Here is a 72,089-nt window from a genome sequence, read left to right as displayed (position 1 = left end):
TTAAAATCACTCTGGCAATAAATAGAGAAAACAAGATTGAAATCCAAGGCTGGTTACTATGCTTTTCCTAGCATAGAACATTCAATAATCATCTCCAGAACATTAACATTCCTTTTTTTCCTCTTTGTTTCTGGTTCATTTGGGTAAACTCTAGCCTGTGCTTTGTGACTTAGGGAGCAAAGGGGAATGAGAAGGGAGGACCCCACTTGACTAACCTCCGATTCAGTTCTTGAGAATCAGATGAACTGATCCTTGGCCATGTAGTCAGTCATGAATTTCACAGAAATGTCCAGATCAACACAGCTTTGATTGTACTGACAAGAAAAAGTGTGATAATTTTAAAAAGGCTATAATAGTCCAGGAAGAATAGGAATGGAAACTCGAAGGGACTGATTTTTTGCAGGGTCCACTGAGAAATTTCCCTAACCTTTGTATAAAATAGCACACTGCCCCTTAAAGCTCTGTTTTTATCCTGCTTTGTTTTTCTTCATAGCACTTATCACCACCTGAGAGGAAATACATCCTTTGGCTTTACACTGTCTGTTGTTGCCCCTCGAGAAGATGGACTCCACAAGAGCAGGCCTGTTTGTTCACTGCTATGCATGTGAATTCTAGACAGGGTCTGCCACATAGGAGATGTTCAATAAATTCTTCTCAAAGGAAGACTTAATTGTTTTGAAGAAATATATAAACACCTACAATAGTGGCTGTGCTCTTTATGAACTTGATTGTGGAAATGATTGAAACAATGGCTCTCTTGGCTCTGCATTTCCTTGTACCTGATGACTAGGGTTTCTTTTTGCACAGCCTTCAAAACCCACTTCACTCTAAGCTTCCTCACACTCTGGTTTGTCTCAACATGTGCAGTGCCCCATGATGCCCACGACTTGACATTTAGATTATTTCTTGCAAATAGTTTGGAGCAGCATCACACATCATGGGGTGACATGGCTTCTCCCAGAGTAGCCAGAATACGGAAGATACACACAGCAAATTCTCTTTTGCACAGTTACGGGTCCCCACTCCTTGAGATTTGCCACCATGTGCCCTGGAACGGACAGGACAAAGTTTAACTTCTCCTATGCAGGCCCAGGCCAGACAAAGATAGGACCAGTGTTCCCACACGTTTCCAGTAGAAGATACTGCCTTAGGTTAAGTTAAGCGTTATACAAACATTGCCTGAAAAACTGGAAAAAAGGATTTGACTGTCCATGAAGATATTCCCGATAAAATGAATTGGTGATGTTGACTTGAAGGCTCATAATTAAGATGCAAATATAAAGTAATTGTAGTTTTTCTTCTAGTAACAGTCCTATATACTCAGAACTAATTATAGAGTCTTATTAAGACAACTTGAAAACCTTACAAAGTTAAATAGTCTGATGGTCAATTAGATTGATTACTTTGATGCCCAGTGGAAAATGTAATATATTTTTTTCCAAAGATGAATTAATCCCATATTTTATACTCTGGTCACTACTGACAAGTGCCCTTCCAAAAACCAGGTTTTTTTTTCTCTTCCCCTTCTTTTGATCCATGGGCAGACAGGAGAGAATAATTTTCTCTGACTTAAAACACAAAATCAAACCTGAAAAGTAATAGTAGTGTTGTCTTTTTTCAATAAAACTAATAGTGAGGTTGTAGTACTTTTGGAAATTGGCGGAAACTTTTGGATTTTTTTTTCCTGCACCCCCATATTTTACCTTCTCAACTCTTAGCAGGCAAACCATTTTAAAAGAAAAGGTCTCAGTCTTTGGCCTGGATAAAAAACAAACAAACAAAAAAACCAACCTCCATCCTGAGAAGAGAGGCTATCTGGGCCTAAATCAATTGCTCAGTTAGCAGGTTCTTGCAGAGTGCCTAGCACCAAGCTAGACGCTGCTGAGCCAGAGTGAGGTCTGAAGCATGACCCCACAGCCTTCGGCCTCATCGAGTGACTATTAGTCACTCTTCCAGGGCTAAGCTGTGTGGGACTAACAATGTCATTAGTTACAAGCTCCTGGAACTGTGGAACTGTGACCCAGAACAGGCTTAAAGTAATAAGGACACTTAAAAAAATAAAGAAATTCTTGCAAATTGTAGTTCGCGGTTGCCTGGTACTTACTTAAAAACACCCATAAGCAAAAATCCTTAAAACCTCAGTGAGGTTGTGTGGTTTTCAGATTCCCCATCAGCTCAGGTATCTAGGGATCCCACAGAGAGTTGCGGGAGGAGCAGCCACAGAAATAAACACAAGCCTTTGCTATCACATGGCAAGTAAGTGTCGCATCTCTTGAGCATCCCTGGTATCTGGGGCAGCCCCCTGACAATGGATGAAACGATATCACATCCAGCCAGAAAACAACCCAGCAGAAACAGTGAGATGACACATAAACCCACAAGCTCGGCTTATAATGTGGAGCAACGATACATGAGCACACTGTACTTCTACAGCCGCTCCAGAGAAAGAGAGAGAGTAAAATGTGTGAGAAAGCCAGTTAAATTACTCACTATTAGCCCCTACAGTGTGCTTCCAACCTATGTGGTGATATATATATTCACACACACAAACACACACATGCTCACACACATATACATGCAGGGATGGAGAATGTCACAGTTAAAATTTTTACTGGTATAATGAGGAAAGAGACCAACAGAAGAAGCTCCCTGGGCTAATTTTCCAGCCAGCAGTCACTGCAACGTTCCTACTAGGAGAGTGAGAAGGAGTGAGAGCAAAGTATAATAAATAATGACTGGCTCTGCTGGTCAGGAAAAGTTATCACTAGTCATGAGGGATCTCAGCTCATACTCACCCAGGAACATGCCATGGGTAGAGTGGGAGAAATCCAAGTCCCTGACAGTTTGGACATACCTCTGGGACTATTTATTTAAATTAAAATTTAAAAAACAAATAGCATCACCAAAAGTAACATAGTGCTAAAATCTAAAAGTGGCCAACCTAGCTCCCCCAAATTTAAATTGCTTTTCAACTTGAGGCTTTCTGTGGCTTTGTAGGGGGAAGCCAAGCTATTTACATTTCTCATAGACATCTGCTCCAATGTAATATATTTCTTTTGTGTCTTAGTACAGCAAAAGGCTCAGAATGCTTACTTTATGATCACCTACAGAAATCAGCTCCAAGCAGGAGGAAAATAGGACCTAGAAAATTCAGGGATATGTAGAGGCAAAACTACCCAGCTCAGGAAAGTCAGTTTTGCCCATGCTTCAGGACTAAAATTTGCTTTGATATGTCACAAGCAAATAAGCCAGCATCGGACCAGGATGGGCTTGAATACTTACAGGATAAAGGGAAAGGCTAAGCATTATTCATCTTTTATGGCTTTCCTAGAAAATGAAGGAAACAAAATCTGTAGGTTTGAAGGTTTTTTACCTAATTGATAGTCTGCGCCCAGTGTGTGACCACGTGTCTGGCATATAAAGAGACTCAGACAGACTGGCAATATATTCCTCAGTAACCAGAGGAGTAACAGATTTACCTGCCTGCCTGAAACAACCAGAAACTGGAACCAAACCAAAACAAAAACAAGAATCAAACAACAAAAAGAAAAGAAATAAGACAACAAGACATTGGTCATCAACAATGAGGGAGAGTGATCCCTGAGATATGGGAAACAAGTGAGTTGAGCCCTAAGGTTACAGGATCATAGAATGGAGAGGGATTTCTGGCTATTGTGCGGGGAGAGGGCATGAATCCCAGGTGGCACCTCATAGTTGGAAATACAAGACTGGCCACCCAGTGAGGTCAAGGCAGCTATAGCTTGCAGAGCAGAGCACAAGGCAGAAGAACAGGCCCATGAGATTTTTACAGGGTCTCTCTTAAGTATTTGGCTGAGAAATGATCAATGACTGCATGTCAGAAAACTACCCACATCTGGAGAAAGAGCCACCAACAAAGCTTATAGGAAATAATTCCTACCACCCAAACAGCAGCAGGGATAGTACCTGTTACTAACTACCAAAACAGAAAAACCTCATAATTTGGGCCCTCTGAGAGAACAATCAGAAAGATTTTGCTACAATAGTGGGAGAAAAAAATTAACCCTAATCTTCTCCCACCTAATAAAGCGTAAAAGCAAGCAAAATATGTCTTCTAGTAATCACCTCCAAAAAAAGTTCAAGATTAAGGAATTAAAAACCCCAGTATCCAACAGGGTGAAATTCACAGTCTGACATCCAGTTGAAAATTACTAGGAGGCATGCAAAAAGCAGGAAAATAAGACACATAAGGAGAAGTAAAAGCGATGAATCCAAACTGACTGAGAAAGGACATAGATGGGAAAAAAAAAAATATGATCAGGATGTTAAAATAATTACTGAATCTGTATTTCTTGAACTAGAGGAATGACTGGATGTAGTAAGTACGGGGAGGTAGGATATATGAAAAAGTCTCACATCTAGAGAGTCTAATCTCTAGACTTCTAGAGATTAAAACTACATGTCTGAGATGAAGAATATACTGGATGGTATAAGAATGGACCAGACACTGCAAAAGTTTAAGGAACTTGAGTGTATAGCACAGAAGTTATTCAAAATGAAGCATAGAGACAAAAAAATATGAAATAAACAGAGCAGCAGGCAACTGTGGTACAATTTCAATCATAATATCAATTTTTTTAGAGTCTCTAAAGGAGAGTAGAGAAAGAAGGGACAGAAGAAGTAATTGACAAAATGAACAAAAATCTGCCAGGTTTCACACATTTCCAAGAAGTTCAATGAATACCAAGCAAAAGAAACATGAAGAAATAACTTAAGGGCATCATAATCAAATTGCTTAAAACTAATGATGATAAGAAAACCATCAGGGCAATCAGAGAAACGGTTTTGTGTAAAGGAACAAAGGAAGCAATGACAGAAACTTCTCATCTGAAACAACTCAAAAGAGAAGGTGCTGGAAAACATCTTTAAACTGATGAAAGAAAAAATCTCTATCTAGATGTCTTTATTCACTAAAACATCTTGGAAAAATGAATGTGGAAAGAAAACTTTTTACCAAAACAACAGAAAGTTATTATCTCACAGTTATGGAGATTACAAGTCCTAACTTAAGGTATTGGCAGGGTCTGTTCCCTCTGAAGACTCTCGGGTAGAGGGCTGGGGATGTACCTCAGTGGTAGAGTACTTGCAAGCCCTGGGTTCAATTTCTAGTACTGTAAATCACCACCACCACCAACAACAACATAGAAAACCCTTCAGGGTAGAATTCTTTGCTGCTTTTTCTGGTATCTGGTAGTTTCAGATGTTCTTTGGGTTCTCTGACTTTATCTAGTAGCTACACAATTCCAATCTCTGCCTTCATCTTCAGACAGCCTTCTTTCCCTGTTCATTTCTTCTATCTTTTTGTGTTTTACAAGGATTCAAATATTGGATACTGAACAACTCTACTCCACTATTACCTCGCTTTAATTTAACAAATTACGACCACACAAAGACACTCTTTCCAAATAATGTGACATTCTGGGCTTCCAGGTGAATATAAATTTAGAGCGGCATTATTCAACATACTGCACCATGATTCTACATTCGCTAATCAACATTCTGATTTTGTTAGAAAAACTTTTTGAGTCATACTAAAGCCAAAACAATTTATCAGTTTTAGTAGACCCACCCTACAAGAAATGCTAAAGGAAGTTCTTCAAATAAAAAATAGTGATAGCATATGTAGATTTTTGTCTAAACAAAGGAATGATAAGAATCAGAAAAGACAACTATGTAGGTAAATACAAAGAGTTATATTACCTAAATCTTCAAATAGAATGAACTCTGTAGAGCAAAAATAATGACCATCTATTGTATGGTATATAACATATTGCTACTATTTGAATACTTGTCCCTCTGAATAGACAATAGATTTTTTCTACAATGGAGGTTTTAGGGCTATAAATTTCCCCTAGTTACAGCTTTGGTTGCATTTTACAAGTACCAATATTTTGTGATTTTATTTTTATTTAATTCAGTGTCTTCTCATTTGATTTCTTCTTCAATCTATGAGTTATTTAGAAATGTATTGCTTAGTTTCCAAATATTTGAGGACTTGCTATATTTAATTATCATCATAACAGTATTAAGAAGTGGTACATTAAGAAGTGAAAAGGCCACCAGGCCTCAGCCCCCTTGAATGGATTAATGCTATTATCATGGGAGTGAATTTATAATTAAAGGTCACATTTGGTCTCCTTCTTGTGCTCTTTTTCTCCCTCTTCTTCTCTCTCTCTCCCTCTCTTTCCCTCATCTTGTCATGACACTGCAAGAAGGCTGTCACCAGATGCCAACACCTTGATCTTGGACTTCCCAGTCTCCCAGGCCCATTAGCTGACAAATTTCTGTACACTACAAATTGCCCAGTCATGCGTATCTTATTGCAGCAGCAAAAATGAACTATGATGAATATATAAAAGTAAAATATATGACAATGTTAGCCCAAAGGGTTGGAGAGGACAAATGGAAGTGTACTGTTACATGATTCTTAACTATATATCAAAGTATCATAATATCACTTGAAAATAAACTGTGAAAAGTTAAAAGAGATGTTCTATAGACACTAAAAATCCACTTAAGTAATCCAACAGAAAGTTATATCTGATTTCCAAACAAAGAGAGTAAAATGGAATCATAATTTTTAAAAAATCAAATGGAAAGAAGAAGTAGTATGGGGGGGAAAGTACTGATGAACAAATAGAAAACAAATAGTCAAATGGTATTTTCAACTCAGTCACATCAATAATCATTAAATGTATATGACTCTTTTAGGCACAGAGCTCATCAGATGGATAAAAGGAGCAAGGTCCAACCACATGCAGTAAACAAATAACCCACTTTAAATATAAAGGCATAAATAGGTTCATAGTAAAAGGAATGAAAAAGAAACATCATAACAATATTAACCAAAGGAAAACTGAAGTTTCTACATTAATATTACACAAAGCAGATTTTAGGACAAAACAATGTATACCACCAAGTATAAAGAGGGTCTTATTATAAAAAAAAAGGGAGGTAATTAATTGAAAGTTCATAATAACGTCAAATGTTCGTGCTTCTAAAAGGGTGAGGCAAAAACTCATAAAACAGAAAAGAGAAACAGACAAATCCATAATTAGAGCTGGATGATTCAATTCCTTCTTTCATAATTGTTAGAACACATAGAAAATCCAGCAAGAATACAGAAAACATAAACAATGATATAAACCAATTTGAACTGACATTTATAGAACATTCCACAGAGTAAAGCAAATACATATTCAAACACACAGATAACATTTGCCAGGATAGGGTAAAATAAATAAAGAGTTATAAAATAAATCTTGATTAGTTTAAAAACATTCAAGTAACACAGAGTATATTCAGTGACTAAAATCAAATTAGTAAAATGTTTGGAAATGTTGAAAAATGTTTGGAAAATTCTCAAATATTTGGAAACTAAACAGTACACTTCTAAGTAGCCCATAGGTTAAAAATATCAAATGAGAAAAAACTTTGAATTAAATGAAAATTAAAACACAAAATATCAGTATGTGTGAGATGCAGCCAAAGTACTAACTAGGGGAAATTGATAGCACTGAAATTTCTATTGTAGAAACTAGGAAAGGTATCGAATCAATGACCTCAAACTTTCACCTTAAGAAAAATGTAGGTAAATTAACCCAAACATAACCAGAAGAAAGAAAATAATAAAGATCAGAACAGGAATCAGTAAGTGACAGTTAAAGCTTGTTCTTTGAGAAGATACATAAATAAGTCTCTATACAGACTGATCAGGAAAAAAAAAAAGATGGAAGACACAAATTATTACCAAAATCCAGAACAAGAGTGCTGACACCCTACAGATTATACAGATATGAAAATGATAGTGTTGTGAATAACGTTTTCTAAAACAACTTGGAAGACTTTGATATATTTCTTGGAAGATGCAAACTATCAATAGATGAAAGCTACCAAGAAGAAAGAGATAACCTGGAAATTCCTCCATCTGTTAGTAGTTTAAAACAATCCCACAATGGAAACATCAAGCCCAGATACTTCACTGTGGAATACTACCAAACAACTAAGCTAGGAATAATACCAGTTCTATGGAAACTCTTAAGAAAATCGAAGAGGAAGGACTACAACCCAACCCCAACTCCTTCTGAGAGGGCAGCATTACTCCAAAATGACATAAACACAGTACCTTCATGGATAGAGATACAAACATTCATAACAAAATTTCCACAAATTGAATCAAATTACACACACACACACACACACACACACACTCACACTCACACACACACATTGAGGATTTTAATAAAAAAATTCAAAATCTGAAATGCTCCAAAATCCGAAACATTTTGAGCACTAATATTGTATCACAAGTAAAAAATTCCACAACTGACCTCATGTGACAAGTCAGTCAAAATGCAGGTGCACTAAAAATTTTGTATGAAATTACCTGTAAGTTATGTTTATGAGGTGTATATGAAACATTAGGTAAATCTCATGTTGAGACTTGGGTCCCAGCCCCAAGATATCTCATTATTTATATGCAAATATTCCAAAATCTGAAAAAAAAAAATCCAAAGTTCAAAACACTCAGTCCCAAGCATTTCTGATAAGAAATACTCAACCTGTATGTGTGTGTGCATGTATATTATTATAACACATTATCATTCTATATTATCATAAATAGAAGTTCATCTCAGTAATTCAAGTTTGATTGAAATTTGCCATATTAATAGCTAACTCAATTGATACAGAGGAATACATTTGACAAAAATATAACATTTGTCCTGATGAAAACTTTGTACAAGTAGGAATGGAAAGAAACCTTCTCAACTTGATAAAGACATAGAAAAAAGCAGCAGCTAACATCACACTTGATGATGAGAGATTGAGTTAACACTTTCCTCCAAAACCAAGAACAAGACAAGGTTGTCCATGCTGACAATTTGTAGTCAACATTTCCTGGGAGAAAAGGATTGCAAAGGAGCTTGAAGAAAGCTTTAGGAGTGATAGATATTATTATCATCTTGATTCTGGCGAGGATTTCTTGAGTGTGTATACATATGTATACACAGTACATCTGTGCTGATTATTGTATGCCAGTTCTATCTCAATAAGTCAAGCAGTAGAAGAGAAAATGAAGCCACCACAATGACCATCATTTTTTTTCAGAGAATCTGTTTACCAAAAAGCAAAATGCTTTGCTTCTGTAAATCAATTAAACAGAGTAAGTTCACCCATATTTATATAAATAGCATTAAATTATGCTTTGAACAAACAATTTTGAAATACTAGGTTGCACACAGTTAAACATGTTTCTCTAATATGAGACTTCTTAGAACTCTGCTACGGTTTGGATCTGGAATGACCCCTCAAAAGTTCATGTGCTGAAAACATGGTCCCAATGCAGCAAAGTTCAGAAGTGGGGTTTTCAAGAAATTATTGGATAATGTGGACTTTAATCTCATCAGTGGATTAACCCATTTGATAGATTAATAAGTTGAATGGACTACTAGGTAGTATTTGCGGGCAGGTGGAACATGACAAGAAGTAGGGCACTGGGAGTGTGCTGTTGAATTATATGTATCTCCTTTCTCTCCCCCCACTACCCTTTCTCCTTCTTGGAAGCCATGAGAAGAGCAACTTTATTTTACCATGTCCTTCCACCATGATGTTTCTGCCTTGGAGACTGCTGGCCATGGACTGAATCTCTGAAACTGTGAGTCAGAATAAACCTTTTCTCCTTTAAGTTGTTCTTATCAGGATTTTGGTCACAGTAATTAACAGCTTACTAACACAAGTCCTTATTATATTTTACACAGTGAAGTTCAATAAGAGGAGAAAGTAGTTCACAGCATTTCTTAAGTGTATTTGATCATATAATTCCCTTTGAAGGAATGTTTTAAATAACTAGTGATCAGCAGGTCACACCTTAGCTCATACTCAAATAAACTGGTCAGTTATCATTAAGTACAAAAGATCCAATTCTGAATAAGTTACATTTGAACTGTTTCTTATCTCAAGATAACTTTATTTTAACATCCCAGAACCAAGGTCAGCCTTCATATATAAATTGTTGACTTGAAGAAAACAGTCTTCTTTTATAATATTTAAAAATAATATTCAGCTCATCCTAATTATTACTTGTGGAAAATATTATCAGATAGAATTGGATGAAAATCAGTTGAGCAATACCACAATCCACTTCCTTTATACTTTCCAACATAGTGAAAAATCTAAATGTCCCATTAATTGAGTATATAAAGAATCTTAGAAGAGGAATGTCACAAGTAGTCTTATTATCTTATATTTAAAAATGGATATTGAAGATAAGCTTTTTAAATTATTCACAACCTGTCCTCTGCAATGGAATGGTGGGAAAATATCATCATCATCATCATCATCACCACCACCCCACACCACTGTAGCACACCCTGTGTTTAAAAATCCTTTTTTAACATGATAAAACTTGTTTAATTTTTAACAAAATACTTTATCTATGTTTACATGTACAGAAAGTTCCTAAACATTATTTTCTTTAGTTGCACAATATGTTTGTAAAGCAAATAAGAACTTAAAATACAACACCAGAATGGAATTGACATGGTCATAATCGATAGCAACCTAATAGCAGATTTAAGTACTATCACTCCCTCTAATAAGGAAAGATACCCTGGAATGAAATAAAAAGTCTTTGAAGAGCTATTTTGCATGGCATAAAGAGTCCCTGCCAACAACGTTATCTGAATGTATTAGTTCATTTCAGACTTCTAATGTTGATTTCTACTGGGTAGATTAAATTTGCATGAATTTATAATGAAAATACCTCCAGGCCTAAGACTTCACGCTCATAAATGCATGGCCTGGACCTATAAGTGCCAGTTTCCTGGGTCACATGCATGGCGTTCTCAGGATCAAGATTTGTCTCTCTTTTAAGTCATTTCAGTAACTAGTACACTCTACTCTCCCTGCTGTGCCATCAAGGCGAGAAAAGACAGGGCACTTTTTCAGAACATAGACATTCTTTCCTCTTCAACAGAAGCCAGAACTAGCAGAGCCCAGATTTACCATCATTTAGGGAAACGTTTCATACAATAAAAACAACTGCATAGAATTTCACCAATATGAAATGCCTTCTTTAAATTATTGACTCTAGGGCATATGCTTGAAGTTTTATATGGGGAACCCAAACTTAGGTACATTAGAAGACAGGGACCTCCCATCCTAGATGCTTATGACGTACAAATTAAGATGCCATGATTAAACAGCAATCATAGAACCCAAGTCAAAAGTCAAGGGGAAGATAACTTGAAGTAGAAGGGTTAATTTGCAATTGCATTAGTTTTTTACATGGCAAATCTATATGACTCTGTTTTGTGGTAATTACTACCAAGGATTTATAAACCAATGCTAATGAATCTCCAGATCAATGCAGGGAGGGACAGATTGTATCTGTAGTAATGCTATTTATTTGTGTATAGTATTTCAGAAATTCCTTTTAAAAAATATTATTCAATATCCACCATATGGCTTAAACTAGGGATGGAAGAGGAACAATAGCAACATTAGAATCGTTTCTTGGACTCACAGAGTTTTTGATGTAGGGTGAGGGGCAGAGCAACGGACAATTTCATTCTCGTGTGGACAATGCTATAGAGTCAACATGAAATAGATGCAAATGCATGGGAAGGCAATTAACTTAGTCTGGCCCAAGTCCCAGACCAAATTTGAGACAAGAAATACTTTAACAGTTCTCAAATATTTCTCCCTATTAGTCTGACATGAGTTGATGTTGACCTTCCTCATCCCTACCCTCTGCCTCCACTTTGCTGACTATTAGGCTTGACCTGTTCCCTTCTCTCTTTCCTTTGGTCCCATTCATCACTGTGCCTAGGGCCCAGTGTGAGCTCCTGAACTGTTCCAAGACAGCCCAGATGCTGAACAGAAATGAGCCATAGGCCAGGTCAGACATCCGAGTGCTAGGATCCCCACTAGGTAGGGGTTCTTGCGTGTATCTTATTCATGGACATAGGCTTCTCTTTTAGCTTTCTCCTGAGGTCCTGTGTAGCTATTGCCTCAGCTGATGGTTCATGAACTCCAAGCTAGCAGCCAGGGTTAACTGTTACATTAGTTTCCTATTGATGCTATAACAAATTGCCACAAACAAGATGGCTTAAAATCATTAAAGTTTATTCTCTTACTATTGTGGGGGTCCAAAATGAGCCTTCAGGGTCTTAAATAAAGAAGTCGGAGGGTTGGTTCTGTTTGTGCCAAGGAATACAGGCAGCTACAGAAGTTGGAAAACGAAAGGAATCTATTCTCACCTAGAGCCTCTAGAGGGATCAAAGCCATGTTGATATGGATTTTAGGTCAATGATACTGATTTTGGACTTCTGGTCTCCAGAACTATAAGAAGTGGCTGTTGTTTTAAGCCATGAGGTCTGTGTTACAGCATAGGAAACTAACACAATTTCTAGTTGCAAGGAATTCAGATGTGCCCTTATGATGTATAGGCCTTCGTATTTAAAGCACAGTCTCTAAAACAGCACCATCAACATCACTGGAGAGCTTGTTAGGAACGTAGCAGCTCAGGCCCTACTCCCAGACCTTGTGAATCTGAATCTGCATTTGAGCAAGGATCCCAGGTGAGTCATATGCACTGTAAAGGTTGAGAGACATGCCCTAGGGAGTGACAAGGCAACCAGATAGGAGGAACCTGGATGTCTGGAGACCCCTGAAGAGCCCCCGACTCTTGGAACATGTCCCATTAAAGACTCTTACATGGAAGAGATAACTGTTGTATTCTGTTTAGGTCATTTTAAATTTAGACTACTCAAATAGCTGAACCAATATCCTAATGCATCATCTGCATGTAAAAGAGTCAGGCAACACACAAATGCCTAGAATAGACTCCTCCACATTCAAACATGTACATAAAAGGAAGGCAAGACTTCAATACCACATGCACATGTAAACACCATATTAGTCACCACAAAATGCGCAGCTGGTTAACCGTTACTGAGTTAATGGCTCAGAAGTGTAGGTACGCTGATTCTTCCCCCAGGAGTGTGGCTGACCATTTTCAGGCTTTGCTACTTACTGTAGACTAACCACAGCAACCACACCTTCCATCACACAACTGCTTCGGACTTTTCGTTCTTCAATCCTATTGGACTGAAAGAAACCTTTCAAAATAGTTCACTTATCTGAGTTGGAATAAGGAGAGAAGACTGTCTTGGGGCTCCAGAGTGGTGTCCGCTTATGAGCAGGTTTTGTCTGTGGACTTTTATTCCATTGGCCTATTTTCCATCAATACCACACTGTCTCCTTATTGTAATTTCACATGTTTGGACATCCAGTGAAAGTCCTTCAACATCGTTCTTTTTAAGATTGTCTTGACCAGGAATCAACAAACTATAGCAAGTTTATGACCAATCACACAATTGAATTTTTAAATAAAACTTTTTTGGAACATAGCCATCCCTTTCATTTGTACACTGACTGCTCTCCAAATAGCATGGCAGAGTTAGGTAACTGTGACAGGGGAAGTCTGGTCCCCAAAGCCTAAGATTATTGTCATCTGGCTCTTTACAGAAAGGTTTACTAATTCCTGGTCTTGACAATGCTTAGTCTTTTACATTTTCATATGAATTTTAGAATTAGTTTTTCAAAGTGTAGAAGACTATCCACAGATATTGTGAGTTTGCATTGAATTTATAGATTAATTTGGGAAAACTTGTCATGTTGCATTATTGAGTGTTCCAGCTCATGAAACAGCCTTATATTTTTATTTTGGATCTTTAATTTTCTTTAGCAATATGTTGCATTTTTAAATAAACATGCTGAAATTCTTTTGTTGGTTTTTTCCTTGGCATTTGATCTGTAATATGGCTATGACTGCAGTCAATTTTTATTGCTTATACATAATTGATTTTTGTATATAGACCTTGTCTTGCTAAAGTCACTTATTCATCTTAGTAGTTTCTCTTTTGAGCATTTTTATCAAAATGGATGTTCACTTTATCAAATTCATTTTCTGCATTGAAACAATCATGCTTTTCTCCTTTATTCAGATAATGTAGCAAACTGACCTCAATTGAATTTTCAAATGTTCATTCTTGGAATAAGTTCTATTTAGTCATCAGGAACCTCTTTCTTCTCATATAAGGCAGGGTTTTATTTTCTAATACTTACTTTGGAATTTTGACTACGATGTTCATGAGGAGATGTTATCCTTCAATTTTGCTTTTCTCATGTCCTCAGCAAATTGTTTCAAGGATCATCCTAGCTCATAGAATGATTTGGGAAGTCTTCTTTCATTTTCTATTCTCTGGAAGCATTGTATGAGATTGATACATGTTTATCCCTTAAATGTGTAGAAAAGTTAACAAAAGAAGTCATATAAGCCTGTAATTTTCTTCATAAGATGGTTTTAAATTCTCACTTAAATTTCTCTAATATTGGACTGTTCAGATTTTGTTTCTTCTTGCAGGTGTTTTGGTAAATTGTGTTTTTGAAAAAGATTTTACTTGTTTAATTTACATTCTCAAATGTATTGCCCTAACATTGTTCGTAAGATCTTTTAATTATCTTTCCAATATCTATAGAAACTGATCTGTAGACATCTTTTAAAAACATGATGTTGGTAGTCTATTCACTTCCTCTTATTTTATTGAATGATCTTTCTAGATGCTTATAATTTTAGTAGATTTTACCAACTTTTAGCTTCATGAATCTTTTGATTGTATATTTTTTCTATAGAATTATATCTGCTTTTATTTTTATCATTTCATTCTTCCTATTTTGAGTTTAATTTTCTGTCCTTTTTCTAATGTCTCAAAATAGATAATTAAATTCTTACCATTCTACCTACACATGGTTTTACCTGTATCACACTTAGTTTGATACGGTATATTTGTATCAACCATTTAATATTATTTTCTAGTTGTGATTTCTTCCTTGATTCTTGGGTAATTAAAATGTGTTTTCCTTAATTTCCAAGCACTAGATGTTTTATCAATTATCTTTATGTTGCAGATATGTTTTCTCTATGAAAGAGAACATATTTTGAATACTATTAATCCTTCAAAGTTCATGAGACCTGCTGTACTGTTTAGAAAATAGTCACATGTCCATTTGCAAAGAATACGTATTCATCAATTCTAGGCACAGGGTTCTATTTATGTTAAGGAGAAGTTGTTGAGTTCAAATCTTGATTGTCTTTTCTGATATTTTGTCCACCTGTCCTAACAGATAGGAGAGTAAATGCTAAACTCTCCTACTTTGATTATAGATGTGTTTACTTCTCTTTTTGGTTCAATCAATTTACTTTATGTATTTAGATACTCTATTATTAAGTAATAAGACTTCATGATAATTACATATTTTGGGTTCATAAGCCCAGTACATTACCTGTCATACATCCCACCCCATCTCCAGTCTTGCCTTAAAGAATACTTCGCTATTTTACTATGCTCACAGCAGCTTTAATTTATTTTGTGTATAAATGATATATCTTTTTTAATCCCTTTATTTTTCTTTATTCTCATAGTTAATGTTTCTTGTAAATTGCATACAACTCATTTATCTAGATAATTGTTAATTAATTCTAGAATTTCATTTTTACCTTTAAGTACAGATACATCTATGTTTAAATCTATATCTTTAATTCTTCATTGTATATTTGAGCCACACTATTCTATGTTTTCTCTTTTCTTACTTTTTCTGGATTAAATAAATATTTTTATCATTCATTAGCTAAGTATTCTTTCATTATTACTTTAGTGTTTACCCTAGAATTAACAAGAAACATTTTTCATTGAATTTTGTTTACTTTCTTCTTCATTTCAGTTTTTATTACCATATATTTCAATACTTTAAATAGTAAACATTTTAAGCTGCACAACATATTATTTAACATTTTTTAAACAGTCTGCCCACATATCCATACTTTCCATTGCTTTTGATTCTTTTCTGCCTTTCATATGTTCTATGTAATAATTATGTATTTCCTTTTACCAAGAGAATCCTATTAGCATTTCTTTTAAAACAGGCCTACTGATGACAAGTTATCTGTTTTTGTTTGTCTAAATGTATACTAATTTTGCACTTATTTTGGAAATATGTTTTTTGATAGGTACAGAATTCTAGTTTGACCATTGTTTTCTTTCAATATATGAAAGATATCTTATTGTGTTCTGGCTTCCATTTTTTCTATTGTAATATTTGCAACACATTTGTTACTTCCATTATTGTATGGTGTACATTTTGTTGTTGTTTTTAGTGATTTTACTATGTGTGTTTAGGTGTGGTTTTCTCAATTTATCTTTTGGGAGTTTATAGAACTTGAATTTGTGGCTTGATATTGTCATCAAATTTATAAAATCCTGGCAATTACTTCTTTTACTATGGCTTATATCCTGTGTTATATCTCTTCTCTTGTAGGGACTCCAGTTGCATGCCTGATATGTCTTTTTATGATTCCCACAAATATTCTGCCTCTTTTCCTATAATTTTCACCTTGATTTTCTACATGTTTTAGTCTTTATTTTTTTTAACTGACATATCTTCCAGTTCACTTATACTTTCTTCAACACCGTTTAATCTCCCATATATTGCTACCTCAATTTTAGCTTCTGTGTTTTTTTTTTTTTCAGCTATAAAATAGTCATGTTTGTATGGATTTTTTTTCCCTCTGCTAAGTCTTTTATTTTTTTCTTTTGTACAATATGTCATTGTTATTTGAATCTGTATCTAATAACTCCAGTGTCTGAATTTCTTGAGATACTGTAATCCCCACCTCCTTTTTTCATTCTTCTTTTTGTGTTCTGATATGCCTGTTTCTCTTTGTTTAGTTAAATCCTAAATACTATATATGAAAATTTAAAGAGGAAATTTCAGGCTCTTAGTAGTGTCATTTTCCTTTGTATTTGTGTGCATTTGCTTCTGGCATGTATTTTGGCCTTAATCCATTTTGGAATTCAAGGCTAGGTTGTAGACTTTGTAAGACTGGTACATTTTGAGTTCACCCTTACTCCCAGAAGCCCTGAGACAAGAAGCCCTCCCCATATCTTGTTAGTCTTCACATGTTCATTTTTGACTCTGTAGGCCCTTTTAATACTGTAACCACTTGGATGCCTCCTGTAAAATGAAGAGAAAAGCAGTGCCGCATGTGTCTTACCACATTGCACTTTCCTTCTATCAGAGATCCTGGTCCCCTAAATCTTCATGGTCTTGATAGCTCCATTATAACTTCAAGGAGATATTCTGAAATATTTTACACTTCTCTGTTCTTCTGGCTACTCTCAATGAATAAGGTCATCAGCCATAGCCTGAAGAGGAACTCTCACCTCTAAACTTTTTAAAACTGTACACCCTCTCTTCACTCTTTGCTGTTTTTTTTTTTTGTCTCTCCCTCCAAACTCAGAGTTTCTTTGGTACATTTATCCAGAAATATCTCTTTGATCTTCTACATGAAAGGAAGTTGTCTGGCACTAGGTAGGGCGAGAACTTATGGATCCAATAATACTCTATAAGGAATTTTAACTAGTTGCCCTGAAGAATCACCACTTATCAAAGCCCCTGCTCTCACTTCCCACATCCCATATATACACACATACTCTTGTGACAGCAGGTGTCTCCAGGTCGGAGCATTTCCAGGATCTGCAGAGTGAAGCAGCTTGTTTCTCATAGTTTTCTCCCTCTGCATAGACTTTAGGTGTAGCTTCTTCTACTTTGTTAAGGCAGTTGCTATTTTATATCAATTTTCATGATTACAAAAATGCATTGAAATTGTCTCACATTTCCTTTTTTATTCTCTTTGCCTTATATTTTGTATCTACTTTTGTTGTCATTTAATTGAGTTTCAGAGGGGACGGAAAAGTGGTTTTGGTTGATTTGCCATGTTACCTAGAAGTCCTTTACATGATACTTATGAAACAAATATAACTAGGTAGATATTATCCATGGTAGCAATATGGGAACTTAGTAAGTCAGTGTTCTCTTATATCTGGGCCATTTCATGCATCTAATTTTAAAAGTAATTTCCCAGCAAATATTTAAGTTTACAACTTCTGCTGCAGTAGAACTGGAAGTACTGTATTTTCAAGTCCCTTCTTGTCTCCCCAAAAGATTGATATTTTCCCCCTTTTTAAAATTTTAAAAGTAGAGATGCAGAAGCACAGAGAAAATAAAACAAGGAAGAAGACTGGACCTCAGACTTAAAAAATCAGAACAAAACAACAAATTAGAACAAATTAAAAAAGGCATTTGATCAAAAAAATTACATTTTACGTAGGTATTAAGGATTAATGTAGGAAAGATTCTCCCTGAGGGCAGTTTTTCAAACTCACTGCAGTGTTCATCCAAGATCTTTCAAACTCTACTTACTAAGAAGACATTATGGTTAATATGCAATGTTTCAATCACAAAATATTAGAGATGGAAGGAATCTAGAGGTTATCTCATTTGAATTCCTTCTTTTAAACTTGAATAAACTGGACCCTAAAAATAGTTATTTGTTCCAAGTCACTTGGTTAGCAGTAGATGAAAGTCCTGGCTCAAGAGTTAGACAGAACTGGATTTTAATCATGGCTTTGCCACTGATTAGTTCTGAGACATTGGGCAATTAATATTAGTCCTCAGAGCCTCAACATTCTCATTTGTATAATTGCAGCAATAATACATAGGATAGCTGTAAAATTTAAATGAAGCAGTACATTTTTAAATTGTTATATTATTTGGCATTATTGTTGTGACTAACACCAATAGTATCAGTTATTGAAAATTACAGCTTACCTGTGGCAGAACTAAGAGTCAGACTAAGATGACTTCTAACTCTTGATTGAAAACTTTTCTAATACCATTGATACTTTCTCCAGAAGATTGGTTAACCCTAGAGTACCTATCGAAACTGGGTCCTTCCTGTGACTTTATGTGTTTCCCTACTTCTATTTAACTATGATGTAAGAATGGGTTCAATATCTGGCACATAGTAGGCCCTCATTAGGAGTTTGTTTAAAGGGATTCTTTTGAGAATCAACTGACAGCATAATCTTGTATGTAAAAATATACAGTGTCCTGGAAACTGAGTCTCTCTAGTATTGTATGTTCAGGGCCTAGCTCAAAAGGAAATTAAAATTGTGTGTCAAATTAATAAATGAATAAGTAAATGAGGAAATTAATCCTTGCCTACTTCTATAACCACCTTGATGTTTTAGTAGTAGTTGCTAAGGTGCGGGTATGGCAATAGGAAAAGCAGATTTATGCTCCAGTGCTAAGCTCAGTCATGGTCATTGATGCCACCTGAATTCCTATACAGATCCTTAAAGAGTTCTCAGTAGTTCTTCAGGGTGAACTAAGCTAATCAGCCGATGTTTCATTTAGCCTTAACTATTGTTTGCCAAAACTTACTTGATATATCAATAGGCTATTGCTGCAAAACAAACCACTTAAAAAACTTAATGATCCATTGTTGCACTATTTTGGAACATTGGTTGTCCTTTTTTTCAGGTTGTTCTAGAGGCTTCCCAGCCTCTTCCATTGCTCAATTTCAAAACCAATTCCAAACCAGTTTTTCCTTTTCGTTACAGAAACTTCCTTCTTCTAGAAACCAGTATCCACTAGTTTTGGTATGTAACAAACATTCAAAACTTGGTATATAAAATATTTAGTTAGTTCATGATTATTAGGGAGAGATGGATGTTTTTTCTGTCCTGGGCTAGCTTCTCTTTGCTGGACTTTCTCAAACATCTGCAGGTGGGCGGGACAACTAGAAGCTGATGACCTCAGATGGCCTCATTGATACCTCTGGAAGTTAGCAGGTTTCTCGGTGGATAGCTACACTGCTCATCTTTTACCAACCAGCAGACGACCTCAGGTTCTTCATGTGGTAGCAGAGACTTAATTACACGAGAGGACAAATTCCAATGGGAAAGCATTTTTCAAGTCTCCATTTATGTCACGTTGGCTATTGCTCATCAACCAAAGCATGTCACCATCATATGGCCAAGCCCAGAACCAATACAAGAGAGGAGTACCTCAGGGTGTGGATACAGGAGAGCATGAGCAGAGTGAGGTCATTGCTACAATGATCTATGGCCCTTAGTCTTCTGATGCTATGAATTTTCATTGCACAGTGTTCACACACTGTTTCCAAAGGACTACTACTAGCCAAGGAGTTGGATCAAATGACATTTCTCACTTTAGTCATACATTATGCAGAAAACAGTCCTTTCTTTTTCCCTCCTGCCCTCTCCCAGTCTAGAGGGTCTGGCTTTGAACAAAAGTCATCAATGGAACTTCCTTCACGGTGAGCGTATTCTCTGGAGATGTTGGGTAGATTTTTTTCAATGTAAAGTTTTAGCCTGCATAATCTTAGCTACCAGAGTAGTTCTAATAATGCTGAACCTCAAAAGGGGGAATTTCTGGATTTTCTTTCTTACCAGACAAATAAAATGTGCTCCTTATACAAATTTGTCACCCTTTGTATCTCTATTCTTAGTTATTTTTTTCTGCTGCAAGAAGAATGTCAGGTTCTGCTTCATAAGGCATCTTTGAAGTGCACACACACACACACACACACACACACACACACACACGGTATAATCTTACCCCAGCACCAAGATTCACTAGAACTCAGAGAATCCATTTTGAATTTTCCAAGCAATCACACTCGATCACTTACAAAAAGGTAATATTTTTGGTAATAATATAGACTATAGTCACCCTGCAGGGATTGAGATGTCCACCCTTGACAGGCTCTAAGACCTCAGGTAAATTAAGTAACTGCTCTGTGCCTTCGTTTCCTCGCTTGTAAAAGGGTGATAAAGATGGTGCTTTCCTCATGGGGTTGTTGTAAGAAATAACAGAATAGTGTTTGTAGAGTGCTTGGAACAAGTAGGTTTGCAATAGCAAGAGTTAATATGGTCAGGCATCTACTGGGAACTGGGAAAGGCTGGAGGGCCTCAGCAGAGCACTGAAGAAGTGACACCACTTTCTTCGGCTGGGGCAGTTGACTGAGCAGCTCATTTTTCTTAACATGGAGACAAGTTTCCTGATAACTCTGTTGGTTTCTAGAATTTGGAGAACTCTGTCCTGAGCCCTGGAGACTCAGTCAGAACTCTCAGCCCCTGCAGTTCTTTCTATATAGTAGTTTCCCCATATCAATGGTTTTTTTTCCCTCTGTGGTTCAGTTATCTGGACAACCAGGGTCCAAAAATACAGGATAGTAAAAAGATATTTTGAGAGATACCACTTTCTTATAACTTTTATTACTATTTGATGTTCTAGTTATTCCATTTTACTGTGGATGGTTGTTAATTTCTTACTGAGCTTGATTTATAAATTAAACTTTATCATAGGTAAGTATGGATAGAATGAAAAACCAGTAGATACAGGGTCTTGGAACATGTTCACCATGGAAAAGGGGGGACTGCAGCGTGTCACCTGACTTCCAAGAGGTTTCAGAGGTGATAGCACAGCATCTCCGAGAGTCCTTCTGCAGCACAGTCCATTTTCCTCAAAGTTGCAGCCAATACAAGACCCACTTGCAGAGAAGTCTTCCATGGCAGGTAGAAAGTTGATGTTTAGTTCATTTCATTTCATCCCACAGAATTTGTTTGCTTACTATGTGCCATGCCCAGTTCCACCTATCTTACAAATGGTAACTCATTTAATCCTGATAATGAATCTTTGGAGTAGGTTCTATTATTTCCTCCACTTTACAGGTGGGGAAACTGAGATATGAGTAGGTCAAACAATGTGTCCAGGATCAGCTAGAAGAGTGAGACTCAAGCTCAGGCAGTGTGGACCCGAATCTCTGCTCTAAACTACTATGTTCTTTCTTTTTTCGTGAAAGATTATGGTATTAAACAATTTATTTTCTGTCTGCACCAAGCAAAGGTCCTGTCATTCAATGTCTCATTTAATTCTGACAGAAGGGAATTATTAGCCCCATTTAGTAGATGTGGAAACTAAATTGATTGAGGTCCAATGATTTCTCCACTCGTACATATGACTGGTAACAAAGCAGTGCACAGTCTTAAAAGATCTACACCACATCACCCACCACAAGTATTTGATAACTAAAAACGTGAGCCATGTTTTTTTCAGAGTGTAAAACACACCTCTTTTCTCCCTACATGTTATGGGTTGACTCAATCACACTAAATGTAGTTCCTAGAAGACTTCATTTAACAAGAATATTAAAGAATTAGGATACACATATCACTTTATGTTTACTCTTCATTGATTAATCCCTTCATTTCATAATATTTACTTAGAACTCACTCTGTGCCAGGGCCTGCATGTGTTTGATCATATTGGGTGTGCCAAAAATATACATATTGCAGCTCTGTTGTTGAATGGGGACTGCAAATGTGACAACTAAGACACGTGACTCTGGGTGTCACAGCTTTAGTTAATTCTTTCTCAACACATTTGTTCGCATTTGTGCAGACTTATCCAGGATAGTCACTGGCTTTGGGCCCTTACAAGACACAAACCGGATAGGCTGAGTGAAGTTCTCACTAGATTTAAAAGAACTTTGGTTGTTACCTTTGCCCACTCAGTCCACTCTGCTACTAATTTCTATTCTGTAGCCAATTGCAAATATCACAGGCATTTAAATGTGCTGTCCACTCTCAGAGAATAATTACAGCTATTTAATTGTATTCATAATTTAGCATACACCTGAAAAATATGCTGTGAAATATCGGGGGGATCCTTTAATACTGGTGTTCCATTTACAAACTGTCACATTTATAATGCGTCTTTAATCTTCTAGGGTCTGCTAGAATTTTTTATTACAGTCTGCTTTGTGCTTTAAATATTAAAGATTCGGCAATACTTCAAAAGGTGATAATGCTTGATGCTCTGATGGCGCTTAAACCTCAACAGCTAAATATATTGAGGAATGTTCAGTGGCCCTGACTTAATTAAACATGCATGTGTATTTTCAAATGCAATATTTTTCTGCTTGTTAGGTTTTTGACAAACCTCCAAACAGGTCCAGGTGGAACAAAGCATGTAAACAGGCTTGTGAATGGAGCTTAAAGCACTCAAATTAGCACCTTCCTGCAATTAATATGCAAACTTGGAATCTCAGCAATTGATAATGCCATTGAATACTATTTACAGCTTAACAGTATATCTTTGTCATTTCATTTTTCTAAAACATGTCCAGTTTAATTATGTAAAAAGACATTGGTGTCGGCTTCTTAGCCAATAAGATGGTATTTGTTTTCAGCAACTTCCTCTTCTTTCTGGAACATGGCATACATGACAAGGCAGTGGCAGGCTTTATTTAAATGTTTCATCTGTTTTCATTATATAGCACTTAAAAGGTAGACTTCTAATTTAGCATATCCATGTTAAAGCAGCTAGAGTTCTCATAAACCCTGAAACCAAATTACCTGTGGCTTGTGGATGCTTGAAAATTATTTCAGTCACTTTCACAATTAAAAAAAAAACAAAAAATTGCATAAATGCAAAAATCCATCTATATTATTTTGAAAACCAAAATCTCTATCTGGCATTTGCTACACTTTGGATTTCTCTGAAAATACATTTCAAAGAAATTATATTTTGTTTTTGAACATGTACATTTGAATTTTGTCACAAGAAATTGAAATACTAAGCTCAGATTTCAAACCCAAGACATTCAGGCATCTTGTCATAGAACCATATAATATTACCTCATATTAAAATCCCCCAAATAAGTAAAACTTTGAATAGCTGCTCATCTATCTCATAATATTACTTACTGAAGCTACCCAAATGGAGAATGGCAGTAGTTTGAAAAGGGAACAAGATGTTTTACAGATGAGCAAAAAAGGCTGCCTTTGAATGATTCAATCTGCTGTAGAATCAACATGTAATGATTGCTAGACTAGCTATAAAATATAATAAAAATATATGTGGAGGCCTCCAATGAAAGTTCAATTATTGTGCTATAATAGGTAAGCTTGTGCAAAAAAAATTAAAAAAATAAAAGAGGTCTGTGAGATCCGAGGCAGTATTAGAGCAATTTTCTAGGTGAGGCAGTGCTAGTGGGATATGACAGGTGAGGTATTGTTATTATAATACCTAAGGCAAAGCAGCAACCACACAAAATGATAGACAAATCTGAATTAATATGATACGATCGGCAAGGTGGCATTTGAATATAATCTTCCTGTATTGTGGAGAAGGCTGCGTGCATATTATACAACGAATGAATTGTGCGGAAGGGTGTAGACAGAGGACTCAGTGGGAGGAAAGACAAATTACAGGCAAGATTTCAGAGGAAATTGTGCTTTTCTGGGTAAGGAGTACCCTTGGAAATTGGATTTGTAAACAAATTAAAAGCCGAATTTTTTTTTTTCCTAAAGCAGCCTTCAGTGGGTGTTGACAATAAACACTTAACCTTGGCAATTGGAGGACTTTGAAACAAACAATTAGGAGAAAATGGAGGTAGGGAGCATATTTTAATTTTGCTTCTTTTTCTGATAATCCAGTTAGTACTTCTACCTGGATCTGTGAGCCAAGTAGCCATTTTAGATTCCTGGACAGGAAGCACTGACTTCCCTGAGAATTGCAGCCATCTTTTGCTTTCTTGATCTATGATCACCACCTCTAATTAAAAGTCTTAGTCTCCAAGCCCTAAAAACACAAAGGAGACCACAGCCCACTGAAAGGGTGCATTTTATTAAGCGACAGAAACTCTCAGAAATTGGAGCCTGCAGAAATCGCCTGCATGATCTTTAATGGATTTTTAAAGATGACAAGAAAGGAAATGGGAAAGTAAAGCAAGGGGAGGCGGAAATTCCCTGAAGGAGCATTCTGAAGTAAATCAGTGCAACTGAAAAAGTGAACTCCTAGGGCCTGGGGATATCTCCCAGGTTTTTCAGCTGGACACTTATGGCCTGTTGGGTCCCTGAACACCTCTGCTCTGGGCGGACTTTGACAGAGCAAGTCACAGAAAGATGAACGACAGCACCTGAAGTGCTGTTTGCGGGGCAGAAAATTGCTCCCTTTGCACGCTGGGCTGCCTTTGCTCTCTGTCACATGACTTATTACAGCCTCCCCATATAACAGTGCCATTTATGTATGTTAACTTGGCCAGCCGTAATGGTATTCCTCGCTTCCTTTTTCATTGCTGCTTGGGCAATTAAAAACAAAGGAAGCAAATGAGGTCAGCACTCGTAAAATCTGAGTCTATAGGTGACAGACACTCGAGACCAAATAGCCTCGGATGCTGCCACAGTGTAAGGAAACTGTGAGCAGGAAAACAGCCCTGCTTCCAAGGGCTTTTACTTAGATTTTTTTTTTTTTTTTTTTTTTAATCAACCTAAATAAGGTACCTCCTTTTAAGGAGTTTGTTAAATGCTACTAATACAATTATGTGCCCATAAGGAAAAGGGACATAAATGGGAGATTGTGCTCTTTAATCTTCTAGCACAAAGACCAACATTTTAAGCACACAGTAGAATTTTATCTCTAGCAGCTCTTGAAATAGCAGCTCTATTGAAGTCTCACAATTACAGTAAGTGTTTTGAAATGCTCCATACGCAGGTATACAAGGATACCTCATCCGATTTTTCTGATCCCAGTCTTGTGATCACAGCGATTTTGAAAAGCTAATTAGAAGAAACTTCTATCTTCCACTAGGTCTGATTTAAATAGCATACCAGTTCTTATTCCCACCCCTTGGCTTCTTCAGTATGTATACTATACATCCTGGTATGTACTCCCTGAAGGAGGGAAATGGCTTTCAAAGTCAGAAGTGACTTACATCATGTTCTGACTTTCCAGCTATAGCTTGGCTCCTGTCCTTGAAGCTGGCAACAGACCCCACACCCTTCCCATATCTGCAGCCTCCAGGATGTAAGAGGCAGTGGGAAGGGGCTGGCCTGGAGGAAGGTGACCAGTGCGAGCTGTTCTTTAACAGGTCCACAGGGAATTCAACAAGAAAGACTTTAAGTTGACCTAATTACATACTTACATTTTCTTTCCATCTTAGAATATTACTTCATAGATCTTAGATGTAAGAGCCTAGTTAGCAATGACCCTAAACATGATTCCAATTGCACAAATATTTCTAAAATCCCTGGAATACATGATCATTTTGTTTCTCTGGAATAGAATTCACACAGAACCATGATAGGGCTCAGCAATGGCCTAGGAGGGTCAGAATTCTAAATCTGGATGTACCTTTCTGCCTCAAGAAATAAACTGTGCTTGCTCTTCAAACAAGTATGAGAAGTAGCCTTGTCTTTCACATGCAAGAGACAGATATCTACCTTTATTATTAAAATTCTGGTCACACCTCATGTAACATATTTATCAACTTAATGATAGATTGCCTTCAGTTTTCCTGTTATTTTGCTCTACAGTGATTCAACCCCAAATTAGATTATAAACTCTTCAGGGGGAGGTCTAACTCTTGAATGTTTACTTAGACTAAGATTTTACATGTTATCGAACACACCAATAATTAATGATAGATATGGTAGCAATGTGGACGCCTTCAGACATGGTATTTTATATAAAGAAAACCATGTGCTACCCCTGCACCAAAAGCTAATTCATGTGTTTGCAAGGAACAGAATCTTGGGAGAACTCTCACACTTTATGCTACAGAATTCAAGAACTACCTTAGTCCATTGAAGTGCTGGACTGACCTATTGGTGTAACATCTTGAATGGAGTCACAGAGGCTTGGAAGTTCATGGATGCTGAAAGAGGATGACGTGACCTAGGACTCTTACAGCAATCATTCTAGTCCTGGCTGTGTGCTGATTCACCTGGTGACATTTAAAAAATTATAACTGTGACTGGGTCCTGTCCCCACATTCTCAATCTGCCCAGTCTTGGTTATTTGCTGAGAGCTCCCTTCCCAGGTGGGTATAATATGCAAGCAGAGTTGAGAACAACTGCTCTAGACTAGAGCAAGATCACCTGGAAAAGACCTCTCAGGGTCAGATTGGGAGGGCCTTGAATAGCATGCTAATGAGTTTGGGCTTAATTCTATAAAAAATGACGGGGTCATAAAATTTTTTTCAAAAATGCATGGGTGATAAAATCAGGAATGTGTTGGAAAGAAATTATGGTGCAGAGCAAGGCTAAATTGGAGGGAGTAGAGATCAGAAAAACTGATTGGCAGAAAAACTGACAATGTTTGAAATAGTCTTAATGAGAGATAATCAGGCCCGAACAGAGACTGTGGCAACATAGCTGTGGGACCAGGACTGTTTTGACAAACATTGCTTATCTGCCAATGAGCATACAGCACATGGTTCTCCAAGTGCATGGATTCGAGGGATGACAAATCAAAATTGATTCTAGGTTTCTAACTTGGGTTATTGGTTAAGAGAATGCCACTGTTGTCTCAGGCAGGGAATCTCATGAAGCATGTACAATCTAGGGTAGTTACACATTGAGTGGGAGTGTCATGCACAGAACTAAGTTCTGAAGAGAAGAATTGGGCTAAATAATCTTTAAGAAACTTTTCAAATTTGAAATTCTATGGCTCTATTACATAGCTTATTAATGTACACGGTTGCATTTCCATCTTTATATTCTCCAGAATGCTTTTGTAGGGACTCAAAAGTGTCTGAGAGGTGAAGAAAAATATGATTAAAAGGATGTTTCTATCAGATTTCCCATCATGCAGGATCATTTAAGTTTCCATCCTAATGTCCTACTTACATTTATTTCACCTTAATCTGAACAACACCCATAATTTCCATGTAGCACTATTGCTTTTATTGTCTAATACACAAACTCCTTTTCTTTATCGATAAAGCTGAGCTGCTAATAATAACAATATTGCTAATAATAATTCCTTCTTTATAGAGTAACATGAGCACACGTAATTGTCACTTCCCAAAGGGTATAAAGGTAAGGGGACACCTGACAGCCACATTTCACCCAAACTACTGTGGATGGTGTGGCCATGGCCACACAGAGATTTCACTCAGTTCTGTGCAGTGAGATAAGCTCAGATGTTTGGTACTTGCTGCTCTGAATGTGCCTCCAGTAACCTAGTGGGCCAAGTTAATATTAGCTCGCATGGGGTTTATGTGGGTATTTTGTTGCTGTTTGGAGAAATGACCAGTTTACTTGGTTATATTGACAGCTCTACTGTAAAATTTGCTGGCATTAAAGGTCAAAAAGACCCAGCTTTCCTCTGGTTGCTTCTACCCAAAAGAGAATAAATCTGGGAGCTGAATCACTTCTCTGACAATAATTTATGAATCATGCATTGACTGTGTTTGAATTGAGAAAGGCTTTCATATCCTTTCCATTAGCTCAGATTAAGTTTTCATATAGATGCTGAGAAGCATGCTAGCAATATCCTTAGCTCATTTTTATGAAAATTTTATCAGTGCTTTTTTCTGTACTACACTCCAATTGGGATGTCTCAGAATCTAAAGCTCAGCTTTGGACATGAACTTCTCTCAACCTGGCTGGCTGCTGCTCTAAAGGTTTCAATATTTTATGGGCTCTGGCTAACTCAGCCGTGAGATTCAAGCTGCAGAGATTTAACTCTAATGTAAAATCATGAACGGATGAAAACTGGGATGTCATAAGTAATACATCTACAAGAGCAGGATGCAGTTACCATTTTTAAAAGGGCTTTAAAAAGAAAACAACATTCTCTGTTCTGTCTTTATGCCCCAAAATGAAAAGCCCCTGAGCTATTGTACTAACACAGGGCCATCTTTTCTTGCCTGCTTTTCTTCAATTGCTGCTTAATTGTTGTGGTGGGCTGGGGTTTTTCTTCCCTTACGATCCCCCATCCACGTGAAAGCCCCTAATGTCTGTGTTCCAGAGAAATGGGCACTGCATGGTCGAGTGTGTATAGGCCAAATCCATTTCTTAGCATCTTCTTCTTTTTTGTCTCAAAACTGATTTAAAACATTTGGAAAATCTGTCTATTCAGCTGAAGTGTTCTAGTGCATTCTTTCCTAGAAACAGTGGGGTCACATGTGATCTGCCTGATGGACTTTTCTGCTGCAATCTATAGCCATTTCCCTCGAGCCCCGCAGAGCCTGGCAGAGCAGAGGAGCTCTGTAATGGCTCCAATAACAATGTGTTCTTTGTGTGAAAGAATCCAGGGGGAAGAGCTGGGGTAGACTGGTCAGTAACAAAAACCATCATTTTTGCACACACTTATTTCTTCATTATGTTCTCCACCCTAAAACATGTTTTTAAACAATAAATACACTTCTTCATAAAACACTGCCTAAGCATGAAAAGAACAAACACAGAAAGTCTTATTTTTAAAAACTGGGCATGGTTGCTAGTTATTAACCTGCTTCAAATAAGACAGCTGAACTGCATCGCCTGTGTTTGTACTTGTAAGGAGAGCGATGGTTTCTAGATAGAGCTTAATTCATCTGTTCAAAAATGTGAACTGATGTATGCATTGGAATAAAACGTCTCTGCTGGCTCCAAAAATATCATAAAATCAACCCCACGCTAAAAAGACTACAGAGTTGCAAGACTGCAAGAGACCAGACAAATGAAGTGTCCCTTTCCTTTAGGGGGCAAATCTCTAACCACTCAGGTCAAAAAAGGTGATGATGTTGGTCTTAGGAGCTCCAGGGACCCCATGATCTCCCTCAGGGGGCTTTCTGGAATTTCATGTGGAAAGTTGCTACTGCCCTTGTATTCCAATCGAAGTTCGACTTCGCTTGCTTAAACTACATACAACATAGAAAACAATTCTTTTACGTAAACTTATACCTCTGAAGATAATCATGAAGTTTCCCCTTTTTATCTTCTGTGGGATAACACTAGCTTCTTTAGCATACAATAAAAGGGGCATTTCTCATCCACATATCACCAATATTAATATTCAATGTCCTATGGAGATGTGACTTCAAATGAAATAACATTAGTTAGTATATTAAATAATGCATTAAATATTAATATTTAATAACATCAATTAATGGTACTTTATATATAAAATGTTTAGATATAAAAATATAATAATCTGTCCTTTTTAAACATAATTTTTTTTTTACCTTTAGAACTTTTTTTGTCTCCCCTATTCTCTCTGGGCTATGCACCCCTCTAAGTGTGGGGAGTGCCAGTCCTTACCTTTGATTTTTCTTTTCTACCCAGAAGCCTATTAGAGACCTTTACTCCAAAAACGATGCCATAGCCCTCAGTCTTGATTCACTACAAACAAATCACTCTTAAAAATTCATTCCTGTTTTGAGCCTTACTTATAACTGCTCAGGCTATGACTGCAGACTTCTCTCTGAAAGTGAGCTGCATTTGTGCCCTGTTCTACGCTCTCATCCATCGCCAGCTGAGTGTTCATTGACGGAATGCTCACTACAGTTCTGGGCATGAGGAGGATGAGGATGCTGATACTCAAGGCAGGCAAAGCAATAGTTTATTCTGATCAGTCATGTTGCCTACAGCAAAATGCAGCATGGACTGTTTTAACTTGAAAGGAAGTGGATGTGCACGGCAGGAAACTGCCCCATTTATATCCTTACTCTATCAGCAAACATTTATTGAGCAAATACTATATGTCATGCACCATGCCAAACACTGTCTACTAAGACGAATAAGGCCTGATTTCTGCCCTAGTGGAGTGAATAGCCTAGTTGAAGAGGAAGACTGAGAATATAATTTGAGGCCTGACTCCTTACTAAGGAGTTTTGACTATATCAGTTGGGTAGGAAGAGTCCTCAGATGTTTTCAAGTTAAGTCATGACATAATGTGACTTGCTTTAGAAGAACTACTCTCACAGGAGTCTAAAAAATGGAGAAAAATCTGAGAGACACTTCTGAAACCATGAAATTTCATGGAGGAAATTAGGCCAGTCTGAAATAGGGCAATGGGGATATGTTCTGGCTATTGACTTGACAAGTCTTCCTAACCAGCTGGATTGGGAAGGGGCATGACCATGTGCTCAGCCACTACTGTATTTCTAGAATGCGAAGCAGATCATGTTATCCCCTGTACAAAACATGCAATGGCTCCTATTTTAATCAAAGTAAAAGCCAAGCTCCTTAGACTTGTGATGGGGCCTGTTGTCCAAAATTCTTGTGCTTAACTCTCCAGTCCCACCTCTCTTACAGTCCTCTCTCCTCCCCTTCCCCATACGCACAATCTCCTGCTACAAGGAACCACATATGACCCACAGACCTTTCTTTGTCCTTAGTGTGTGAGTTTATTTTCGTTTCCCCAGCACCTAACACAGTGCCTGGCATATAATAAGCCTTCTATAAATACCTGGTGAATATATAACTGTCCTGAAGGAATGGAGAAAACCTGAGCATGTGGCCTAGAAAAACAGGCTTCTTGCTTTCTCTTATCCTGTCTGGGTTAAGCCTGCAAATGAGGTCAATGTTTAATCAATTGGTCTACTAAGTGCCATTAAACTATAGCTTCTCATGCAGAGTCAGAGATGAAAGAAAACTAAAGTTGGAATTTTCCTCAGAAAAAGAGCAAGCACGGATATTTCAAAGAGAAGATGCTTAGATGAAACATACCCATCCCCTGGTTGTACTGGCAGGTGGGATGTTATTAGCATCCCTGATAAGCAAGAGATGGATCCCATGGCTTCCTTTCCTCTCTCCTCTCTCTCTCTTCCTCATTCTTTCTCTCTTCCTCTCCCTCTCCACTCTCTGTCTCTCTCTCTCTAGAGCCCCCTCCCCACAATCCCCCCTGCCCAAGCAACACCCTTAGAAAGGAAATGCAATTATGCAGAGCCTGTTTAAAATTTAAGAGGACAAAAATGAGTTGAGGGTTTTTTTTTTCTTTTTGCAGGAAACAAATTAGCCCACAGTAGACTTGTGCCTGCAAGCAGCCCATTTAATTTGGTTATTTCCTACGCCTTGAGGCTAGCTTTTTCCCACTAATTCTGCCAGCTTCTTTCCATATCAGGGCTTATCTCCTTGCTGTATCCAGAATCATGACAAGTGAGAGTCCTATTTGTATTTTATCTATTTAATCATCTCATCGCCTTATTCCAGAAAGAATCTAAGGTGATGAGTCATTTTTTATAAGCGGAGTGTCTCTCTTAAATTGATGCCCAGTGGTTTCAACCAATGCTTACTAAAATTTTAAACCACCACTATTAAGTTTATACTTAAAAATCAACTCATAAAGTTCATGTTTCTAATATGCCTGGGTGACTGAGGACATAGACCTCCTAAAATTACTTCCTGTTCAGTGATTGGTTCCATTCCTGCTATGATAATTTATAAATATTGGTCATCATTACTATTATAATTTTTATTACTAAACCCAATCTTTTATTAATTGGAACCTCAAATGGTGCCTAGCAAAAAGTTGATAACTTAAAGATAGTCATAAAAGTTTTTTTTTAAGACAGATAATAAACATTTTATTTTTAAAAAATTCCAGGTGATGTCCCAATGTCAGTACACTGTTCCATTTCTTGTACCAGGCCCAGGCAGGCCTATATTCAGTTACATTCAGTACAACATATGGAGCATGTGAAATGCCTCAGACATCAAAAACACTAACTTATCTCTGGCACGTCTCACATTTTAAGGAAGAAGTACTTTCTATCATCACGACTACAAATTGTTTTCCAGTTAATCTTTTGTTAACCAGAACTACACATTCCATAAAAGCACAATATCCTGCTTGAAGTGGTTTTCTCATGAACAGGTAGCAAATGTTTGTACAGCACTTAGACCTTGATGCTGTCTCCCTAGGGAGGTCCTGAAGACAGCTGTCCAGGACCATGGGTGACTTGGTACAGAAGGAAGAGCATGCACTCTGAAATCAGAAGTCCTGAGTCTACCACCAAAAAACCCTGTAATCCTCAGGACAGATGACTTTCTCTAACTTTCCTATCTGTAAAATAGAAAATAATCTCACTTTCTTTGCAATGAAATGTGCAGTGATTATCCCTGTGGTGGCATATAGTACATAGCACCTAAAAAATCAAAATAGGCCCTTTCTAGGCATTATCACATAACCATTCCAACTAATTAAAACAGACAAAACTTTGGCAGAAAGTAGTTAAAGGTGAATATTGGCACGGTGTTAATAGGGAGGGTAATATGATCACGAAATAGAGCTCCAGGTCAACGATATTTTTCCAAGATCCTGCCAGGAAGGATCTTGGAGAAAAAGTAGTGAATGGAAGAGCTTTGGTAATTGAAAGCCTGCCCTGGTATCTGTCTTTGCTTCATGCTGGGTTGGCCTTATACAACAGATGAAGCACACAGGGACCATGATTCTTCTACCTACCTGTGCTCCAGTTTAGCCAGAGGGGTCATTCCTGGTTACAACCTCCAAAACCTTGCACAGTACCCGATGGAGGAGGTATTCAATAAATAATCGTTGAATTGTTGAATGAATACAAGATCTCTTCTTAGCTCAGAACTTAGGAGTGTTTGGTCTTAGCCAGAGGCCACAGCCCTCTTCACCTGCCATTCCTGGGAAGTTTCTTGCTCTCCATTGGATGATCAAAAGATCATTCACCAGGAGGGAACTGTACTTTATGTGTGTGACGCGCGCACTGCTGGAGTGAGCACCAGACTTTTCTTCTCCAGCATCAAGATCTGCACTCTTTTTCTCTCAGCTGAAACAATGAAACTATAAACAAACATCAACAAAGGGGTGGTTCAAGAAATAAATTGGTATCACAGAAGACTGCATGAAGAGGTGGATAAAGATGGTGACAATTTTTTAATTGTAAATTTAGAGGAAAAAAATGCCACTAGGGTTCTCTTTCTCCCTCTTGTCAAGGAAAAAAAATAGATCTTTAGTAACAAAATCCAAAACAAACATCACTAAGCATTTTCAGAACCCCTACGCGCAGTAAGAATTCCAGAAGACAGGTGCCACAGCACACCCTGCCCTCCCTGAGCCTGCGGGGCAAGGGCGGGGGGCCTGGAAGACCTCTGTCTACAGACAGCACCACACAGTGACAATCTCCAGTCTTAAGCATTAGGGCCACATGCTCCTGGGCTCTACTACCATTTCAAAGTTGTCCTGTTGAGCATTTTTTTCTTTCTTTCTTTTCAAATTGTTTCATCATGGTAGGATAAACATAGCATAAAATCAAATGCTTTTTAAATGGAATTGTTTGGTCCAGTCCAGAACACAAAGCCCTGGCCACAGAGTCAGCATCCTGGGTTCTTCTCCACCAACTTCTTGTGTGAATTTATGTAGATCATTTAGCACTTTGGGCCTCAGTGTTTTCATCTGTGAAATGAGGCAAATTGCCCAGAGGATCTCCAAGATTCCTTTTCAGGTAAAAATAAATTTAAAGCCCTGTATGTTTAGTACATCAATTTCATCACATACTGTTGAATTACTAACATAATATATCACAACAATTCCGTTGTGGAAACTAAATTAAAAGCTGCTTTAGCTTGAAAATTCTTTTCTAGATTGCTTTTGCAAATTATTATAGAGGGTAAACCAAAAGTCCCTGTTCATCTATATTTAAAATGGCCACAAATGTGTGTGCATCTTAACAAATAAGAACTATAAGCGGCATCTACAAGCAACTAGGGGATGTTTTCAACATTTATTGTGACATAAAGAATAAGAACTGTGCTAATGTTCATGTGTGGTGAGTCACTGATAACATATTTTGCATGACGGATGTGCAATGGTGCTCAGAAGATTCTACACAATAAAAGTAAAGCATTAGTTACTTAGAATTTCCCAGAAATGAAACATAGGAAATCAACAAATCATGAATGTGGAAGTAAAATGTTTTTTTTTTTTTTTTTTCCCAACTGTGATTTCAACTTACCGTAGGGTGAAATAAAAGACAGTGAGGAACAAAGTCCTGTCTGTTTCCACTCAGTTCTACTGCCTCCTGACCACTTATGCGTCCCCTCCAATCTCAGTGGAGGCAAATTTCCTGTCTCAAGTCAGTTTCTCCCTCCTGAACTCCAGGTGGAATTTCTTCATGAGTGATTCATGCCTGGGATCAGAGGCCCTGCTCTTTCACTCTTTCATACATTTTCAACCTGTTCCTTCTCTCTGGATTATCCTGTGCAAGAATAATCTGTTTAGCCCTGTGCAACCTCTATTAAAAAGTTCCTCTATTTTATACAAATCATCTTTAAATTGATTCATATTTACTCTCTTTAGCCTCTCTCTACTGTTGGATGTCCTAAGAGTTATTCCCTTCCAGGCTACTAAGACAATTACAGAGTCACCTCAAAATCAATTCCCCTCCCCTTCATTCTGGATTCAGAAAAGCAATGCCTGGGAATGGCCAGCTGGGCAGGCTTGAAATTTTGGCTAGCCCTCTCCTCTTAATTTTGTCTCCAGACATCTCAGTGTCTGCTCCATCTTGTCTCTATGATGTTATCCCAGTCAAGATTCCTGCAAGTAATGGACGTTCCCCTCAACAGGGAACTGAAGATTGTTTAATGAAGGGACTCTTCACAGAGGGGTGGGCAGGGTTAGGGGAACCAACAAGAGGTGAAGAAGCACTCATGGACCCAACCAGAGCATCTCTAGGTTTGATGAGTACTATGAGCTGGATTCTATCTTCCTCCACAAAAAAGTCAGAATGTGACCCTGTTTGGAAGTAGAATCTTTATCAAGGAGACTGGGTAAAATGAAGCCATTTAGGTGGGCCCTTAATAAACATGCCTGATGTTCTTACAAGAGGAAGTTTAGACTTAGACATGTGCAGAGGGAAGAGGCTATGAAGGACAGGGGAAGACAGCAAGCCAAGGAGACAGTTCAGGAACAGATCCTTCCCATATTGTCATGAGAAGAAACCAAGCATGCTGACACTTCAGTCGCACACTTCTAGACCTTAGAACTGTGAGAGACTACCCTTCTGCTGCAGGTCTGTCATACTTTATCATAGCAACCCTAGCGAAGTTTCACAAAGAGGAAAGAGAATGGAGCTGTTGAGTTCCTACCAAGAACTGTGGAAGAAGAGTAAGGCCATCTGGCAGCAGCTGCAGATTTAAGCAGAGGAGCAGCAGACAAGGACAAATGGCAGCAGAGCAGGCAGAGAACCCGGGGAGTGGATTTCCAGGTCCTCTCTGCTCTGCCTGCCAATCTCCTGTCTCCCATTGCCCTAACCAGAAACTAAAGGGTGAAGAAACTTGGGTGATGGGGTCTGCAAGGGTCAACTTCCAGGGCACAGAGCAGAGGGAGAGACTAAAGGTGCAAATGGAGACTATTCTACAACTATGTCTAATCCTTTTCTCAAAAGTAATGTGTAAATGGACTTTAGTTTTCCACCAAACCTGCTTTTACTCCCCTACTTATGCATCCCAGGAAGTATAACTCAATTCTTCTAGTTGCTTGGGCCAAAAATCTTGCAGCTATCATTGACCCTTATTGGCAAATTCTATTTTCTTTACCTTAGAAATATTTCCAGAATCGAACCCATTTTTATTGTCTCCACATAGATGATTGCCTCAGCTCAACTTCTGGTTCACAGACTTGTATGCAGCCATTCTCTGCTATTACCTCCATCCCAGTTTTCATCTTTCCCTAGGCACCGTGTTTGAGTGGGGATTCCATTTCCCCCTTTTCTCTTCCCCCTCCTCCTCACGCTCCTCCTCCTCTTCCTCCACTACCCTCCACCTCCACCATCATTATCATGATTCTTCCAAACCCAACAATGCTCCAAGTCTTTGGAATGTCACTCAGGGTACAGCTACTCACTGGGCCTCACCTCCAGGTGGTAAAGTCCCATCCTCCTCACTCTGGCAGCTCCTACCCACCTCCTGGGTCTCCTCCTTCAAAGAACAAGCCTCACTGTCCTGGTATCTGCCAGGCAAATTCTCTTCAATGACAGTAAAACACAAGTAAAAATTATTGATCCCCCCAAATTAAAGTATAGCTGTATGGAATTTTTGAATATATAAATAGAACATGTAAGTAATACATTCTTATTATTAGGAAGTCAAGCAATTCATAAAATTATAAAGAAGAAAGTAGGAAAAAAATAAAAATCACTATGTCCCACCACCTGGAGACAATTATCATTAATATTTATGTGACAGATCTTTTGCATATATCTTTAGGTATATATGTATATATGTAATATTTTATATAAGGAGAACTTTATTTGGCATACTTTTAAAAATTCTGAACAACTTTTCACAACTTTTCACTGACCTTTAACCTTTCTGTTTACTGACACCTCCCTTCTTTCTTTTACCCATGTCCCTCTCATCAGCCCTGGCCCATGTAAATAACCCTGACCCATACAAATTTTTACTTTATACTTTATTTTAGATTTCTATACTTTTGGGATTTATTTTTTCATGTGATAAGAAATGAGAAGAATTTTAAAGTTATACCAACATCATTTATTCAATACACTATTCCTTTTACTCTAATTTTGAAATATTACTTCTAAGAGTCATTGGATCTATTCTTTGGCCCTCTATTCTATTCTATTGGTCTTTTATAAATGCCAATACTATTGCTGTAATGATAGTGTCTTTATACCGTGATTCAATCTTTATTAAAACATCACCTTCTTTCTTTTTTATTGATATTCTCAAACATTTAATTTTATGTGTATTCTTTTTGTAAGATACCCTTTTTGAGATAAATGTAGATTCACTTGCAGGTGTACACAAAATAACAAAGAAATCACATGATTTCCCCAATGGTAACATATTGAAAAAATTGTACCACAGTATCATAATCAGTACACTGACATGGATACAATCAAGATTGAGAACATTTTCATTTCTATCAGGATCCCTCTTGTTACCCTTATATTTATGTATATGCCCATGTGTTAATCAGCTTTCCATTACTATAACAAATACCTGGGAGAATCAATGTATAGAGCAAAGGTTATTTTGGCAACATCAGAGGTTTTAGTCTATAGTCACTTTGCACTAGTGCTTTTGGGCCTGTGGCAAGGCAGTGTGTCATGGTGGGAGGGTGTGGCAGAGGAAGTTGTTCACCTCAACATGTCCAGGAAGCAAAAAAAGAGAGAGAGGAAGGGGCTAAAGTCCCAATATTCCCTTCAAGGGCATACTCCTAATAAATGAACTTTCTTTCACTAGGTCCCACTTCTTAAAGGTTTTACCACTCCCAAGAGCACCACTGGCTAGCAACCAAACCTTCGACACATGATGGGCCTTTGGGAGACATTTAAGAACAAAACTGTAGCAACCACTTATCCTCTCTTTCTTTAATTTTGTAATTTCAAGAATGCTTTTCAAATGAAAGCTTGTAATATTTAAACTTTGGGATAGACTTTTCATTTTTCATAATTTTGTTGAGATAGATCTAAATTGTTGGCTACACTGATGGTTTGTTTCTTTTTGTTACTGAGTAGTATCCTATGGCATCAATGTATCACAATTTATTTAAACATTCACCTGCTGAAGAACACTGGGGTATTTCCAGTTTTGAGTTATTAAAAATAAAGCTGATGTCAATATTCACATGCAGGTTTCTCTGTGCACATATTTTTATTTCTCTTGGATAAATACCTGATATGGTAATTGCTAAACTGTACACTAGTTGCACATTTTTCTTCATAAGAAATGGACAAACCATTTTCCAAAGTGGCTGTACCATTTCAGGAGTATGAGTGGTCCTGTTTCTTGCCATGTTTGCAGCGTTCAATGTTGTCACTATTTTTCAATGCAGTCATTTGGATAGGCATGTGGTGATATCTCATTATTGTATTAGTGTGCACTTCTCAAATGACTAATGTTTAACATCTTTTTGTGTGCTATTTACCATAGGCGTATCTTATCCAGTAAAATATAGGTGTATTCTTTTGCCCATATCTTTTGTACAGCTAACCCAGCAATGTTGTTGAAAAGCTATTTTTCCTTTGTATCTCTATGTCAGTGTTTTTCAATTTTATTGACTTTGCCCAATTTTTAAAATTTCTCAGGATTGTTTTCTATTATTTTTCCAATGTCATTTATTTTATTTGCTCTAATTTTTCTTATTTCCCTCTTTCTGTTTTTCTTTTGCAATAGGGATTGTACCCAAGGGAGCTCTACCACTGAGCTGTACCCCCAGTCCTTTTTAAAGTTTTTATTTTGAGCCAGGGTCTTGCTAAGTTGCCCAAGCAGGACTTGAACTTGTGCTCCTCCTGCCTCAGCCTCCTGAGTAGTTGGGAAGACAGGCATGTCCAGTTTCCTGAGGTGGAAGCTTAGATTATTGATTTAATACTTCTCTACTTTTCCTAAGGTAAAATGCTCCCTCTCAGCACTACTCTAGTTGTGTCCCACAAAGTTTGATATGTTGCATTTCATTTTCATTACTCCAACATTTTTTTTCTTTTAAATTTTTTGCTGATTCATTAATTACTTAGAAGTATACTGCTTACTTTCCAAGAATTTGGAGATTTTATTTTTATTATCATTGTTACTGTTTTCTAGTTTGATTCCACTGTAATCAAAGAACACACGCTGTGTACACTGAACCAAATGTATATTCTTCTATTTGGGGGTAGAGTATACTATAAATGTTGATTAGATTCCATTATTTGATAGTGTTATTTTCTTCTATATCACTGCTGATTTTCTATTAATGGAAAAGGAACGTGGAAGTCTTCAAATATAATTGTGGATTTGTCTGTTTCTCCTTATAGTTAACCCTTTGCTTCACAGACTTTGCAGTCTCTCTCCCCTCTCTCCCTTTCCCTCTTCTCTCTCTCTCTCTCTCTCTCTCTCTCTCTCTCTCTCTCTCTCTCTCTCTCTCTCTCTCAGCATACATATTTAAGATTCTCTGTCTCACTAGTGACTCTACCCCTTTCATCATCATGTAATGTTCCTCTCTAAATCTGGAATTCTTTTTTTTTTTCCCTCTGAAGTCTATTTGATCTGAGATTAATATAACAAATCTTCTTGTTTATCAATAAAATTTGCATGGTATTTATTTCTCTGATCTTTACTTTGAAACCTCCTATATTGTTATAATTTAAGTGAGTTTGCTGTAGGTCTCATATATTTAGAGAATCTTTTTAAATCCATTGTGCCAAACTCTGTCTTTTCATTGGTTCATTTCTTCCATTCATAGTTTATATAACTGTAATGGTTAATTTGAATTGTCAATTTACTGGATTAAGACAGGCTGAAGATTAAGAGGCCTCTGGGTATGTTCATGAGGGCGTGTCTAGGAATGACTGGAATGTGGGATAGTGAACTGAACTGGAGCCCCTCCCTAACTGTGGTTGGCACCGCACAATAGGATGGAATATAAAAGCTGGAAGAACAAGGAAGCAGATGCAGATGCAAGCTTGGCTCTTCTTGAACAGGTTCTTGATTGCTGCTTCTATCCTCTGAGGACATCTGACTCTTGCTTCTTCACTCTTCCAAAGTGGACTCAGTGATTCTCCAGGTAGTTTCCAGAAGCCTTGGCTTCAGACTAGGGTAGCACTGTTGATTTTTCTTGTTCTGGGTCTTCCGCATCTTGAACTGTGCAGCTGGTGGTCCTTCCAGCTCTCCAGCTGCAGACGGCCATTGTGGACTATCCAGCTTCTGGTAGAGAACCCTAATACAATAATTCTTGATATGTTCAGACTGAAATCTTCTATTTATTTTTTGTTTTCTGTATGTTCTCTCTGGTGATTTATTTGTTTGTTTTCTTTTTTTCTACCGTCCTGTGGGATACTTGAACATTTTTAAATTCTATTTTTACTTATAACAGTGTTCCTGAATATTGTCCTTCATACAGTTTATATTTAAAGGTTACTTTAAGTATTATATTATGTATACATAACTTATCACAGTCTACAGTGTTGATGTTTTACCTGTTCATCTGAAATATAGAAAATTTACCTCTTTTTATATCTCTTTACTTGCTCCATTTATAATGTAATTGCTGTAAGTATTCCCTGTTGTCTGGGGTGTAAATGTTTGTATCCCTTACAAATTCATTTGTTGAAAGGTGGTAACATTAGGAAGTGGAGTCTTTGGGAGTGGAGGGTGGCGCTTTCATGAACCCCATCAGTAACCTTATAAAAGAAGTCTCAGAGAGCTCATTTCTATCTTCTACCTCGTGGGTTCAAAACTGGAAGGTGCCATTATGTACCAGAGCACTGGTTCTCACCAGACACCAAATCGGCAGGTACCTTGGTCTTGGGCCTTCCAGACCCTGAAACTGTGGGAAACAAATTTCTCTTATTCATCAGCTCTGGTATTTTGTTATAGCAACAAAAACTGACTGAGAAATTCTTCATACATTTAGAACATCTCACAGTATTATAATCTGTATATTAACAGTTAAATATAGTTAATCTCAATAGGAAAAAGTAAAATATTTGCCTGTATTTTTATTCTTTCTGTTAATCTTTCTTGCTTTCTAGTGTTTTAAGCTTCATTTTTCCTTTATGTCTTTTTCTGTTGGTCTGCTGGCATAAATGTAAGAATGTCTTGAATTTCATTCATTCCAGAAGAATATTTTTGCTGAAAACAGAATTCTGGGTTGATGATTCTTTTATTTAAGTTCCTGAAAATCTTCATCTACTTTCTTCTGGCTTCCATAAATTTTTTCCACATTGTTTTATTGGTGTATTATAGTTGTATATAATGATGGGATTTGTTGTACATATTCATACCATAATTTTTTATGTAAAAAAAATCTATTGTCTGGGCTGGGGATATAGCTCAGTTGGTAGAGTGCTTGCCTTGCAAGCACAAGGCTCTGGGTTCAATCTCCAGAACAAAAAAAAAAAAAAAAAAAAAAAAAAAAATCTATTGTCATTCTAATTGTTTCTCCTCTATTGAGAAGGTGTCATTTCTCTCAGGATATTCATTAATTTTTTTGTCCTTAATTTTCAGAAGCTTATCTATGATGTCTTGGCATGAATTTTCTGGGGTTTATCCTCCTTAGAATTTACTCAGCTTCTTGAATCTGTAGCTTTAAACCATTATTTCTTCAATATTATTTCAGTTCACCCTATTTGTTATCTTCTTTCAAAACTCTGATAGCGTAAATGTTACATTTTTTATAATCTGATAGATTTGTTCATTTTTTTTCAGCCTATTTTCTCACTGTTCAGACTGTAAAATTTATATTGTCCTATCTTTATTTTCACTGATTCATCTATTTCCTTCATTCTGTTTTTGAGACTATCCCTTGAATTTTTCTTTTCAATTGTTGTATTTTTTATTTTTAAAGTTTCCCTTCTGGTCTTCTTTCTACTTTCTATTTCTTTGATGATACTTTCTGTTCTTGTTTGTTCACTTCAAATATACCTTTCGGAGAATTTTTATGATGACTGATTTACAATTGTTGTCAGTTTTACATCTTTGCTGTCTTAATGTTGATTTCTCTTGATTATTGTTTTTATTGAAATTGTAATATTACTGATTCTTGGTGTGACAAGTGATTTTCCATTGAATCCTGGACATTTTGGTCATCATTCTATGAGACTGTAGCTCTTGTACCTTTTTTAATTAGCTGTTTCTTCTAGTACTGCTCAGGTAGATCTAGGAGGATGAGGGCACTGCCTTACTACTATCAGCTGGGAGAAGTCCAGGTTCTCCTTTTGGTCTTCACTGAAGGGAAGATGGGATTATTCACTGATGGGTGGGCATATAGGATTTTTGACATTCCTGTGTTGACACCGCTGTGGTTAGGAGCACAACAGTGCCATCTTTATTCTCCACACACAGCTTCCACTGACATCAGCTGGATACAAAGATGGGCTCCATACCACTATGCAGTGGTGAAGATCCTGACTTGGCATGGGCTCTTTTGACCTTACCCAGGTGGAAAGGGAAGGACCAGTGGAAAATCTGCAGTTCTAGGTTCCCCACTTGGCCTTGACTGGTATGGTGCCAGTTTCTTTCTGTGGTGTTTGCCTGGAGAAGATAATTGTAGTGTTTAATTTTATGTATTAACTTGACTAGACCATGAAAATGCCCAGATATTTGGTCAACATTATTCTGGCTATGTTACATTTGTATTGGTAGCTATGTAATGCAGGTTGTCCTCTTTAATTTGAGTGACCCCACCCAGTCAGTTGAAAGTCTAAATAGAATAAAAGGTTTGACTTCCCTATGAGCTAAAGCCCTCTTGCCTGACTGTCTTCAAACCGGAGCATACTGTTTTAGTAATTTTTTTCCCTGCCTCAGTCTTGAGTTGAAACATCAGATCTTCCTCAGTCTCAAGTCTACAGGCTCAGGGACTAAAGTCCACACCATCAGCAGCTCTCCTCGTTCCCCAGTTTGCTAACTACAGATCATATTTGTCTGTTTTGAAAGATCCAGTAACTTAAGATAAATACATGCACATGTTGTGGGTTCCATTTCTCTGGAGAACCCTGATTAATATGGTAGTTATTATCTGCACATGTTCTGTCTTGCTAGACTGTTCTTTCCTTTGTCCTTTGACTCAAGAGAACAAGGTTTTTTGCTACTTTTTCTGTCTGGATCTGTTGGAACTTTTCTGGGTTGATGGTTCCTCAGTTACATGTCTGGGATACATAAGGCAAAAAAAAAAAAAAAAAAATACCCAGGAAAATAATCCCATTCACAATAGCCTCAAAAAAGAAAAAAAAAAAAAAAAAAAAAAAAAAAAAAAACTTAGGAATTAACCTATCCAAGGAGGTGACAAAACTCTACAATGAAAATTATAAATCACTGAAGAAACTGAAGAAGACACTAGAAGATGGAAAGACATCCCATATTCATGGGTTAGGAGAATTAATATTGTTACAATGGCCACACTATTGAAAGGGATCTATAGATTCAAGGCAATCCCCATCAAAATGCCAATAATGGTTTGCATAGAACTAGGGGGAAAAAATCCTAAAATTCATATGGAAACACAAATGATCTTAAATAGACACAGTGATCCTGAACAAAAGGATTAATGCTGGAAACTATCACAACACCCTATTTCAAAATACACCATAGAGCAATGGTAACAAAACCAGTATGATATTTGGCATAAAAATAAGCATATTGACAAATGGAATGGAATAGAGGACGCAGAAAAAAACTGATAATACAGTCATTTGATTCTCAAAAGAAGGAGGAAAAATATATGCTGGAGTAAAGACAGCCTCTTCAACAAATAGTTGTGGGAAAATTGTATATATGCATATAGAAAGTTGAAACTAGATCTCTCTCATCCCATGCAAAAATAAATCCAAAATGAATCAAAGTCCCTGTTAATACCTGAAAACATAGGGGTAACACTTCAAGATATTGGTATAGGTGAAAAATTCCTGAACAGGACTCCAATGGCACAGAAAATAATAGCAAGAACTGACAAAGAGTACTAGATTCAATTAAATAGTTCCTGAACAGCAAAGGAAGCAGTCAATAGAGTGAAGACACATCCACAGAATGGAATAAAAATCTTTGCCACTATTCATCCAGCAGAGGATTACTATTTAGAATATGTAAAGAACAACAACAACAAAAAAGAACAAGTAATCCCATCAATAAATGGGCAAATGAACTAAACAGACGTCTCAAAATAAGAAACACAAATGGCCAATAGTTATATGAAAAAATGCTCAACATCCTCAGTCATCAAGGAAATGCAAATCAAAACTACAGAAAGATTCATCTCAGCCCAGTCAGAATGGCTGTTATCAAGAAAACAAAAATAAACAAAATGGTAGTTTAAAAAGCAGGACAAACGAACACTTACCTACTGTTTGTGGGAGTACAGGTTAGTATAGCCACTATAGGAATCAGTATGGAAGTTCCTCAAAAGTCTCAGGTAGAGCCAACATATGATTCAGATTTGCCACTCCTGAGTATATAGCTGAAGGAATCAAAGTCTTACTCGTGTTTATCACAGCACTATTCATAATAGTCAAGTTATGAAATCAGTTAGATGACCATCAGTGGACAAATGAATATAGAAATTGCCACACACACACACAATGGGATATTATTCAACCACAAATAAGAATGAAGTTATGTCACTTACAGGAAAATAAATAGAACTGGAGACCATCTGTTAAGCTAAATAAACCAGACTCAGAAAGACAAGTATCACATGTTTCCTATGTGGAATCTAGAGAAAATTAAAAGGTGACATGAAGAAAGAAGATTGGCTATTAAGGAATGGGAAGGAGACTTGGAATTGGGGGAGGAGGAGAGGGTAATAGGGAGAGTGGGTATAATTAAAATACCTTATAAGCACATATGAAAATGTCACACAGAAATCCATATTTTGTACAATTAATATGGGCTAATAATTATAATAAAATTATTTTCAAAAGAAAACCCAGGAAATCCACCCCTAAGTTGCTCCTTGAGTCCTACAATTCCTAGCTGTTCTGCTTTCTTCTTTAGGTTTCAGTCTTCTTATGTTTGTTTTTTATACAGCATTGTGGTTTTTAGTTGTACTTAATGGTAGAAATAAGAAGTTTGTCTTCTTCATTTACCAGGGAGTAAAAGTCTCCTATGACTTCTTTCCAGTTGTGTCATCCAATTTAATAAATTGAGACATCATTTGAAATTGCATAAAATTAATGTATGTAACTTTGGGGAAATCTGAGTCTTAGGAAGAAGAAATGGATATTCTATGGCCACAAAGCAGCAAAAGTGTCCTGAACACCCTAACAGTGCTTCTGCATCATGTACAACCAGAGAAATGAAAAGTAGTGCTCCAATTGTGTACAACGAGTTGAAATGCATTCTGCTGTCATGTATAACTAATTAGAACAAATTAAAAAAATAAAATACACCCAGGCCCTCTCTGAACCACTGCAGAGTGACTGCTCATTCTTGACTGTTGAGTCACCCTCCAGTTATGCTTTTCTCATCATTTGTCCACATTAACATTTACTGAGGCCATCGTTTAGAAGCAAGTTCCTGGAAAACTTCACCCAATGGGGTTTTATACAATATTTTTCCATCCATACTCGTACTGAAAAATCACAATGAAAACAATATGAAGTAGAAAGAAACACAGAAATTCTCCACAGACGCTCAGCAATAAAATAGCCACCCATCCAGGGAGGCTTAGTAGTCTAGCTACCTCTGCATAACTTCCAGGCAGTGTCCCCAGGTTCCTCATAACACAAAATGTAAGAATATAATTTGGTGACAATTGCTAAAATAAAGAAGTCAGTGAATAGACTTTAACTCTCATTTTAACAACTATTTCTGTAATAACATTTCATTCACTTCTCCAAGGAAAACTTCTAGCTTATTCTTCCTTTTCACATTTTCTGTATCTTTCAGTGTAGTGATCTGAAGCATATGATTTAGGTTCCTGACCAAAGAGTCTTCTGCAAAGACCTAGCATGTGCAGCATTTAGTCTGACTGGCTCTTCTGGAGACACAGAATTAAACTTTCATGTATCTGTTCCTTAGAAGGTGAAAACCACCACTTCATTGCTAGTCTTGTCACTTGGGAAGTGTTAATTGGTATTAGTTGAAGGCAGATCATCTTAGCCTTTGTTAATACTGTGTTCCTGTTCCTTTTTGCCATAGAGAAAGCACTGTTATAATTGAAAGGCAGCTCCACAAGTTCCCAGGTAGGGATGAGAAAAGTATTGCTAATTTGCTGTGTCGCACCTGCTTTGTTCTTCATTAGAACAAGGGAAAAAGTCAAAGCTCTCAGGTATCCTGCAGGGGGAGAGAGGTGTGCCTTGTCCCAGCTGTTGCTTAGGAACCCAGGTGAACCACAGTGCAAAGGATAGTCCTTTCCTTACTCAAAACGCTTCATGGCAAACCTTCATTCCTTTCTTGTGGTAAGAAGCAGTTATTCCAAACTCATTCGCTCCTTCATTCACTCATAGAAATAATATTGAGCACCCAAGATATGATAGGCATGAGTCTAGGCAGTAGAGACAGAGCCATAAATAGAAACAAGACTCCTCTCTTCAGAATAACTTGCACATAATGATGGAGACAGATAAATAATTTCAGTTATTAATAAGAGGTACAGAGAAATGCAAAGCCAGACAGGCGATAAGGATGGGTTTAGAGTACTATTTTCGATAGAGTGGCCAGGGCAGTTTCCGGAAAAGAACATTTGAGCAGAGATCTGAATAAAGTGAGGGAGCAAGTGATACAAAGTTATGGGGGCAAAGATACACAATGAAATGAGCAAGTACAAGGCCCAGAAGCAGGATATGTGTGTGTCTGAAACATGGCCAGGCCAGAGCAATGGCCCACTAATATCAAATAAGAGGGGGTCAGGTCTCACCCTCCACTTGAGAAAGACTTAGATATCACACACACACACACACACACACACACACACACACACATGCTCATGCACACATAGCAGGTGCTTTGTGCTACCTACAGAAGTTGGTGATCTGCACAGAACAATCTGTAATTTCAAAGAGTGGCTCTTTTAACTCCTCTCTCTAGGTTCTAAAGAACTGGATCTCTGGATCTCTTGCCAAAAGGAAAAAAAAAAAGCAACTGCATCCAAACCCAAGGTTTGAAGTTTGCTGTGTTAACATACAGCTTCAGAATGCCCTGAGTGAGAGATTGATAGATGGAAGCACTTTGGCATTAAAAAAAAAAAAAAAAAAAGACTAATTAACTTGTCAAATCCTTTTTCTCAGAAAGCATGAATACAATTGATTCTTGTATAATGAAGGTTGTTTCTCAGATTGTTTATCTTGCAACTTTTCCCATTCCACTTCTTGGCTTGGGCAGTGTTCATAAATTAGGGTTGTCTTTGTAATGGTTACATATGGGAACGGAGGAACATTTTGCAATATTAAACAGCACTTATTTCTTCTAAATTTCTATATGTGTAGCAGATGTGTTACCAGTTATAACAGATCCAAAGTGTGAAGCTAACTAGAGAGACTGTAAGCTCTAGAACTGTGCATATTTTACATTATAAAAATATTGAGTGATATTTAAATTTTTAAGGTATTAAGTACAATTTTGGATCTCTTCACTAATTTTCTTTAAAATTGTAAGAGTCGTTAATTAAAATTTGCCTTTTAACTGTAATAGATATTTTTGACTATAAAAACTAACCTCTGAAACCATGAAAACTTCTAATTTTTCAATTTTTTATTAAATATCCAGCTTTGTGAAATAATAATTATATTCAATTATCTGATAATCTGCAGACCTCCGGTTATATAAAAACTAGACTCTAACTTCACACATTTTTTTTTTTTTGGTCACTAGAAAGGTAAAAATGGGAGAATAGAACAATTTTATTTGACAGTGTGATTTATAACTTTAAATATTGATGTGTAGAATTGGTCTATGACTTTTGTGCCTTTCTGAGTCCCACAAACGTAAAGAGTATCTGGGATCAGTGAGCCTGGGTAGAGCCCTGCAGACCATGATGAGATGTTTGAATTTGACTCCAAGTTTGATGGGAGCCATTAGATGATTTTGAACTGCCTAGTGACTACCAGAAGCCCACTGTTATTTTGCAGGACTAAAATGAATTTAACTTGTTGGAAACCAAGGGCTAAGATCAAGAATTTCTCTGCCCCTAATCACTCCCAATTATAATCACTAGAACTGATAAACATGTCATAGAGATTCCAAAACCATCAGACCATACTGTCCCATTTAGTGAGTAGACTGGCTCACCTAACTCACCAGGCACAGCTGAAGTAAAAAGGAATTTCCCTTAACTGGGTCATAATGTCCTTGAGGGAGGCCTTGACTTTTCTCATGCAAACAATGAATAGAGCAGATTGATTTTCCAGGAGGGCCATATGCTACCTTCAAACAGTATATTTTCTGCAGACAGACTGTCTGCTGTGAATCCTGGCTCTTCCTCTTTCTAGTTGTATGACTTTGGACAATTTTACTTGACCTCTTTCCGTTCCTAAGGGTGTTAATGAAATGCCAGCCTCATAAGATTATTGTGAAGATTAAATGACATAAACTATAAGCAAAATTTTCAAGAAGACCCAGAAAATGTTAAGTACTTAAAATAATTAGTTATTTATCATTACTCTCATCTTGAATATCAAGCAACAAGATTGGAAAGGCCAGATTTCAATTCCCTGAGTTTTGTTTTGTTTGGTCTTTAACTGAGCAATTCGTGAGGAAGTGGGATTTCCACAATTGACAGTATTCAGGCAGGGGCCCAGTAATTATCTTTGTGAAGGAGTGTAGAAGTAATCACGGCTAAGAGGGAAATTGAATTTCATGAGCTCTCTTCTAGTGTCAGGATTCTATGATTCTTACTATGAATTCAGCCCCCTGTGGGTGCCTTGCAGAGTTAGTAATCTCATTGGAAAAATCAAAATGACTCACACAAAGCAAATAACAGTAATGGAAAATATAGGAATGATGAAGGATATTGAGGGCGAATGGACCAATGGTGGGATCTGTGTAGTGTGTAGGAAGCAGGCAGGAAGACTTCGGGTGGAGTTTTCCTCAGTTCATAATAGGGAGATACAATGGTTGGGTAGGAAGAAAGGAGGAGAGTGATCCAGGAATGCCTAGGTCATGGTCTTCAACTCATCCTGCCAAGTTAGAGCTTCTCATGTCTGCTCTCTACTGCTTCTGTTACTTCAGAACTGCCCTGTCTTGCAAGTCTCTTGGGGACAGAAGCCTGAACTTTGAGGGCTATCTGTGGACATTAGTCAGACAGCAGAGGTGGGGTAAATTGTCCCTCCTCCTCACTAGAGTTTGACTGTTTGTTCTTCATTGCTCATATTCCAGTGAGTTGATCCAGATCCATGCTTGACAATGAGGCATCCAACCTTGCTACATAGAGTGTGGTTCGAGGACCAGCAGTTTTGGCTTCTTAGAAGTGGAGTATCTTCACACCTACCAAACCAGAATCTACATTTTTTTTTTGTACTGGGGATTGAACCCCAGGGGTGCTTAACCACTGAGCCACATCACCAGTCCTATTTATTTAATTATTTGTTGTTTATTTATCTACTTATTTATTTATATTTTGAGACAGGGTCTCACTAAGTTGCTTAGGGCCTCACTAAATTGCTGAGGTTGTCTTTGAACTTGTGATCTTCCTGCCTCAGCCTCCTGGGTTGCTGAGATTACAGGTGTGCACCACATGCCCAGCCAGGATCTACATTTTAACAAGAGTTCCAAGTGAGTTGTATGCACATGCAAGTTTGAGAAACATTTTTAGAAGAGTGTTCATCAAAATGGGAGAGCTAGGAGAGATTTTATCTGGGGAAGCTAGATACCAAGGTTTCTCCCCAGGTCTATTAAATCAGATATGGGATCTTGGTATCTATTTTCTAAGTGTACAATTTTAAAAATTGGGAAAAAATCAGGCTTGGAAGTCAAAGCTCACAGAATTACCAACTAACACCAAGTTGTACCAATTGTGCAAAATGTATGTTGAGTTCCACTAGTTATGGAGACCTGGAAAAGTGACCCAGGTTCCTATTGCTCTGTGGGATGCTCTTATTAGGGCTTGGAAAGTTATACTCCTCATCTGCAAAGTGGGGATGTTGGAGAGTACTCCACGGAATTGTGAAAATCTCCCTCTCTCTTCTTCAATGAAACAATTCTTGCTACTGTTGAAATATTGGACAGTGGTTGCCTTCCACCTGGAATGATCTTCTCCCACATACCCTGGTGGTTTACCACAGTTCTCCTCAGCTCTCTGACTCATCCTTTCTTCTTCACCAGGCTTTCCCTGTTCATCCCACATAAAATACCATCATCATCGATCTTATCCTTTACCCTGCTTTTCATTATTCTTCATAGCATTTGTCCATTTGAAGTCTCAGGCACTTAATTGATAAATGTCTGTATCCCCAACTAAAATTTAAGTTCCACAAGAAAGAGACCTTATCTTTCTCTTCACTGTCATATCCCCATTGCTAGAACAGTGCCAAGCATAAAATGGGCATTAATGAATATTTACTGGATGATCGAATTAATAAATGCCTTTTGATGCCAATATCCTTTGACTCCTCCAGTACCCTTGATCAAAAGCTAGCGAGTCTCTTCTGTACCCTGTCCATGTGCCGCCTTCTATGTGAAGTATTCCTTATAGATTCTCCCTGCCCCAGAGAGATTAATGATCCCCTCCTTTGTGCTTCCTTGGTACTTTATATATTTTTCCTCCTAATATTCATTAGTTAGTATGCCTTTCTCAACTTTTCCATGTACTATGAGTTCCTCAAGAGCAAGGATCATTTCTAATTCATCTGTATGCATCCCTCTTTGTGTTTGTTGAATGAAAAATGAGTGGATTTTTCCACCAGCAAAGATGCAACAATGCACCTATTCAACAAAAAGGACTTTCTTATTCACATTTGTAGCTGAGGGACAAGAGAGGGGAAAACAACAAATAGATCTTCTTAAAGAGCTCTTGGCTTCCATTCCTGAATTTGTAATCCTAGACCTTATTTCTCTATCAAGATCAAGGTGAAAGCCCATTGCCTGAATCATGAGGAGTGAAGCCAGTAAGCTTAGAGCAGGGCGGGAGACCTGATGCTGCCAAGAGGACAGCAAAGTCCAGAATCAAAGCAAAGCAAAGGGAAGCCAGTGGAGTGGGTCCCAAAGCAACACTGCAGCCTCCCGGACTCTAGTATAAGGGGCCAACTGCATCAATCTTTCATCAAATCCTCTGTTCAATCTGTTAGGGGAAGCATGCAAAGTACATTTATTTCCAAGTTCCCAAGCTACTATACTGGATAGTACAGAAAAGAAAGAGAAAGGAAACAGAGAATTTCACTGTTCTTTGCCTGCAAAGTTCTTCAGCACTTGCAGCAAAAACATGTTTTTACCAGGTACTTTTTCAGGCTCAGGAAGTTTGCTTTTCATAGGGGTATCAGGGCCTGGCAAGACCATAAAGTGTCCCCTCACCATGAAAATTTGGAAGGACTGATGAAAACCTGCTTATGCCATTTCGAAGTCTGACTTCACTAAACTTTCTGTTTAAAAACTAGTGTTATCTTTCCCACTTTTTGGAAAGTTTGCTTTTAGTATAATGGAAAACTCCTATACTTTACAACTAAAAAAACCAAAGTCCAAATGTTTTCTCTGATAAGTGGATGATAGTACATAACAAAGTGGGGGTGGCGGGGGGCAAGAGAAGAATGAAGGAACTTTGCATGGTGTAGAGAAAAATGGGAGTGGGGAAGGAAAGATAGTAGACTGAGACATACATTATTACCCTAAGTACATGTATGATTACATGAATGGTGTGAATTGACATTGTGTACAACCATAGAAATGAAAAGTTGTACCCCATTTGTGTACAATGAATCAAAATGCAGTCTGTAAAAATAAAAAAAGATGGACAAATCAAAAATAAATAAATAAATATAAAAACATTTTGACACACCATAGACACAAAGTGGGATATTAGTGGAGGAAACATTCTCATGCCAGGAAAAAAAGATTTGCTTATACAGATGTGATGGGGACTATAATGCTGATAAAAACCAAGGAAACAAATTCACATTAATTCCAAAATTGCACCCACTTACTGGGCTTCTGCCATTTATATACTTGCTACAGAGAAACATTTTCTATCTGGTCATCACTAAACATGTCCCAAGTGCAAATCACACACACACACACACACACACACACACACACACACACACAAACCCTGTCTCGAGTCTAAACAGGAGACACAGCCTCTGCCCTGATTGCTTGCGAATGATCTGATGAACATTGCGTCGTTGCTCTCCATTTAATTAATTCTGATGGGCTATTGATGTACCACAACTGTTTGTCCTAATAATGAGCTCCAAAATTAGAATGGCTACAACCCACTTAGACAGCTGCCATAGAAAATAAGCATTTGAAGATGCTCTTGGTCAAGGCAATGGGGTAGAAATGGCTATAGTTCAGCAGCAAATTCACATGATTATGTCACATGAGTTTTATTTTTCCATTTCAAGCGTAGTTAACATACCAACAGTAATGACTGGGAGAACCAATACTAGCTGTAGAGTTGAGACTGCTACTTCATATCAGGATAGCAAGGATAAACATGCAGCCCGAAGTGTGCTAATCGCAGAGTCTATACAGCAACAGGCACTGAACAATTTAGGTCAGTTCCTTGCAATGTTTAATTAGACTAATATATCTATTTGCAATTAATAGCAGATGTGACAAGCTAATGTGTCCATGTACAGACAAATTAACCTCTGCCCATCAGCTGCTAGGATCTGTGAGAAATCTGCCATGTTTTGCTTCTATCCATCCGAGTCTAAATAAAACTGCAGGGTAATTATAAACATAAATGTTAATAGAAAATACACTTTGCACGAAGCACTGTCCATAGGAAACCCTTTTTCAGGCAGGCTGTCAGACTTTAACAATCACAACGAGAATGAAAATGTGTGTTACCTTTTATTTTTTTAAAAAAACACTTTAATAAACTTTATTTTTAGAGCATGTCTAGGTTCACTGCAAGTGCAGAGATGTCCCACATATCTCCTGCATTGTCAGCATGCACCATCAGAGTGGTACATTTGTTAGGACTGATGAATTCACATTGACACATAATTATTATGAAAAGTCCAGAGTAAACATGTGGGTTCACTTTTGGTGTTGCACATTCTATGGGTTTAGAAAATTTTATGATGACATTTATCTACCATTATAGTACTATGTAAGGTAGTTTTATTGCCCTAAAAACCCTCCATGCTTCACCTGTTCTTTCTTCCCTATTCTCAACCCCTGGTAACCACTGAACTTTTACTGTCTCCCTAGTTTGGTTTTTTCCAGAATGTCACATCGTTGGAATTGTACAGTAAGGAGTCTTCTTGGATAAGCTTCTTTCTCTTAGTAATATTCATCTCTTTTCATGGAGGAAAATTAATTTCTTCTTAGCACTGAATAATATTTCATTGTCTGGATGTACCACAGTTTACCTATCCATTTACTTCCTGAAGGACATCTTAGTTGCTTCCAATTTTTGGCAATTGTGAATAAAACATGCAGGTTTTTGTTTGGACATGAGTTTTCAGTTCCTCTGTGTAATCGCCATTGAGTGTGCTTGCTCAATGTTATGGTAGGGGTATATTTGGTTTTGTCAGAAACTGTCACACTCTTTGAATGTGGCTGTACCTGTTGCTCCACATCCTCACCAGCATTTGGTGTGGTCAGTGTGCTATATACCTTGGGCATTTTAACAGGTGTTTAGTAACATCTCACTGCTGTTGTAACTTGATTTCTGTAATGATGTATGATGTGCAGCATCTTTTTATATGCTTATTTGCTATTTGTACATCTTCTTTGGTGAGGTGTCTATTAAGACCTGGCCCCCCCTTTTTTTTTCTTTTTTCCAAGGTTGTTTGTTTTCTCATTGTCAATTACTTTTACATTTTGTAAAATATGGTTCATACATTATACTTTTAGTTATCTGGTAATAGAGATGATTCTGTAGCTTTTCAACTACTGTAAAAGAGATCTATCCACTCCTAATACTGTTGGGGTAAAAGTCACTGAAATTTGGCATTAGCTCCTCAAAAGAGAACTTCATGTAATGCACTTGAAATATTCCCCACTCCTCTATTTTAATATATTACCATTGCCCTATTCCGAAGGAAGAACTCAGGGGAAAATTTCAAATTCCCCAAAATTTCACAGAACAGAACTTTGAAAGACAGGGATTATGGATGCTGGTTTTATTTGGTTGGGAAGAAGGTCACAGTCAGTATTCAACTGCCAGTCATTGCTAATCCTCCCCTGCCTTCCTTCAGAAAAGTCATGGGCTTAGCTGGACACAGTGGCTTATGCCTGTAATCCCAGAAGCTTGGGAGACTGAGGCAGGAGGATCTCAAGTTCAAAGCCAGCCTCAGCAACTTATTGAGGTCCTAAGCAACTCAGTGAGACCCAATCTCAAAATAAATAATAAAGGTCTGGGAATGTGATTCAGGGATTAAGCACTTCTGGTTCAACTCCTGGCAAAAAAAAAAAAGAAAAAAAGAAAGGAAAGGCATGGGCTTGCCCAGAATCCATGGGGACAATTCCCAAATTGTCCCAAGCTGAGCTATTTAGCCCACTAGGGTAAGAAGAATTACATCTTGCCTTTTAGTCTTTAGGATGAACTTGGCAAGGAGCCCAAAGTGATTGTAGCATTTGAAAATTATCATCTCAGGAGCATTTGGAGTGGAATCCTAGGGGCCCTTAAAGATGCGATATCAAAACATCACATTTTCCTTCCTATCTTGTGAGCTAAGGCCAGCTCCCATAATCATCGCAGTATTTCTCATGATCCTAGTCTGCTTTCCAGTATCTGTGCCAGGGTCCCTTGAATTGAGTAGGAAACTGCTGTTTCCACAGCATGCAATAAGATACCCCTATGCCACTGTATAGTGTTTTAAAGTCAACCATGTAGAATATGTGCTAGGAAAAATTTTGGCATTGGAAACCCCTATAAGTCAAATCTCCTACCCAGTAAAGAAGCCCAGCTTGAGACATCAGAAACTTTAGAAGGACATAGGAGATTGGGAAGATGCAAAAAGGATAAAACTCCTGGGAATATTTAGCCTGAAGAAAAGAAAGAAATGGGTCACTTAATGTCTCTTTAAATATGGGACAGATTATTATTCAGAAGCCGTATCCAGATGTATGAACACTTCTCTGCTGAGGATAGAACAGAAACAATGGGCTTTAGCTAGAGAAGGGAAGAATATATATGTACGAGGAGGGGCTTCCTGACACTTGTGGTTATAAAGCATTATAATGGGATACTAGAGAGGCTGTCATATCCACTTCCCCACAGAATTTTAAGAACACGACAGATACCTCTTGGTAAAAATGGTTTAGATAAAACCTCCCTGGAGGTTGGGGGATGGATCAGATGACTTCTCAAGGGCCCTTTCAGCTCTATGTGTTTATCATTTTAAAACTAGTCTACAATGCTCTTTCAGATGAGCCCTATCTGGTAAACTAGAAGCTATATCATTTTTCTCCCCACCCCCTAGCCCCTGTTCAATCTGATCTTCTGTGTTTAGACTTTGCTTTGCTGATGTCTACCTGACACCTGCTCTTTGGATGCTGTGCTCACACTGCTGTAGTATGCAGTGAAGCACGCACACACTATTCAAGACAGATGGGACATTTGCAAGGACAGAGATGAGGTGAATTCTCAGCACACTGTCTAAAGGCACTGAAGATTCCCTGCCTTCAGAAAGTCACTAACAAAGCAAGCTTTATTATAACAACTTAAATCTCAGTTCATGATTTCAAAATATTTTATGCTTATGGTGGGGAAACTCTTAGTATGTGACACACGGTTTGCTTTCCTTCAGACTTGGCATTCCTTTGAAGCCATATATCCCATTTACGAACAGCATCATCCTGAGTGTCTTGTGTTGGAGAGGACCAGAGGTGGCCGCTGCCGGCTTTGTCCTCTATCACATGAGGCAAACCTGAGAGCGTGTGAATGGTGCTTCACAACCTGAAGGGCTCTTCTGAAGCCTGCACTTTTCCAGTTCCAGATGGTTGCCTGTCTCCTATAATTCAGAGTTTAACAAATGCATGTTGGCTTACCAAGACATAACCAAATGAGAGAGGTTGAAAATCACGTCTGAAATTTACAAAGCCAAGAAATTAGTTTAGGTCACCCGAGAATTAATCAGTTAAAGTCATTTGAAAAGTAATTCAACATCTAAGCTGACTGCCAGCAAGACAAACTCTACTCTATTCAGTAGAAATGATAAAACCATCAGCTTTATATTTAAATAAAACCACCCACATGCAAGATACATACTGCTTACATAAATAGCAGTGCATACACAAATAAACCAGTTTATAAAATAAGGTGCTGTTACTTATGAAATAATAGGTTAAAACTACCTCTGTTTATGCACTCATGCATGTCGGAAGCATCATGTTTTGAAAATATTTTGAGCTCTCATTTGATAGCACATGGGAAACAAAATCTCAGACTACTCTAAATCCTCCCCTGTATTTCCCTGGGAAATCAGAAGTCCCAGGATATTTATGACATGTCAAAGCTTCAGGTGAGAGCATACAGTCCTTGGTATCAGTATGTCCATGCCAGCATCCACCCACATCTCTTATCCCCTGTGGTCTTTTGATCACAAGTCCATGTTTGTCGCTTCAGCATCTCCCTTGTCCCCACTGCAAACTTCTTCAGCTTGGTCAGCAATCTCCCAACCACTTCTCTTCCTCTCAGTGGGTAGAGACTTCCTCATATCCCTTCCATCTTATGATGGAGATTCAGAGCCATTTCAGTCCCCTTTATGTGATAGGACCAGATTATTTGTGGGGCTCAATACAAAATAAAAATGCTGGATTCTTTATTTAAAAATTATTAAGAATTTTGAAATAGTGTCAAGAGAGCATTAGACCAAACATGAGCACTAAGTGACAAGACAGGTCATTTGCTCATGAAAACATCCCTGTGTGCAGATATCTTGCTCTGCCCACATCCTGTGCTGGAGGTCAGTAATAAGAAGATTCTTGCTTCTAAATTAAGCACAGACCCTCTGTTCTCAGTAACTCTGACTTCTCTGGGGATTCTTCTCTTCCCTCAGAGCTCAACCTAGGATAGAGGCAGATGGTACACACAGGACACAGGCTCTTCCTTCAGGCCCACAAGCAGAACTTCCATGTTTCTGTTTCTTATTTTCCTCCCTTCACACAAACCAACCTGTGGGCTCCATAAAGAACTGTGACAAGCTGGCTATTTTTCATTTGTCCTTATATATTGTTAGGAGTAGAGGGGGATCCATTATGATCAGAGACTTTTAGTCTCTAGACGTTTGAAACTAGAGGGCTCTTGACCCTGAAATGCTGATCATGGAGCCATCCTGCCTTTTATAGTAACCACAGGGTGGCTTCCATATTCACTATGATGATAAAGTAGTGATCACTAGTTCCTTACATTTCTCTGGAGAAAAAAGCATGTGAAGACCATCTAAACAAATGTATGTAAGACAGAATAAAGGAAAAATGGTTTATTTAGCTCACCAAAATTGTTTATCAGTTCATTGCCAAACTTTAATGCAATTTTAAATCAACAGTAGAAATCAGTATCCAACAAGTGCTCTCCTTTCTTTTTTAATAGAGGCAGATAGACCATAGAAAAATATAGATGATCTATTTCAGAATAATAAAGAATAATAGTGAACCATAGGTCATTATGGGCAAATAGCCCTGCATCTACAATTTTTTTCAGTTCTTTTCAAATAACTTTATTAAGTTTATTAAGTTTTGAATAAACTTCAGGTTTCATGATCTTTCGAAGCTATAAAGCTTAAAGCAGAATCTTCTAAAAGGAAGGTGGCTTTCAAAGGGTGCCTCGGAATGCACCTCTGCCTTTGCAGAGGACAGAGCAAAAGAGCATGAACTGCTCTAGTTTCATCACTTTCTACCTGTGTAACCACAGGTTTGTCATGTAGCTTCTTTGAGCCTCAGTGGTACTGTCTACCACACATTGAGTACAAGCACTGTGTCAGTGTCAAAGCACTGTCAAAACTTAATAGCCGGGTTTTCTTTTACAACTTCTTAGATTCAGGAAGTAACATCAGCAATGTAAATTTTTAGTTAACACAGATTGTGTGTTAAATTATTGAAAACTCAAACTATTGAAAGCTCTGCTAACTCATTTAATCCTCATAATTCCATAAAGTTGCTACTAATATTAATTTCTTTTTAATAGATGGGGAAACAGAAGCCCAGAAAGGTTAAGTGACTTGCCTAAGGTCATACAGCTAGAAAAGAACCTGTCCTCACTGTAAACTGGCTATAGAATTTACTTTTTAATAAATCATTTTGTTGTTTGACAGGTGTCTTTTTATTTTTGATGACATTTTATCCTCCTAATCTTTAAAGCAATGAATATTACTAGGTAAAAATATAGAGAATACTTCGATATCATGGTGTGAATTATTCTTCTTAAACAAGAAAAGAAAGCTATAACTCATAAAGTCAGAGATATTTAGACCACATAAAATTAAAACCTAGGTAATCAGAAGCCGAGTTATAAGACAGGGAAAGATGCATCATGAGTCATAGAAAGTTAAAAATCTATAATATGTAAGAAGTGTTCACAAATTAAAAGTAAAAGCATAAAAAATTCTGTAGAAAAATTGACAAATAATATAAAAAGACAAGCAATGAAAATAAACAAATGCAATGCACATAAAAATATGCTCAATCTCATTAACAAACAATAAAATAATAAAATAAGATATCACTTTTTGTCTAATGGATTTTTAAAAGAAAATAAAAATAATACTTGGAGTAGCAAATGTGTGGGCAAAATAATATGTTACCATGATATTATAGAAGTATATCTGAAATGGCACTTTTGTGAAGAAAGTTGGCTATACCTCTCAAATGTACATAACTTTTAAAATGTACATAACTTTAACTTGGCAATCAACATCTTGGAGTCTACACTACAAGATATTGTGAATACGACCAAAACTATAGGAACAGGCTGTTCACAGCAACATCTGATGATTATATACCAAAAAAAAAAAAAAAAAAAGTTGAAGAGCAAAACAGATAAATTATAACACAACAAAAGGGCTGACAAGATAAACTTTATATGATACATCTTTGTGTTTAATTAATGTAAGGAGGCAGAACCTATACATTGACATGGAAATATCTCCAAGAACATTGTTAAGGAAAAAGGGTAAATTATTGAACAAAATGCCATAAATTCCCACTTATGAAACCTTAAACTATACATATACACACATATTCACCACACGTATAATATGTGAAAATATAATAATACAAACATAGCTTATAAAAATTTACAGTAAAGGATCTAGAAGTATGCACAATAAATTATTGACAACAGTTGCTGTAAAATAGATTCTGCTTCTTATGTGGGCCTCATAGGAGTCCAACACTTGGACCTGAATTTTTCTGAAATTGCTATTTGTAAAGGAAGTCTGTTTGCACATAGTGTTGGCTATTAGCTTAGTCAACTTTGATTTTTATTTTGTAAAATTTTATATTGTCTGAATTTTTGTTTGTACTAGGAATTAAACCCAGGGATACTCTACCACTAAGCTACATCCTCAGTTATTTTAATTTTTTTTTTATTTTGAGGCAGGGTCTACTAAGTTGCTGAGGGTCTTGCTAAATTGCTGAGGCTGGCCTCAAATATTTGATCCTTTTGCCTCAGCTTCCTAAATTGCTGGGATTACAGACATGAACTACTGTGCCTGGTTTATTATCTGAATTTTAAATGATGAACATATATACTTATTATTTATGTAATTTCAAGATATTCAAAGAACAAAACATAAAAAAATAAAACATAAAATCTTTAGAATATACAATGTGTGTGCTGTGGTAAATTGAGTAATGTCCCCCAAAGATAGGTCCTAATCCCTGGAACCATAAATGTTACCTAATTTGCAAAAAGGGTCTTTATTGATGCCATTAAGGATTTTGAGATGAGGAGATTATCCTGGGTTATCTGAAAGGGGCCTAAAGGTAATCCTACATATCCTGTAAAGAGGAATGCCAAGGGAGGTTTGACACACACAAGGGAAAGGCCATATGTCAGAGCAGGGAGAGATTTGAAGATGTTCACCTTGAAATGGGATTGGTGCCACCACAAGCCAAGAGCGTTGACAGCCACCAGTATCTGGAAGAGGCAAGGAATGGCATCTGCCTTAGGGCCTCCGGAAGAGTGCAGCCCCTCTGACATAATGATCTTAGCCTAGTGATGCTAATTCCAGATTCTGGCCTCCAGAACTGTGTGATAATAAATTTCAGCTGTTTCAATCAACCCAATTGTAGTGAGTTGTTACAACAACCACTGTACTAATACAAGTGTATATAACCACATTTATTAGAAAACTAATATATGTAAATTCTAGAAATTTAGAAAATTGCATAAAAGTACCCAGAAAAATATAATAAAAATTCTTGTAATTGCACAGTCTAGAATAATTGTTCATTTTTAGTGTGTTTCTTTCTCATGTGAGTATACATTTAACCACTTCTCCATATTTTTCAACTTCATTGAAGTATGCCAATAAACTGCATCTCTATTTAAAGTGCAATAAACTGCACATCTATTTAAAGTGGACAAGTTGATGAATTTTGACATAAGCATACACCCATGCAACCGCAATAAATATACAAATATTTTCCTCATCCCCCAAAGTTTCCCCAAGTTCCTTTGTAACCCCTCTCCCTAGAACTTCATTCTCTGCTTTCTGACACTATAGATAGACTGCATTTTTCTAGAAGTATACATATTTACTTTCTTAAAATATGTTTTATTTCACTTGCATGGTTTTGAGATTTGTCTATATACCAATAGCTCATTCCATTTCATTGCTAAGAAGTATGATATACTATGGATATATCACAATTTGTTAACTCATTCACCTGTTGATGGACATTTCAATTACCAGTTTTGGGATATTACAGATAAAGGTGTCATATGTGATTGTGTATAAGTGTTTGTCAGGACATATGCTTTCATTACTCTTCAGGTAAATACCTAGGAGTGGAATGTCTGGATCATATGGTAGATGTGTGCTTAACATTTTAAGATACTTCCAAACAGATTGCTAAAGCACTCCTTATTTTATACTCCCACAAACAGTTCCAGTTCATAAACACTTGTCTGGTCAAACTTCTTAATGTTATTCTTTCCATTAAACATGAATTGGTATCTCATTGTGGTTTTAATTTGAATTTCCCTGGTGACTAAAGATGTAGAACAATTTTAATGTTATTATTGGTTATTTAAACATGTTTAAACGTTTATTTAAACATATTGCCCATTTTATATTGAGGCATGTCTTCTTATTCAGTTGTAAGAGTTCTTAATATTCTATATGTTGTAAGGTTAGAATCAATGTTAATTTTTTCCTAACTTGGGTATTTATTTTATCCAACATCATTTGCTACAAAGTCTTTCTTTCCTCCCATTATACTTCTTAGCCCCTTTCAAAAATCAATTTACTGTATACTCCTTGGTCTATTTATAAACTCTTCACTCTGTTCCAATGATCTATATGTCAATCTTTTTTCCAGTTTCAATCTATCTTGATTAATATAGCTTTATAATAAGGCTCTAAGTTAGAAAAATAAATATTCCTTGTATGTTGTTCCTTATTACTCTTTTGGTTTTTCTCGGTCCTTTATATCCCTGAATATATGTATTTCCTTATATATTTCCTTATATATACACTTTACACACACACAGACACACAGACACACACACACACGTGAAGTCTGTTGGAGTTTTGGATGGGATTCTTTTGCATTTGCAGATGAATTTGGGGAGAACTGACATCAATATTGACTCTAAAGCACATAACTTTTTAAACAATCCTGTTTGTATTTACTACTCAAGTTTTCTAAACCTAACATACACTTTGCACATGCAAGTTTGTCCATCCATGCATTCATTTACTTATTTAACTTGTATAACTTGTGTATGCAAATTCATCCATGCATGCATCCATCCATTCATTCATCCATCCATCCATCCACTTAATTAAGCATCTAGTGCTTCTTAGGCTTTCTTCTAGGCACGTGGGATACAGCAGTACACAAAGCTAAATTCTTTGCACTCAGGAGCTTACAGTTACCTTAATAGTAACAACCTAATTCTTTTCCCTCAGCCTGCTGATGAAAGTCTTTGACTCCTCATGCCATTTTGGGAGCCTCAGGGAGAGTCCTATGTGTGTTTACGAGCAAATCCTAGCAGTCAGCACAAAGCAGCCTCAGGGCACCACTGTTGTTTGGCCCAGGTCTTCTTTCCAGGACTACTTTCCTTTCCTTCATGGTTCTCTCCATGTTCTGCCACTATTCAGCCTGACGGACCTGAAGATCTCCAACTCAGGGACAGTATTGAAGATTTTCTTTCGCTCAGGAAAAGAGTAATGTAAATGTTTACATGTAGATGTTTTATTTTCACATGTAGATGCTATCTTCATCCATAGGTGACAGGTTCAGACAGAAAACCAAGGCCCATTGTGGAATGATCAATTCAGACTTATTAGCTTATCACCTTCAATATTTATCATTTCTCTGCAGTGAGAACATTTAAAATCCTCTCTTTTACCCATATGGAAATACATAATATATTATTATTAACTATAGTTATCACGCTGTGCCACACATCACCAGAACTCTCTCCTCTTATCTAACTGAAAGTTTGAACCCTTTGACTGTTTTTCTTCTTTACCTGTCAACTTCCCAACAAATAAATGCAATTATTATTTGTTAACTAATTCTTAAAAAATATAAATTAAAAAAATGTAAAAACAATAAAATTGAAAACTAAGGCCCAAAGATGTTAAATGACTTGGTTAAAGACACAATAAGTGGCAGAACTTGGATTCAAATGCAGATCCAATTAGTATGTGTTCACTTTTTCTTCTGCTATACATTGTTGCCTCACAACCCCATAGATACAAATGTTCACATACAAGTGCATAACCTCAGAGTCTTATAGAAAGCATGCATTTTTAAAATTAAGCAAACTGTTTTTCTGCTAAAAGTGGGCAATTTGCATGTTATTTATAAAGTGATTCTGTCCCCTCAAGAAAAAGTTTACAATCACCACTCTACCAACAAAACATAGCTTTTAGGCCACCAGACCTGCAACAATGTCATTCATCAACAGATATCTACTTATTGTGCATAGATTGGGAAAGTAAACAGTACAAAGTCCTATGTGGTGAACTTATTGGGGGGGCATTTGTTGGTGGGAGGGGGGGAGAAATATCATGAGGTCCAGTGAACTGAAACTTAAAGAATGAATGTTTCCAAGATTTTGTCTCAGGGAAAGAATGAAAAAGCTTTGTCTCGAGGGTCTGGCTCAGTAACAGTGGGTACCCAGGTAGCTGTGGCCAGCAGATTACCGTTAAATGAAACTTGCCTGTTATTGTACTATTAGGTCATCAGCATTCAGCTAGTACCATAGCATGAAGGGGGAAGGAAAGCTACATTGAAGAGAAGATAAAAAGAACACAGCAAGCAGAAAATAAAATGCCTTGAGTCTATTTTGCAGACTCAAACCCACTAATCGATCTTTCTGACTCTAAGTTGAGCTAACATAGGACATAACACACACCCAGATCAGTAGTAACACTGACACATTTCGACATAATCTGGACAAGGAAAAGAAAGTCATTATGAAGAAGTCATTAAGTCCTTTGGCTAACAGAACCACCCCACCAGTCCACATCTCATCTGTGAAAGCTGAGTCGGACTCTGGCCTCAATCTGAATTCCATTCTGTATGGATGCCAGACATATATCCTTTCACTCCAGAATCAAACAGGCACACTTGATATTTAAAGCAGGTTTTCTATTTTTAGTTGGTTGCTGAACATCTGTCGGCCTTCCTCCTTAATGGCCTGCTCAGTAGAAGAGAAGGAGGAAAGCAGTATAAAATCATTTTGTTGTTCAATACCATGATTAGTTTTCTCAAGCTGACAGCCAGCCTTAACAAGATTCTCCTCTTCAGGAAAGGTTCTTTTGATGGATGGTGTCCCTGTGGCTCTAAACCAAATAGCAGAAGCAAGAAGGAGTGAATTCTATAGTTGGAGAGACTCTTTTTCCTGCTAACTCAGGTGTAATTGATAAAACCCCATACCTCACATAGCCCCAAAGTGCAAGTCCAAGAGAAAGGACAGACATTGTTTTTTCTTTTTCTTTTTCTGTCTTTGTTTTAACTGAATTATCCCTGGTTCTGTCTCTTTGAACCTGATCCTGGTTATAAACAATAACCTGGGACAGCAGCCAAGTTAAATAAGTCACAGTACAATTTGGAAGAAAACAAAACCCCTCCAGATTCTTACAAAACAAAACAAAAGCAAAAACAAAATGTTGTGCTGCCTACCTAAACAAAGGAATGAAGAAATCCGGAGATTCAGGTAGGTGTCTTGTTGACAAATTGTAAAGCTATCATCACCCAACAAACTGTCTCAGGAAATATCCTGCTTTTTTTTTTTTTTTTTTTTAATCATTTTCTCTGAAAATGAATTCAGTTTTGTGAAACTCAAATTTCTCTATAAAAATATGTCAGGCTCTTGCCAGTGTAGAAAGGCATTTTTCCTTTGTCAACTGGCCCTTTGGCCCCTTGAATCACCTGGCCAGGATCTGCAACAGCGTTGCTTTGCTGGGCTATTTAAGTTGATCTGAGTGGATGTGTCTTGAGAGGAAATATGGAAAAACTCACTTGAGAAGTCAGCCTGGCAAGATTTCGTTTAGGATTTTAACAATAAGAATATACATAGGCTGGAAGACAGACAGAGCTTTGAAAATCAGATGGCGGGGGGGTGGGAAATCATTCTGTGTTTACATCCACATCTTTCTTTATACTTATATAAAAATATATTCATGTATTTATCCATTTTGTGTATATTCATTTACATCCATTATATCTTGCAGGATCTACAGCTATATGGGTAAGACAATCTGGGTATTACTTCTGAAAAGCTCTCATCCCTGGATCAGAACTCTGCAGTTTGGAAAATATAAGTGTTCCTTAAATTTTTCCATTTGAAAATGAGCATGAATTTAAAGGCATAGCCTCAAAAAAAAAAAAAAAAACTGATCATAAAATATTTAAAAATCTAAAATTTGAAACAGAAAAATTATTCTTACTTGTTTACTAATAATGACAAAACATTTAATTCAACATGGGGTAGAAACAGTTGAGGTATTAAAAACAACTTGAGGTTAGGTTATCTCACACTAAGGATGCCTGATACTGGGGGGAAACTGACAATCCTGTTCCATTTCTTCAGTCCATCATTGATTTCAGTGAGCATTTACAGAATCCCTACTATGTACCAGGGAGCCTTCTACCCGTTGGGAATGTAAAGTGTGACATTTGCAGCTATATTGCAGCTATATTGTGTTATTTCAGATTGTCCACCACTCATTGAGAGTGAACCTTTTTCTCCAAGAGCGTGGAGCAAGCCCTTCCCTCTCCAAACTCCAAAGCCTACCGTCAGGACACATCTCCTGGTCAGATGCAGAACATCCAAAGGGAGCACACCTTACCTTCATAAAAAGTTATTTTAATTGAATAGGAAGTGTTATAGTCAGTTATGTTGCTGCTATGACCAAAACACCTGACAAGAACAATTAGAGGAGAAAAAGTTTATTTGGGGCTCACAATTTCAGAGGTCCCCGTTCATAAATGGCCAACTCCTTTGCTCTGGGCTGAGATGAGGCAGAAAATCATGTTGGAAAGCTGTAGAGGAGGAAAGCAGCTCATGGCATGGCAATAAGGAAGCAGAGAGAGCTTCTCTCTTCCGGCAAAATATACACCCTGCAGATATATCCCCATTGACCCACCTCCTCCAGTCACACCCAACCTATATTTAACTATATTTACCCCCAGTTAATCCCTATCAAAGGATTAATGCACCGATTAGGTTAAGTCTCTCATAACCAACATTTCATCTTTAAATGTTCTTGCATTGTCTAACACATGAGCTTTGGGAGATACCATGTGTCCAAATCATAACAATAAGTTTAGAGTATTAAGTGTTCTTGTCAATTCAAAATGGGATGATATTTGAATAAATTCTGTTGACTCTGCGATCCTATATGCAGTATCCATTCAGACTGTCTCAATTTAAGCTACTTGTACTATTTTTATGTTTTGGCACACACCTTAATGACATGTACCACCGTTTGCCATATGCAGGGCTCTGAGCTGGACACATAATTATAGGGTCTCATTTAATTTTAGAACCACCATATACAGTAAGTAGTATCACAACCACTTGAATTTAAAAAAATCTACCCTGGGTCCATGAAATGATAAGTCATGTGCCAAGGTCATACGGTCTAAGTGATCTAAGGTCAAACCCTGGTCTAAGTGATCCCTAAACTCTGGTCTTTCCACAAAAGATGTGAACGTCTGAGGCAAGGATGCACACTTTTGCCAAATCATGGTATCATTTCCCCCATGGTCATTTTAGTCTTTCCCTGTGATCACCCCTCTCTCACTATGACAGCTATTCTCAGGCTAACCCAGAGTCCACACAAATAGAAACACTGCCAGCTAAGGCAGCTATCAGGATCAATAGCTATCGGATTATTGAGGGAAGGACATTGACTAGGCTGGAAATGCAGATTCTTGATAAAAGTCATTCACATTTGTAGTGACTCAAATGTAATTAACAAATTTTAAATGATTTATGACTTTTTCATTTCCTCTTAACCTGAACTCCCCCAAATAGTTTTATTTAAATACAAAATTTTTAGCAACTTTATCAAGGTATATGTGACATACAAAAAACTATGTAATTTATACAGTTGATGAGTTTAGGCACTTGGTGAATTTTGGATGCATGAAACCATCACCATAATCAAGGTAATGCACCATCACCTCCCGAAGCCTTCTCCTGCCCCTCGCTTTGTGGGAAGAACACTTAAGATGAGATCTGTACTCTGAAATTTTTTTCAGAATTATTAAATGCTATACCCTGACAAAAATGAAACAAAATTCCACTTGTTAAAATACTTCTATGCAGGCTGACAAAAGATCTACCAGGAAGGGAGAGAATTGGAAATGGATCTGGTAAATGGGATGGGACCACACCTCACTTATCCTGGGTAGCAGGCATGTTTCAGGGACTGATGACGAATTGTTGAGCACCTTATGGTGCACATTCAGTTAGTTATTATTGAATCAACAGGTTGTCAATTTCAACTTTGAAAATAGACAACTATCTGGGTTACAATCAACTGTTGAGAGAAATCTCTCATGGAGATGAAAAGCAACAAACAGATCACAATTGATTCACTTAATTATTTCCCCAATGGGTATAAATACCAAAGCAATTTGACAGTCATGTTTGGATGATGAAACACCTATTTTTCTTTTCTTGCTTCCCTTTCTTTCTTTCTTTCTTTTTTTTTTTTTTTTTTTTGTACTAGGAATTGAACCCAGAGGCACTTTACCATTGAGCCACATCCCCAGCCCTTTTTTATTTTTTATTTCGAGACAGGTTCTCTCTAAGTTGCTTAGGGCCTCACTAAGTTGCTGAAGCTGGCTTTGAACTTGCGATCCTCCTGCCTTAGCCTCCTGAGCCTCTGGGATTACAGGCTTGCACCACTGCACCTGGTGAAACACCTATTTTTCTTAAAACAAAAAGGCATTTAAAATAGAAATGCCATCATTATTTGACTTTATTCAATCCACAGTGCTGGTGAGGGGCAGGGAGGTGTTGGTGAATCTCTTCAAAGAGGAAAAGCAGTTGTGCAATATCTAGAACTGAAATGATCCCAACTGAGTTTGCCTACATGCTTATCTAACCGGTGACCATGAAACTCGGTATGATACAATTTCTTACATACAAAGCTGAATTACAAAACAAAGAGACAAATGAAAAGAAAGTCATTAATATTCACTTTAAATAAAATATAATAAATGTATAACTTAAAGGAGAATGAAATGCAGCCTGTTAAGGCTTGCTGTTTTTCTTTACAAAGAGATTTTAGAATGTTTCTTGTTATGCCTCTCAACTTTCACATCCTGCAAGGAAGGAGGTTTTTTTCCATTTTCTCTATGGTGATATAATCAAAGGAGAAATATATGAGAAGCCTGATAATTTCAGAGTCTTCATTTTGAGCCATTAAAACTGAATTGCATAATTTCCTGTCTAAAGATTGGAGCTCTCCAAAAATGAGCAGATGAAAGGTCTCAGCTTTCAAGGATACTTGTTCATCCACTTATACAAATAACATATAATAACATGCATTCTAAAACTAGTTATTTTTTCCTTTAGTATCTCAAAACAGTATGAATTGATGCAGTCTAGATCAGCTATTAAGTCCCTACATGGCTCGCCCATCAATTGCTGGGTCAGCATTGGAGGTTTATGGAGCAGCATTACTGAGCCACTGTATTACCAAACAATGATCATCATATGAAATTAGATTCTCCATCAAAAACAAAAATTTTCTGTGGCTGAAATTATGATTCTGGGAGCAGGCCTCCAGCTCGAGCATCAACATTGATGCAAAATTGATGAAACTTCCAAGTGAAATTGCATTGTTTGATCTTCACAGCCCTGGAATAACATAGCCTAAAGCTACAGTTTCTGTAAACTTACTTTGCACAAACGACTTAGCCAGTACGGATGTATTGACATAGAGTGCCCATGAATGACATTAGGGCTACTTAGAAAAAAAGACAAAATAACAGCAAAAGAATGCAGCAATTGGTTCTGAAAATTACCTTTTTCCAGTGAACCTCTCTGAAAAATTACCTTTTTCTGCTGAATCTCACTCAAAAATTACCTTTTCCAACTGAAGCTCTCTCAAAGTGCCTTGATGTTAAGCAATATAGTTTTAAGTTGAAAATGTCACAAGGCCATGAAAAGAAATTGATAGAAAATTTCAGGGTTCCTTGTTGATATTTGAAGCAGCCTGTGGATTTTTGTTCTTTAACACAGATCTGCTCTGCTGTGCTACCACTTTGATTTCTGTATTGCCAAAAACAGCATGTTTCTAGGCTTAATGGCTTCACAGAGAAGAGTATGAAGGTGATTTAGTTATTGCCACCGAGGTTCTGTTACCAGAAGGAAATTGGTAAACAGATGTTTTCAAAATCTTCTCCATTCACTGTGAAACTTTTAAAAAGTGCAGTAAATAAAATTTTGAAGTTTCTTTATCCTTTAAAAGAAACTATAATTCTATTTACTACAGTATCTTTTTTAGAAATTATGCACTTGAGGGGAGATTTCTCTCTCTCTTTTTCTGACAGAGGCATGAAAAGTATCGTGCGTCTTGGAAGAAGCATTGAACTGGACACCCAACAACCTGAGTGTTAGCCTTATGTTGCAAGTTTAGATGTGAGGTGTCCCCCAAAAGCTCATGTGTGAGACAATGTAAGGAAGTTTAGAGGTGAAAGGATTATGAGAGCCTAACCAAATCGGTGCATTAATCCACTTGAATGGAATCACTGGGAGGGAACTATAGGCAGGAAGGATGTGGCTGGAGGGGGTGAGCAGCAGGGGTGTGTCCTTGGGGTTTATAATTTGGCCATGGTGAGCCAGACTCTCTCTCTCTCTCTCTCTCTCTCTCTCTCTCTGCTTCCTGGAGCCATGCCCTGAGCTGTATTCCTCTGTCAACCCTTCCGCCATGATGTTCTGCCTCATCGGGGGCCGTGAGCAATGGAGTTGGCTGTCTGTAGACTAAGACCTCTGAAACTGTGAGCCCCAAATAAAGTTTCCATCCTCTAAGTTGTTCTTGGGTCTTTGGGTCACAGCAATGCAAAGCTGACTAACACAACTTGCCTCTATCTCTGGCAGTGGTGTGACCTTGGGCACATCTAGTGGAACAGGGAAGGGGCAGGACCATGTGAGAGGCTCCCTCCAGCTCTAGCATCCCACAGTTAACCTTTATTCCGGATTTAAAGACAGATTATCTCCTAATGGTTATTGTTTACTACTAGTATTGCTAAAAGAGAAGTGGTTGGATATTTCTGCTTGTTTGTGAGTGTGTGTGTGTGTGTGTGTGTGTGTGTGTGTGTACTCTGAACAACAAAGAGATGTTCCCCATTCTGAAATGCTTCAGGTGTAATTCTCAGGACGGCAGAGGGACCGACCAAAGGGGATCAGCACTTGGGAAACTGAACCCTGCCTGCCAGACAGATGCGTTTTTTTCTCCTTCTTGCTTATTTCCTCTTCTTTCGGCTCGTCCTTTACTAGTCTCTGCCTGCCTGCCTTTTGTCCTGCCTCAATTTTCCTTTTTCGCCTTATCTCTTTCCCTTTCCTCCCTTTTCTTCCTATCTTAACTCACAAACCCTTTAAGTTCCTCTTAAAAGCTCCCAGAGGGGCTCACTGGCAGATTTTAGGAACTGCTATAATGCATCAATCTTCATATTTTTCAAATTCATGAAATAATTAGAATTAGACTCATATTTGAGCATTAATTAGAATTTTGTGATAAACATTTTAGTAGTCATTTTAGTAGTCAGGTTTTAAAAGCTGACACAACAATATAGGCAAAATAATTTCTTAATTTGCTAACCTGTTAAATTGCCCTTGTAGTCTTTGTTCCACATGTCTATGACACTAAATAAATGCCCACTTTCAAGGGGCACTTTTAATATTTAATTAATCGCTTTGTGCAAAACAAAATACAAAATGTACTCTCATACATTGTTGGTGGGACTGCAAATTGGTGAAAATACTATGGAAAGCAATATGGAGATTCCTTAGAAAACTTGAAATGGAACCACCATTTGACCCTGTTATCCCACTCCTTGTTCTATACCCAAAGGATTTAAAATAAGCATACTACAGAGATACAGTCATATTCATGTTTATAGCAGCTCAACTCACAATAGCCAAGCTATGGAAACAACCTAGGTGCCCAACAATGGATGAATGGATAAAGAAAATGTAGGATATGTACACAATGGAATATTACTCAGCCATAAAGAAGAATGAAATTATGGCATTTGCTAGTAAATGGATGGAACTGGAGACTATCATGCTAAGTGAAATAAGCCAATCCCATAAAACCAGAGCAGAATGTTCTGATTTGTGGATGCTAACTCACAACAAGGGAGGTGGGGAGGGGAAAAATAGAAGTTCACTGGATTAGACAAAGGGAAATGAAGGGAAAGGATGTGAGAGAAGAATAGGAAAGATAGTAGAATTAATTGATCCTGACTTTCCTAGACTTGTATTTGTAAACACAACCAGAGTAACTCCACATATACAACCATAAGAGTGAGATCCTAAATAGATAAGTTATACTCTATGTATGTATATTCTGCCAAAATACATTCTACTGCCATGTAAATCTAAAACTAAAATATTAAAATTAAAAAACAAAAAACAAAATATAAATGTCAAAAGTACTGTTTGGTGCATTTTCTAGAAGAAACTGTGCTTCTAGAAGAAACTATGTTCATAACTTGGGCAAATATTTCTAAATATTTTCCTTCCATTATAGGATATCATTGACAGTCAAATGTGTAGACTATAGAAATTAGTGTTATTCAATTTCTTAGCTTCCTTAGATACAAAGTTATAAGAAATTGTTTCATTTTCAAAAAGATTGTTGTTTCAAGCTTTGAAGTTTAATTAATGAACATAAACAGTTTTAGTGACCTCATTTTCTCTTGCATTTTCTTCTTTTTGCATTTTGTATTCTTAATTTTTATCATTGATATTCTCATACATGATTTCATTTTTCTTCTTCTTAAAATTTTAAGATTAAAGCTATATTCTGTTTTTAATTAATTCTTCCAAGATATAATAAATTATAAAATATGACCTTTTCTTTTAAAACACATAGATGAAATAAATCAAATATCTAAGATTTAGATACTGCT

This window comes from Sciurus carolinensis, chromosome 1, assembly GCF_902686445.1.
Source record: "Sciurus carolinensis chromosome 1, mSciCar1.2, whole genome shotgun sequence".
NCBI lineage: Eukaryota > Metazoa > Chordata > Mammalia > Rodentia > Sciuridae > Sciurus > Sciurus carolinensis.
This window is presented reverse-complemented; position numbering follows the sequence as displayed.